This window comes from Diadema antillarum, unplaced genomic scaffold (genome assembly GCF_040938485.1).
Source record: "Diadema antillarum isolate AM-2024a unplaced genomic scaffold, OU_Dant_1.0 scf00000128, whole genome shotgun sequence".
Classification (NCBI taxonomy): Eukaryota; Metazoa; Echinodermata; class Echinoidea; order Diadematoida; family Diadematidae; genus Diadema; species Diadema antillarum.
In genome coordinates, this window is record NW_027271017.1 from 6,665,636 (window position 1) to 6,737,724 (window position 72,089).

The window sequence follows — 72,089 nt, forward strand, 5'->3', positions numbered from 1 at the left end:
GTCGTGTTGTTGTTGTCAAATGAGCAGCCATAATGTTAAATAGAGTCCTCTCAATGAGGGTTACGGGGAAAGTGTGAAAGAGAGCTCAGAAAGGCAGACAATACGAGAAAGCGAGAAAGGCAATAGATGACCTCAGAAATAAGAAGAAACGCGAGCAGCCGCAACTTGAAGTGCTATTCAGCACCATGTTCGAGGTCGGTTTAATAAGTAGCGTAATATTAGACAAGAAGAATAATTTACTTGATTTGTTTGGACACGAAATATTGAAAGTCACAGAATTTCAAAGTTCCACACGCATGTCTAAAGTAAACAGTGACGTTTTATAGCAACCACGTGATTATGCAAATAGGATGAGACAACTATGTCGTGGCGAGTTAATCGACCAAGAGTATGATATATGTATGTATATATATATATGTATATATATATATATATATATATATATATATATATTTATTTATATTGTGAATGACATTGCAACTTCAGCCAATTTGCACACGTGGTTCACTATTGTCAATAAAATGTGTGAAAACTTGAAATCAAATTACACTCTTAAATCATGTCCAATTTGGATGTACCCGCTATCATTCGGTTCACCTTATCTTCACTCTGTGCTTAAAGGCACTCTTACAAGTAGTTTGAATTGCACTTCAGGTAAGCCGCGGAGGCAGCTGAAAGTGGATGACGTCATGGCAGCCCCTCGCACGGACATGATTTGGAACGCCAGGCACGCAACGTACACTGACATATATGTAGTGTCAAGAGGTGGTTGAGGTTCACTGTTTGTCCACTAGACCTTGGGCTTCCAATAAAGACTCCTTAAAATGTGAACTACTTCAGATCTCGTCAAACAAACAACAAAAGAGGATGTAGAGAAAGAGAGAGAGAGAGAGAGGGAGAGAAAGACAGGCAGGCAGACAGACAGATAGACAGAAAGGAGGAGAGGACTAAGAAGAATAAGCAAATACACTCTCAACTCGTTTTCCTATCTCCGAGGTACAAACGTTTCAACTCTCTTGCAAGGTCTGCAAATTTTGGCAAACAAATCTGCCCTTGAAGTCACATACATTTCACATTTCGGATGCTGATGACGACGAATGAGTGCCTTAGAAAGAAGGAACCCATCAGAGACAAAAAAAAAGTTATTTGTTTGCATTGTTCATGGGTACATCATTCAATGTCCATTTCTAATTTCATTTCACATTTCGCACCATTGTAATATCACGTGAACTCCGGCCTTTGCAAGTAAGTTTTTGCCTGATAGGGCCATCCACCATTTGAATGAAAATAAGTAGATGAAAATGAATCAAACTCTATTCTCCTAAAGAATTATCATTTTGGACCTGGGACAATAAATACGAAAACGAAAAAAAAAATATTTATCAAACTTAGAAACAAGCTGTACAAACCAATAATACAGTGGTAAAGAATAATAAAATACAAGCGTTTATATAGCTACTATAGAGAAATAATCATTGTGTAAGTAGTCCTTTTCTGATTATCAACTGTGTTTACGACCCTGAAGAGTCGTCGGGATCTCCCCTTGGGTTAGGGTCACGTGATTGTTGCCTATTGTTCTCCTTGATAACGTCATCGTATGATGGCGGAGCCTCCTGTGAAAAATAAGTCGAACTCGGCGCCGCTGGCAACGGAATGGTTGAGGTTGGGCTGGCAGGATCGCGTGTGCTGCCGGGTAGGATATCTGGCGACAGGGCCTGATCACGTGACGTGCCGTCGACGGCGTCCATGCTGATCGCTACGTCCAAAGGTTGTGGTCGAGAAACGATGTCGGGTAGCCGTGGGGAAGTGGCCATGGCCGTGGCGTAGTCGGGCGGCCGGTCATCCTCTGTGAACCCGAGGTTTTCGTGGTCTCCGTATCTATGGTAGCCGAAAGAAAGCAGAAAGAGAATGCAGTATAAATAAATTGTGCTCGATGGGGCGATCGAAATGGGGTTGGGATGATGGCTACTTAGCTTATTGCGACCAAAACAATACATCGCATCATTGAAAATCAGTTAACAATCAGTGAGCCACTCACTCCATATTACAATTCACTCTCTGTTGTCTCAATACGACATGTATTTAGGGAAAACATCATCGGAAGGAAATTGGACCAAAACATAAGTGACTGGCTCTCATCTTCAATTCAACTTTTATTTAGCACTATCCTAACGATCCTTGAAAATTGCAAGTTTTGAAAATTGACGGGACCTACGAGGACAACAACACTCATTTATAATAAATTCAAAATTGATTTTATACGTGTAAACATTTTCTGTAATTGCATATTCGAAGAGACGCTATCATCAAATTCTTTCGAGATATGTCCCAATGTGCCAGCTCATGTTTTCAGTCGAGGAAAGACAGAAAGGAAACAAAGACAGTTGAATTTCAAGGAGGAGACATTTCCACCAACTACTGTCATGATGGGAATAGCGGGAAGAAAAAGAATATTATTTTCATTCTGTGTTCCAAAGCAGCTGCTTCTCTAAGATCATACATTAGAATATGTAGCTATAGTGAAATTAAGATTTTAGACATTAAAGTTAAAATCGAAGGAAAAAAAGAAAAAGAAAGATGAGTCAGTTTAAAAAATCGACCAGAATGGATGGAAAATAGGCAGATAAAAGAAACAAAAAAATACTAAAAGACATGATATGCCTATACCCGAAGAGTAACAAATATTAGTGAAGAAAAGGCAGTGACTTGTAAAAAAAAAAGATCAAAACTGTTAATATAATCTTTCTATACATCAGTATTGCCTGTAATAGCAAAACGTCAAAAGTTGCTTTGCGATAAGAGTCGTATACCTTGTGTTAAATCACTAACCGTGTCCTATATTAGTTACATAAAACACACAACTTGAGGGTGACGTCCTTTGCGCGTGAGTTTTTTTTCCGACTATTTGTGTGTAATATTTACTATTGATGATAAGGGGGAGGGGAGGGGGAGGGGCGGTCGGTCACCAGTTAAATGACAATAGTGTGGTACCTTAAGGCCTACATCCGATTCGCATCATTCTTAGACTTTGGATAATTCTTTTTGGCGCTGATAAAAACGAACCTTAAAAGGGAAAATCAGATTCAGAAGTTTTTCCCCCAAATCTTTACGAAAAGAGAGCGTTTTATGCTCATGCTTCAAAATGGTAGCACCAGTGTACGAGATTTTTGTCCTAATGCTTCTTTAAAGACATTGTTATCAGTGAACATAGGAGAGAAAAAGGAATGACCGCTATACTAGTAATTGTCTTTTGTACGAAGTGATCTAGTAACAGGTTGGTTGCTTATGCCCAAAGACAGGAGAGGTTGTGATGGGGATATAATCTGCTGTCTGTACGTCACCAAATTTTGTCACCTTTTTCATTAGCCAAACAGTCAGGTAGATATCACCTTCTTTTAATCTCCCAATGAAACCCGTGCACAAAGACACAAATAGTTTTCAATCTAAATATCTCTTCTCTTTTTGTCATAAAAAAAGAAAAGAAAATCAAGGTGCAGGGCATATACATTTATGCTGCCACTTATCATTAAAGTATGGTATGGCATGGTCATTTATTTCCGTAAATATAAGAATCAACATTACAAATCATGTGATACAAAAAACTCATAACAATTGTCTGACAGAGTATGGCAATCAATGTTTAGAAATATTTTGTTCGAAAATCACTTATTATCAGACTTCAGTGTTTCAAGTATCAGATAATTGTGTTGATGCCTGCAACTTTCGGGGGTAAGGGGGACCAGCGAGTATTTGGGAGTTAAATAGAGCATGTTTGAACAGGACATTTGGCTGTAGACGACGCAATGTCGATATTTTGTATTCTTAGTTTGAAGCAAGAAGATGGAAGATTCATTATTCTTTCTAGACTTGACAAACTGATGTTAGTTTCTTTCATCATGACTGATAGACACAGCAACTTCGTCGATACAAGAACAGTTTCCAGCCTTTAAATGTACCATAGAATTTTCTATGGCCCAATTCTTAATCGGCCTGCATGTACGTATATAACGAAGGTGACATCTCAGGACGGTAAAGCTACTTCCCCGAAGCCCTCATTTTCGATTCCTGGGCCCATTTCAATGAGAAGTTCACCATCATTTTAATATGAAGGTACCATAACTGCAGCTATACTGTGACAACATCCCAGTGACAACTTACTCGTTGCCATGGTAACTGCAAATAGCGCAGATGGTTTGTTATTGTGACGTTCTCTTTCTCAAAGCAGCTGATTCACTGTCATTCCGATGACTTGCAATATTATACACAAACTCTTTATGTATCTCCGTTCTGGAAATATCAGGTCCCTATTACGTTACCGTCTTGAGCGACAATTTGTCAGATTGTGGCTAATTCTGTTTCTATGATTTATCAGCCCACAACACAAGTACCTTTTATGATGCTATAGAAAAAAAAAATGAATTAATGATGTAAGAAAATTCCAACCGTTAATAAGTTGTAGCACATGTTTACTATTGAATTTATATTGTTATCATCATATTTACCGATACCATTTTCATCATTATCATTCCCATTGCTATTGTTATCGTTACCACTAGGTATATCATGCTTAGTTTATTCTTTTTCCCATCAAGCAAAAAATGAAGCAAAGTACAATACAATATAAAACATCCTTAAAACAATCACATATTACCAGTAGTTTGATTACTTTCAGTCAATGAAAAAGAAACACAAAGCGAAAAGTGAATCGCATAATATATAATGAGATATGATATATCTATTATGTATCATTGCTATCATTATCATCCACATCATCACCACCACCACCACCATCACCGTCATCATCAAATGACAATGATGATTATCTCACCCTGCATTTCCTGTAACTTCGATGGTCTGTCCTCTTTGGTTGCTGGTCGTAGGCACGTTTGACCCAAAACACTGATTGGCGATAATGCCCCTTATGATGTCTATTGTGACGAACAATCCTCCCACTGCTATGAGGACAACCCCAAATTTAAAGAACAGCGTGTCGGGCAAAGGAAACATGATCAAGAGGAAGAGTCCGACTAACATGGCGCAGACGGCAAGGAGCCGAATTTTTAGCCAATATTTGGCGGGAACCACCCAGCAGAAATGATCGTTCGACAAGCATGCCCTGCCGCCGTGTCTCGAGCGGAAATCTGAGCAGCAACACCGCCATGCTGACGGCGCTGGTGGCGACTCTTCTTCTGAGCTCGCTGGTGCGGCGTTTGTAGCGAGGACGGTTGCCGCAGTGTGAGTTGACTCGGTGGTCGACTGGCTCTCTTCGTGGTTGGAAGACACCGTACTTTCCCCTGTGGACGCCGTCATGATTACCTTCAGAACCTACCTCCTCCCTTCTTCGAAGTATCTACAAAAAGTATCCCTGTACGATTCGTGTCATCTGTCTGGTCTCATGAAACAGGATCACTTCGTAGTCACCAATCGCTTTTAATGGTTTCCTCGTGCCCGTTGATGCGCCATGAGGAAGTTTGCACAACCGTCATGACAAAAATAATAACATAAAAGTTTGGCAAAAGGCAACTGTCATGGTCTATGAAGCGCAGTCACTATTGTGCAGAGCGAAAATAACAATTTACGATGCAACCTCGATTTCTACCGTACTCCACAGCATTGTCACAGCAAATGATGAGATACTTGTTAAATAAACAGCCAACAGCGTTATGTATGATTTGGGTCCTGCACTGTTTGCCTTACCAGACGTGCAGCGGACCACCCCATACCAGATTACTTTTAGACGATTAAACTTACTGATAAACAAAGGCAAAGTTCCAAGGTTCGATTCCAGGCTGTTTTATTTGTCAGCAATTACGTAATTGTAATCATTTTTTTTCCTGCTCTTTAATGTTTGTCAAGGTTATGCAAGGCCCTCTGTCTGACTCCGAATGTTTGTTAAAACAAAGTTGAAGCTTAATTCATTTGCCTAAATTCATGTTCAATGTAATAGGAACTTTACGTTTAACACAAGAACAATAACGTAGTATTCCGTCTTCTTTACAGATTAAAGATATTCATCTTTTATCTTATAACAAGGTGATGAGTATTTTACGGCCACGTTTAAGACAAAATGCTTTCAAGACCTGAAAGATGATATCAAAACTATTGTCTATTGCTGGTCTAAAATCTTTTGTAACCACACGCGCAAGTGTGATCATTAAGTGTCACTAAATGATTGATTAGAGTATTTCTTCTAATTATTTAATCCTGAGATGCTTATTTCTGATTATGCTAAAGCAATTCATATTCATACCCGATACCACAGCGATGGAGTGATTATTATAATTCTGTACCAGAAAAGCATAAGCCATTTTCAAAATCTCACGATGTTAAATCAAGCAATGCTTAAGCTGTTACAGCTTACAGTAGCCCTCCAGCGTTATTCATTGCATCACTGTTCTGTTGGACATTGTGCAGGCAATGAAGAAATGTATTGCTGTATATTCTAAAGGTAATGAAAAAACTCATTTTGTTAGCAACTAATGTTCATGTATATCCATTTATATGCATGGTACCATTAAGGTATATGATATATGTTTATGTATCTGCATGAGCAATGATATAATGCAGGAACCAATAAAAAAAACCCAATAAAATCAAATTAAATCAAATTAAAGGGCAAGTTTCCCCTGGAAATTTCGCAAATTATTGTGTGAATATTCCTTTGACATTTTGTTAACACAGTGTAAGTAGGCCTACTATGACATCACAACTATTGGGGGCGGCGAAAGGAAGTAACCCATCTTTAAAGTTGTTCTATGTACCTCGGCCACAAAAGTGGGTTGCTATCTTCGAGTACATGACGTATTGTGGTTATAATACGCGTCTGCGGTTACTATTCGGCTCCACAATAGTCCTAACTTCTCGTTAGGAATAGAGGGCGCTACTGCTCTAGGAAGCGCCCTTGCTCCTTATATACCTATAATACAATACAGGTCTATATTCCTGACGTTGATAGGATTCACATATCCAAACTAGTGCACTATTTATCTGTCTGTTTGTTTGTTTTTCAATGAGACGGTGTTGCACAGGACATGGTCGAGGCATCTTTCAACCAAGTCCAGTAAATCACACGTTTGTGGGTATAAAGTACTGTTACTTTACAGTGCATTTTACTATTCTTTGTTGGTTTGTTGGTTGAGTAAAGACAAATCCACCATATTTTTATGAGCCTTAAAGAATCAATACGATTATTTGTGTCAGCTGCAGTCTTATCACTGGCTTCTAAATCACTATACATATATCTTTTCCCTATATTTTGTGTGGGTTTTTTTTCCGGTTTTTCTGCAGCAATAATCCCCCCCCCCCCCCCCGGATTTGTGCACAAGGGTAGCAGGCCTACTTGTATACGCTGAGGGTCACTGATGGGTGAAATGAATGGACAATCGTGAATCTTATTCCACATTCTTCCTTTTGAAAAAAAAAATATATGTATATACATGACTGAAGACTTGTACATGATGATAATCAGATTCCTAAGTTCAAGAGATGGTTACTATAATAATGAACAACGAACTGGACATCAACTAAAATAGGCACACGGGTTATACGGTCCACGAGCTAGACGCCGGGCAAATAGGGCCCATGAGATCGACACTAGGCAAATAAAGCACTCAATATCAATTTCAAAGTTTACAATGAAGCAGTTCCCCGCATTCGATTTATTTTTCAAACTTATGATTGAAATTGAAAATCCATTTGAATATAATACAGGTATAAAAAATAATCTGTTCATGTCTACATGAAAAGAGACAGAATAATATATAGTCAGAAACATTTTGTTATATTCTGCGAAAAAAATGTAAATCTATTCTTAAACGAATTCAATGAAGATGCACTTTTGATGTCTATTCCAAAGGGAGTTCCATTCATAGCAGTAAATGACCCATGGAGTGTACAATTCGTTGTTGATGTTGTTTTTATCATTTTGTGTGTCGACACCAGGATGTTATTCGGCAGTAGGGGAATTCCACCTCTTTCTCTGCCACTTCTTCGGTGTGGCAGTTGAATCAGGCAGGTGGAACTGGTTGAAGGTATAATGCTTGTTCGCAGAGATGTACAATAGACGGTGGATTCTCAATTCAGTACTCTGCCTTTATTACGTCACGGGAACCAGAATTGTGTTTCAATAGAACCACGCACCAATGAAGAGCAGTAAATATTAGTCTCATCTTATTCGTTTTGAAGCAGTGTACTCAGAATAGTGTTAAGTATTACGTGCGTATTGTGGTCACCAGATTGCTTCTTCAAATACAAACTTAAAGGTGTGCACATCCCTTGTAGAAACCTAAATGGTTTGGAGACGCACACATTTGTAGGCCCATAATGTAATAGTTTTATGTGAGGTAAACTACCAGGTGAACCAAGGCAGTGGAGAAAGTTATAGTAACAAGGCTGAAATTCGTTCCAGCTTTCACCACATTCTACATGTTCTATCCACTTCTGTATGAAAAGAAACCAGTTTGAGGTAAATCTTGCCTGGCTCTGATAACACGACTTAAAGAGGTGGTATATTATTGGTTGAGGTGACAATTTAGCTTTGAACTTTTGCCATATACTTAGAAACCACTTTATGAAAAGTTAAAAAGCATACAATTCAAGAGGAATTCAAAGTTTATTAGATGAAAATTGGTTTTGAAATGGTTGAGATAGATAAAATAGTAAAGCAAAGCGGCTCTAATAAAGGTGGGTCCCACCTCTTGTTATGACCGCTTCGTTTTAGATATCTCAGTCAGTTAATAACCAATTTCCATTAAATAAACTTTGAATTCCTCTTCGATAGATGCTCTTTTATATTCCATAAGAAGTTGGTCATTCCTCCATCGAAAAGAAAAATCATCATCAAAAAGCGTTGAAAACTTCAAACCCCATCTCAACGAAACTGTACCACCCTTTCAGCTAAATTTCGAATGGCGTTTACGAACGCGGTTTGACGGGTTCTCGGGGTGCCGCGTTTATCTGAACATCATGTATTCGCGATTCGAGTGCTGTTCGACCCGGAAAGTAGACCACGGTCCCGTAGTTTCATAAAAACTTGTTATCAGTTTTATCTGCCACTTTTCAACGACAAATTTGCTCTCAGTCAATCAGGCGCATGGATTTCAGATCCTTGTAACAAATATCATAACTTCTCATTGATAACAAGTTTTATGAAAAGGGGCCCAGGTCAACTGAGGCGCGCGCTTCTTTGTCCATAGCCTGAATCTCAGGCTTCGTGTAGCCATTCTGTAATCAGGATTTGGCATCGGGGTTTTCCCAGCCTTTTGTCACCTATACCTCACCCTATATTGGCCTCCTCAACCCACCCACCCAACCACTACCACCTTTAGCACGCTTTGGTAGTCCCATATCAATCAATTGCAATATAGAGGACTGGTCTGTTCTAAGAGCAGCACATGGCTCGCAGAAAGCCTTGTCATGCAGTAGCCGAGTCTTTCCATCTTCCTGGTATCACAGACTACCAAAGCTCCGGGACTCTCATCGAATCATTAAACTGAGGTTTGCAAATTTCATTTATGTCTTAATATCGACGGGAAGGCTTATTTGGGGTTTATCACAACATATAAGAGTAGCAGACCTCTGCTAGTGCTGCGCTCGCAAGATTCTGAAAACCAGGTCTGCCCCCATTCTACAGCGTTTGCAAAGCATGCACAATAGTTATTTATGTCAATAGTGTTCAGATTCGTACCATTTGTGCACGTTCATATACTGGTTTCGCTTTTGATGAGTTAAAGCGCATTCATATACAGGGATCATGGGGTACATTTATGATACGTAGACCTACAGTTGGTTAACTAGTTCACTATTTTGGAAAATGGAGGTAGATGACTTTCACCCACTCTGAGTGAGGTGCGCATCCGTCTTACGTTGCACATATCAAATCTGTTTAGAACGCTTTTGAAGACAAAATGTTAACAGGATTGATATCACAAATTTGGCTCACTGAAGATACCATTTCCTTTAGTCTCTGCATATAATTATTACCACACAGTGCTAGCGTATCCTACTTGATCTACAATCAGCGCTTTTGGTGTGGGGTGTGGGGTGTTTTTGGTCACCTGTCTGAGCAACAGCCAACGTGGGATTTAATCCATGTCCAGTTCAAACTAAGTTTGTGTACGCTAACTCCCAAGGATGATCCCATATTCTGAGCTTTATTAATCATGTCTTTTGAAAGAGAATATTGCTTTGAAGTAATAACAACTTGTTGGGACCAAATCGAATAACTACTGCCACCGTCATGAGGAAAAACTATTTCTAAAAGTATTTGCATACAGTATATGCTATGATTTGACTGTACATTATCATCAGACCAGGAAAAGATAGTTTCAAGCACAATTGATTTAGTCCTCAGATCACCCATGCCATTAACGTGCTCGTGAGGACTGTCAGCGTTTTAAAAATCTCAACATTTTAAAGACAAGAAAGGAGTGTTAACTTTGACCATCACCGGGCCCCCAGTCCAACTTGGTTGCGTGTCGCGTACCGATGTAAACCTTCACTGCCTCTGTCATAAGCAATTTTTTATTTTCATTTATTCGGGGTTTTTTTATCTGTTTTTGTAAAGTGGGCATGTGTCTCTGATTCTCATGGTTCCCATTGGGGTGTGCTTGTAGAAAGTCGGAAGATCTGGTCTGAATTCATACATTTTTTTTTAAAGTTTGGTTCAATACATGTGCCGTAATTTCTGGATAGGAACACTAGCCTAACACTTTGTGATATCACAGTAGGACAACAATAGAAAGTAAAATATCAAGAGAACGCAACATGTTTAAGTTTTTTCAGAAGCATATTCAGAAGAGTACTTGACCTAGCTACTTCAGAAGGTATGATACTTATATTATGTCAGTAACAGAGTCAAGGAACTGTGTACGTTTTATCAAAAGATGACTGTGTGGAATTCTCCCTGTATTATTTTTCTACGACAGTTTCCAGTTCTCACTAAGCAACTGAAAATGTATTTCAATAAACTTTATGAGAGCTCAATTTTCATTTCTTTAGTCAAACTCTTTTGACTTTTGTATTGACATGACCTACAATATCTGCCGTTATTTCAAGCCACATTTCGTGTATCACCATATCTGGGTTTTCAAGGTGCAGTTATCAACGTCATAATAACTATTATTTGGTCTTATTTACCCACAGTAGGGTCATCAGGGTTAACACTGATTTCCCAGTGATGTCATTCGCAAAAAAAAAAGAAAAAAAAAAGACGGCGAACGCGTGAAATTCTTAATGAACGTACGAGATTTACCTGCGTCTTTATTACATCTTATTATGTTCATCACATTGTTGTATCAATTTCGTGACATTATTTGTATGTGCGAACATTTATTTGTATTCCTATTTTGTCGGAAATTAATAAATCAACTTGAACTTGGTTCCTGTATATTGATACGACTTGCAGAGATTGGAGAATATGCGCACTTCGTTCGATAAAATTAATGTCCCGGGCCCCGTTTTATCAAAAGATATAATCGATTACAAATTTCCTTACCACACAGGCTGCCAGAGACTTATCATAGATATCAAGTATAACTCCTCATAAAACAAGGCCATGGAGTACCAGTCCACTATAAGAGATTAATACGATTGGTATTATGGTTTGAGATTACTTATGACTGTCATAAAGCAAAAGATGATAACAAGAAACGCATCCTTTTTCGTTCTAGGGCATCTTTACCATGTCTGGATACACCACCTCACCACCCCCGAGGATCCCCCTACCGATGAGCCCGCTACCGAGGAGCCCGCCAACGAGGAGTCCCCCGCCAAGGAGCCCGTCAAATATCAGCTCACATGGCACCTGCAGAGAAGACGATGGGTAAGAGTGTCATAGCACAACTGCTTTTTAATATCACTTTGGTTTTTTTTCTCTTTCCATTTATTCGTAATTTATATACTTTGTGCTGTTTTGATTATGTTGGAGATGGAGAAAAAAAAAACACATAACTGATCTCGACTTTGTTGAACACATAAACTGTTCTCATTTCCTGGATCTTTATTGATTTTATTCTCAAATCATACATAGATATACAATCCGTTCTGGATTCAAAGTAAAACAAACTAAAAGTTGAAGACAAAATCGTCATCATTTTGCGATACATACAGGCATTATTTTCCTCAAACTTTCATTGATGTGTTCTACTAGTATTGCTGCATTCACTCAATCCACATGACTTATGAAGGTGAACTTGTCCATTCACTCAATCCATATGAATAAATATATGAAGTTGAACTTGTCTATTCACTCAATCCACATGAATGAATATATAAAGTTGAATCTGTCCATGCGACAATATCATTAGAACACATCAGAGAAATTTTGAAGAAAATCCGACAATCCGCTCCAGAGTTATGCATGTTTAAAGTTTCGGTGCCACCATCGCCGGATGACAAGACTATTGCTGTTTAAGATGTCATATGCGTATAAGAACAATACATTATAAAGAAATTATGAACATTTATTTAAAAAAAAAACACACACACATACACTCCCCCCCCCCCCCCCCACACACACACACATTGTGGTGAAAATCACATTTTCAAACGATAGGATGAAGTTTAGTCATCTGTACTTGCCTGAATATGGCAATAGATATTTACTTGATAGTGACGTAGTGACACCATCGGAAGCAAAAGAGCTGACAAGATAAGGAGAGACCGGACAAGGAAGAAAGCGGTATAATGGATAGAAAGTAGGAACTCACTCAACGAGCGTGTATGGTGTCTACAGAAGGTACAAATAAAATTTTGACCATGACATAATTTCTTTCGGGCTATCAAAGTAAAATCTCACACCATTGCTATCAACAGAAAGGCCCACTGCTATCCCTCGAAGGCCGGCGGAATTCTGGGTTGTTGTCACGTCGTCTGCGCAGTGCTTTCGATAGCTCTCGGTGTGATCGATATCGTCTTCGAAGGCGGGGTTCCCAATGGGATCGGTCTGTACACGGGAATGGTAAGGACAAACGACTCGATGATGCTGCTCTCTCAAACAACATACCCGTAACACTAGATCTAAAAGAAATTAAATAAAGAATGTACAAAAGCAAATGGGACATTATGTGTAAACGATAAATGATATCGAGGGTATTTGTCTTCAGTCTTCTTTAGTGTTTCACCTTTGACATTTTTACCACTGACATTATTCCTCTGTAACCTTTACCCCTAGCTTTTGATCTGCAACCGACGGGGTCACATTAAAGTATCTCCGTTGATCAACTGTGCATGTCGTCTAATCTATTACAGAGAATTAGTAATTTGGCAAATTATGTTTGTTTGTTTTTTCTGTCATTTACTGAAAAGGAGCATCACACATTATTTCATGCGTGCTTTCTTGTTATGTGTTGACTTATTTGCCTTGTTCACAGCGAGCATTAGCATTTGAACCGTCGTCAATTTATTGTTGAATACCAAATTAACTAGAACCGTGCGTATGTTTAATCGAATGATAAAAAAAAACTTTGGATACTGTTTATGAAGATGTCGCGCTTGGATTTCTATCATATTTCAGATTTTTCTCTTGCCCGGGATATTTGCTGCTGCAGCCTACAAGAAGAACAGATTAATGGTGAGACAAATCTCTCCTGATGTGTTTCATACGAAAATCATTTGTTAGACAGTTCCGCATTTTATGATATGAAGTTTTATTTGGTAATTGTTGTGCACTGTAAGTTCCAGCCAATGTTGAAAATATAGAAAGTACGGACATTGGTTTGTTATCATTACTGCTTCTAGATTGAGGCAGTTCTTCAAGATATATTCATGGGAACAAATCAAGAAAAAAATCAAAAACAAAACTCTGAACAGTAAATTGATATCTCATGAAAGAATGTTTCATCCAAAATCTTTTGGTATCATTTTCGTGTGGTTTGTTTGACGCTTTCATGAAATATCAACATATCATGGTGGGTATAATGGAAGATATATATATATATATATATATATATATATATATTTGTATATCATATGAAGATCGTATGTATATATATATAGATATATATATATATATATATATATATATATATGAAGATATGTGAACTCGATTTTGTGCATACACGTGTTCCATTTGTTCGTTCTGAACAGCGAAATTCTTACCTTAGCATTGCCCGACATAGCAACAGGTATGTACGTAAACTGGATTCCGAGTGTTGAAATTTAGTATAATTTAGGAAATGCAAGTGTTGAAAGTGACTAACTCTTTGGTACTACTAGCTTCCATATAAATCAACTACATGTATCCATTAATCTGAGTATCATCACGTGAGCCACTCGTTATCAATTTACTTTTGACAGGTTTACGCTTACTATGGATTGTCGATCATTGCTCTGGTCTGCTCGGCCGTCATGATATCCTGTCTGGTGATGGCAAAGTTTTACGGACACTCCTGTACTCCAGATTACAGTCCACATGACAGTCCAGACCACAGTCCAGACCACAGTCCAGACCAGGGTCCAGACCACGGTCCAGACAAATCCAGACCAGACGTGAGTCTCGCCTGATTTACCAATATGATAATATGGTTATGATATAATAAGATAATGATATGGTCTTCTTTATCCGTGGCAGCCCCATCAGTGTTGAAATTGTTCTGCCAAAGGGCCCCGTCATTGTTATAATGTGTTTCATTTAAACAAACAAAAAAATGAATTAACAAACCCAAAACCAAAAGAAACGAAATATAAGAAGATTGCAAGGAAATGTTATTCATTTGCACCTTTGACTCATACCTAAGGTACTGAAAGGCTTCTTGTAATCATTTGATTTGTTGTCACAATTTTCATCACCATGATCATTATTCCATGAAAGGGTCAAGTCGGGGGGGGGGGTTGTCTTGAAAGAGCTCTGGAGCCCCACGTCACGTTGCGTGTGCTTGAAATACATAGAATGATAGAATGAAAATCAAATAAACCTATTAAGCATCATGTACAGAACAGCGAGTCTTTTTTTGTGTATGCTTTAATTTTATCCATTATCATCATTATAATTCCAAAACTATATTGTGAGATTTTCTTTTTTTACTTTCTTTTGGCGGTCTTTTTTGAGTGCAGGTGGTCATGACCACAGCTGGGATTTTTCTCGCCTTCATGGAGCTTTTGGTGGCAATTTTGTCAACAGTCGTCTGCGCACTCACCTTTTGTTCCGCCCCAGTTTTTGTTCCCACCGCATTGGTAAGTAGGCCAGCGTCTGTCACCTATAGTTAGGTGTTTACAAGCTAAATTCTAATACATGCTGAAGACAAACAACATTTAAGCAAAATTCTCTGTGTGCTTTCAAATAACTAGTAAATTTTACAATTATTGATTTATGATCTTATGCGTGTCAACGATTACGAGCGGATGCATATAACTGTCGCACAAAAATAATTCACAACAACCGCGCAAGTCATAAACCCTGTCTCATTCACTGGTCATGAGCATGTCATCTATATATATATGTGGGTGTGTTATATACATATATATATATATATATATACATAAGTTTATTCATTATATTTATCTTGTATAAAATGTGTGTGTGTGTGTTTGTGTTTGCATGTGATGATTATGTTTACCTATTCTATATGATATGTTTTTACCTTGATATATCGACGTAGGACATGATGTACTTGGACGCACTGTGTAACCGAAGTCGTGCACAGTTGGTTAACATTATTCTTTGTTTGTTTGTTTGCTTGTTCTCCCCAGCCAAACTACGAAGCAGATGTCGGCGTTGTCAATGAGGCCTTCTCTCCCTACCCTTCAATTGGGGAGCACAGAACCGAGCAACAACCTGTGTTCAGTGTCGCAGCTAACACAAGATTAGCATATTCTACACAGTCTTTCAGCGTAATATAATGTTAGTTACGATTTCTCTATTAATGTAAATGGAAAAAGATATTGTGATGTTTGAAATTATGTACATATATTTTGCATAAATGAAATGAATGATACATATATACATATATAGGCCTATATATAATGTATATACATATGTATGTGTTTATATATATATTATAAACACATATATAATATAACACTTCGTTTTTTGTCACAATTTTTGTATTATGTAACATTTATATTTGTGATTGAATAATGATAATGATAATAATAACAATAATAATGTAATCATATATACATATACATACATCGTGCGTGTGTGTGTGTGTGTGTGTGTGCGTGTGTTGGAGGTTCCGTTATTCTGATGATATTGTATGTCCAAGTTAGTCTATTTCCTCTGATTTATTTCAAAATGAGGTTTGTTCTCTGTCGGTGAACCACGTTAGACAGATAATGTATCAGATGCAAGCACGGAAATTCGCTCTTGTAGATGGAGACGACGGGAAATGAGTGCGGACAGCTCCATAAACACAGAGATTCAAGGCTATTAGATTGAGAGAGAGAGAGAGAGTGAAATAAGCATGCATTACGAAATAAGCATAGAATGAGTAAAAACTATGGAAACGAAGGCGTGGACGACTCTATAAACAGTAACTACTGAGATCTGATAAAATTTGGCTTGACTTTATGTCAAGAGCATTTAGTTGGACGTGGACACTGGTGTTCAACGTTTTCGTGTTTGCTTATTTGCTTGCTTGTATTTGCACTCATATATTTGTTTCGTTTGTCTTTTTGATTCGTTTTATGCTTTGTTCTATACACGTCAGTTGAAGATGTGAACGCTAGCCAGTAGCGCAAGGCATCAATTATAGTTTGATATGAAGGGAAAATCCCCTTCTCTTCAGACAGATGTGATCAAAGATGATAGGGTCCCTGGTTCTGTTTCTAATGTATTGTAATGTGCAGCCTTTCCAAAAGGTCGTAACCCGGATATGCTTTTGTTATAAGGAGCGGTGGAAAACACTTAACATAAGAGTGGATAATACAGGTGCGATAAATTATTTCGCTTTATCCTACCTCATTATTCAACAAAAGCAGAAGGCCTATCCCGGACGCATTTACACTTCTCCCCCTTTTTTTCCGTTCTTTTCTTTTCCGGAAGTAAGGAACTTCGAATTCTAAAGTTTGTATTTTATTTGCTACAACGACTAAATGTTCATCGAGCTTTCCTTATTGAATGGGATGGCTAGTAACTGATCAGTATGAATCAGTGGGAATGCTGGGTGATGATTGTTCCAATCCTTGTGGGATACATTTAAGAGTATATTATATATCTATTGTGGGAAAATTATTTGCTTCAGAATGGTCTCATATTCAAGTAATGTGCAGTTTAATGTTTCCAGGTTAGCATGCCTTTACACTGACGGGGCATTAAACTGCACATTACTTGAATATAAGACAGTTCTGAAGCAAATAATTTTCACACAACAATAGATATATAATGTACTCTTAAATGAATTCCACAAGAACTGGAACAATCATCCCTCAGCATTCCCACTGATTCCCACTGATCAGTTACTAGCCATCCCCTTTAAGCTTCGGTTTGTTTAATGTATCGCTTATACCAGTATACTCAGCTTATCCCTCAATGTTATTGTGCTCACAAGAATGGTGTTTGTTGCGATGAAACTATAGTCATGATGATTTGTGTTTGTATTCTACGGATTACTATGTTTGTATTAATAAATCAAATTGCTGGCCAATTACCAAACATTGTAGTAGCAGTTTTATACCTACTATACCTCTGGTCAATATCGGTAGTCAGCAAACGGTTTTCCGACCCGGTATGTCCATCCTGTCGTATACATGAATGAATGAGCCATACTTCTGATAAAAATCGCAATAGGAACAAGAATGATTATGTAAACAATTCCACGTCTTGGTATCATCATTATTATTATCATCATTATCATTGTAATCATTATTATCGTTGTTAAGTTTTACTTGTATGTTGGCAATCTCCGGTCGGGAAAAAATATCATTGAAAAAGAATGTGTTTGTGTGTGTGTGTGTGTGTGTGTGTGTGTGTGTGTGTGTGCAAGCCACAAGTTGTGAATGGTCCACGCCTTGCGCACTTTAATACCCTATACGTCTTGTTACATGATATACAGATCATGCATGGCAATCGAGGGGTAACAGTAGAGTGGTGCCGATTCCACTACACAACTATTCCCAGAACGATATAACTCTGATTTCCAAGCATGTTTTAATAATGTATTCACCTTTATTGAACCAGTATCAGCCTTTATATATAGGAAGTTCTAGCTATCGAGGGAAAAAATCTCATATAAAACAGCACAAACTGCACATTAGAAAACATTTTTTTCTAGAGGACACGAAGATCACATAAAACCTACTTACTATTATCATGTAACCTTGATGTTCTGTTATCATATTCCAACAGCGAATCAATGCATCAATGCCATGGGCGTAAATCAAATGTACATGTACGTTCTAAGTCAATCATCGCACATCTCACACAGTGTAGACAAGGCGTTGATATAATACACCAAGTCAAAGCCATCTGGCAAAATATGTGCACCTTAAAGGGGAATTAACCCCAAAAATGCATGTTGATTGAGTAAATGGAGCAATATTAGTAGAATACATCTGTGAAAGTTTGAGGAAAATCGGAGAATCTGTTCAAAAGTTATGAATTTTTGGTGACGAGACCGCTGGATCAGAAGGCTACTACTAAGACTGGTCTTCTGATCCAGTGGTCTCGACACCAAATTTCAAAAATTCCTAATTTTTCAACAGATTGTCCGATTTCCTCAAACTATCACTGATGTGTTCTACTAATTTATTTCTGCATTCACTAAATTCACATGTATATTTGGGGTTAATTCCCCTTTTATACGTTTGGATCATTGTCCCCGATTGTGAAAAGCGAACTTCATGAAGAGTGCCAAGTCACACCATATAGAGAGAGAGAGAGACAATGAGCGAAAATAAATTGTGACCATGCTACCCTATAAAGAAGAGAGATGTGTCAAGATACTAACCAGGGTAGCCTCTTCACTGTATGCAGCAGTCCCCTCCCAAAGAGTTTTTTCGATTGTTATTTTGCTACCCCTAACAATCCCATGTAGCCAATTTTGCAACTGTGGCTATGGAATATCGCAGGTATGGCATCTTTTCGCAATCAAGGTGTGAGCACAAGGCCAGATTCGAACTGAGAACCATCTGATTAAGATCGAGCACACGACATCGTCCTATGTGCACCATTGTTAATCATTTCCTGTTCTTTGTTTGTTTTTCGAGGATTGGTTTGCTGGCTGACTGGGTAAAGTTTAGGCCTAAAACAACTTCGAGCTGTTTCTATCATGGGACATTGTATATCAATCCCCTCTCATCTTTCGAAACGAAACATTTTACCCACATTGATTTCTTTTTAAGACCCAGATTTAACAAGTAGTAATGGAGTGGTTTAGAATGATAAACAGGCCGTTCGGTTAAGGAGTCCTGAAGAAAAAAAAGATCCCTGGATAGCTGACGGTGACAAGATTATCATCATTAATCACTTTTAAGTGGAGATTTTTTGTACATTTCTCTTTCATGCATGATATTTCTTGTTTCTTTTTTAGACCCAGATCTAACAAATAGTTACGGAGTGGTATAAGATAATGAACAGACCTTTGGGTAAGGAGTCCTTAACGTAAAAAGGTTCTCTGGAAAACAAACGGTGACAAGATTATCATCACAATTAGTTTTTAGGTAAATATGACAGCGTTACATTTTTTTTTTATACATTTCTCTTTTATACAGGACATTACATGTTTCTGCCGATTACTACTCTAAATTTGTGACTGATCCGAATATAAAGATAAAGATATAAAGATAAAGACATAAAGATATAAGATATAAAGATTAACAATCAAGCGTCTGAAATTGAAACCATGGAAACATGAACAGTGGAGGCGCAGTTCTGATTTTTCTCTCTTTGTGTGTGTGTGTGGGGGGGGGGGAGGGGAGGGGAGAATTGTCTGTGAATGGTATATCGAATGTCACGTGATACTGCGAGTATCATTCTCTAAAAAATCAAGGCGACACAAACCACAAATATTGATTTGACTTCAAATCAAATCACGCTGTGAATGAGATTAAACTCCGATAGGTTACAATTAAGATTTTGTGCTTAATTCATGGCAGAAGATATTGATTATGATTCGCAAAAAAATGTATAACAAAATAATGTCTCCTGTGGAGTCCCACGAACTTGTTTCAAATTCAAATTCAAATTCAAATTCAAACTTTATTTTCACTTTTTTCTTTTGTTCGAGCGATCCGGTTCACCCGCCGGTTAACCAACCGATCTAAATCATAACATTGATCTCTGCTGATCCCCTGCCCAAAGGACACATCAAGTATACTCAGTAAAATAATATCCATATCTTTATCCGACAAATTTAAAGTCACATCACGCATTCTACTACATTTTGTACTATACTATTTCGGTATCCGGTTATCTGTCTAACATATTGAATTACACATTCTTATCACAATCACAGCAGTCTATCAAAATCAGAAGTAACAAACATAAACAGAGGGAAGCTGACCAGAAATGAATATAATTTATTACTGGAAAATGAGCAAAGAAAATGGGATTCCATCGGGATGGAATCCCATTTTCTTCGCTCATTTTTCCACTAATAAAAACAAAAGTTGTAAGGGTATACTTTACCAGATTAGAGTCGAAATTTGAACACCAATACAGTGTACTGATTTCAGTATCATCCATGCAATCACAGGTATATAATATAGTTCTTCATTTCTAATTTCCACCACGGTCTCTAATTCTTTATGATGCATTATTCTGATTATGTACAAATGCATACCATCTATCTGCACATCGTGTTTTATGCCTTCACTTCAACTTTTCTTTTTGTCTAAAACATTTCTAAAAAAAAAAAATGTCCATGTCCAAATTAGCCAAGAGCTTGAATTAGTTCAGTAGGCCTGGAGAGAGAATCTTTCATCGCTCAATGCTGTAGGTCGTTAAGCCCTGAAGTGTCGCTTCCTCCACAGCATCGGCAAAGACTCACACATTTCTTCCGGTCGAGGCGCCATCCGAACAGTGCGCGGTAGCGTGCGCGCACGCGTCTGTTCATGAAGGAGTAGATGAGCGGGTCAAGCATGGAGTTGGCGTAACCGAGCCACATGCTCACCACGCCCAGCCAGTGGCTCGGGTTTATTGGGACGAAACACGAGTGGATGATGAAGTATGGAGCCCAGCAAACGACTGTCGTCATAACGAGCATGATTCCTGCATTGTAGAGGTAATTAGTCATCGGATTCAAATATAACCATGTTTAAGGAGCGACACTGAAACTAAAGGTAGCCTAAGTATATGCATCTACCATACTACTGTACCATAAAGGTTCTTGATCTGTTTCATTTTGCAAATTATGAATTTCTAAATGAAAATATTTTCCCCATTCGTTCTTATTTTTTTTTTTTATTTCACAGTGCTTTCAAATTACTTTTCTCGTGGAGGGGAGCCAATCAAATGTTTCTTTCTGGTCTTTGGTTAATGGGATAAGAGAGAATTCATGATTTTCTTGTGCGTGTGTGTGTGTGTGTGTGTGTGTGTGTGTGTGTGTGTTTAGTGTTTCTTCAACGGCAGCATATGCATATCTCTTTCGCTCGAGAAGGTGTTGACGGGGGTGAGAATGTATAACAACACGGTTGTTCCTGATCCATTCTGATCCTACACTTAATCGCATAAAGTGAATATGGCGAAATTACAAAGAAGAAGAAAAAGAAGAAGAAGAAGAGGAAAGACAAAAGAACCATTACCAGTGAGGGCAACTCTTTTATCTGTGCTAAGTCTCTCCATCTTCGTTCGCCCCTTGCGCTTCTTCGGTTTCTGATCCCCTTTTTTGAAGACGTCTCCCGCCATCTTCTTCATATCATCAGTCAATTCTGCATCTTCTGTCGTCTCCCAGGCATTGAGGTCTCCCTCCTTCAAGCCGTTTGACGCCTTAGTGACACTCTCGGATCCGGATGTATCTCCCTTGGAACGGCTGATGCTGTCCATAGCCACGTTGATGACTCCTTCCTTGGAGGACGAGCGGTTCAAGAGGGCGCTCTTGTTCGTTTTGCCATGTCTCTTCAGGTGCATCTCCTGTCGCCGAATGGTCCTGATGACGGCGATGTAGCAGAACATCATGATCGGCACGGTGATGCCAAAGATGAAAGTGAACCAGATGATGAAGTACAGACAGTCGTCCCATTTGGGCGAGCAGTGGTGGGTGTCCGGATGGAACTTGAAGCCGGAGAGGAACTCAAAGGAAGGCGGCAGTACGTTGAGGATCGGGAGAGCCCAGCAGAAGACCAGCAAGCCTATGGTGCGGGCCTTGGTAGGAGGGAACCGAGTCGACCAGACGACAGTCAGGTACCGGTCAACCGAGATGGCAAGGATTGTGGTGAAGTTCCCGAAGGTGAAGAGAACTGCTCCGAAGCCGTTAATCTGCAGGGCGCAATTCATATGAATACAATTAAAACCTGAATTGACATTCAAATACATTGTTCGATGATTAAATGAAGGTAGAGTGCAGTGGGACCTGCTAGAGCGCCACCTACTGTTGATTATGATGTATCGTGTAATATCAAGATTGGTTGACGATGGTTGACGTTGACGTTGTTGACGAAGTTGACGGTGGTTGACGAGGAAACGAACCGAAATAACTTATTAAAATAAAACACCAATATTCAACCTATTTGGTCACCTCACTAAGTATGCCATCTCTTATACAATACCGAAGAACAAACAGCAAATTATCACAGATCTGGTATCCTACGTATTTTAGCCAAGTGCCAAAGTTAAATTATTGGCCTGTCAGTGTTCTGCTGTACACCTATTGTCCATCCTCTCTAGAAGAGATGAAAGTCTGACACTTGTTAACACAAAGATATCACTGATAATGATAATATTACAAAGAATGCTTTTAAAATGGCCGCCAATAAGCACAGAAACTCTTCATCCCTCCATTCGTCACGTTTCATATCGTCGCTTGAGAAAAATAATGGCGTTAATGTTTCACTTAACATTATGGCGTTAATGTCCTTATGATAATATTCTGCATACTACTTCTATTCAATACACTATTGAAACTCACTATATTGCCTGCTTATCACTACCACGACCACAACCTCTATTAGCCAATATATAAAACCACAGGTCGACAACGACATAATTATGTACCCCATGTTCATATCCCTGTACATTCTTGTCTAACTCTCCAAAGACAGATATGAGGAGAATTTGCAAGGGTCACAAAGCAGTCGGCCTCAGGAGCGGATCCAGGAATTCCTTAGAGGGGAAGCGCCTTTACGAAATTAAAAGGGGGCGCACGTGCCCCCCTTTTTTTTCTTTTAATTTCTTTTGTTTTAACAAAAAATAAAAAGGGGGTGCGCGCCCAATGCGCCCCTCTCTGGATCCGCCACTGGGCCTTGTGTTCACTTGGAGTCAATTCTGCAGAGCCAACATGGTATATTGTGATAGTAAAACACTCCTACCTATCACAATCACGACCACTTTCTCCATTATCCTCAACAAAACCAATGCAGGCTATAACAGTATTATGTACGTGTGTGCCCCATGTTCATACCAATAATCATTCTCGTTCAAGTGTGATGGCAAAACATGCCTATACAATACTTAGTCATTAAGGCCAAAACCACTTATAAGAACAAAGAAATCTTATCAAGACATTGGCTTTTCCAAAGTCTACATAGTCTTAGGAGTGCTTAGATATTAATGAAAATCGACTATGATATCCTAATTTTCTGTATTCCTTTAGTTTTAATCAGATTTTTGAACAAAAATGATGTGTCTAAGAGTTCATAGGAGAGTGTCCAGTGTTACGGAAAGGGAAAAATAAATGTCTTACGACGGATGTTCAGGCATGACGAGTATCCATTCTAATCAACCAAATTTGAGCTCATCTCAGTTTTTGTGTAAGGTGTACATTAGATCCCACGCATCAAGTAATGAATTTATGAAAGGTGCAATGTTACTTTTAGTTTATATGGGGGGCATGACATTTGTACTCTTAAAATTTGCGCCTATACGCCTGACCTACCTTTAAAGGGACTGTACCACAGTACTAGTTGAGGTAAGGGATTCATTTTTTGAACATTTATAAGTGAGTTAATGAGAAACCTCTGATGAAATATGAAAGAACATGTAGTTTTAAGAAGGATTCAACGTCTATTTGATGAAAATTGGTTTTGAAATGGCTGAGATATCCAAAAAAGTGATAATAATAAAAGGCGACAGGCCACAACTTTATTAAGATCTCTTTGTTTCACCTTGTTTTTGGATATCTCAGCCATTTCAAAACCGATTTTCATCAAATAAACTTTTGATACCCTTTAGAAATTGCATGCTCTTTGACATCTAAAAGAGTGGTTTCTGAATATCTCGCATAACGTTAAAAGCTAAATCCTCACCTCGACCAGAACTGTACATACCCTTTAAACGCGGAGCGAATAAATAAGGGCAGAATGCCTTGACACCGAAACGTAGTATTTTTACGCTATCCGTATAGAAAAATCCGGCTTGCATTATCCATTGTCTTCTCTTGTCTTTTGAACGTCAATCTTCGACTGGAAGAATACCTTGTGTCAAAGTTCTTTTTTCAGCGGCGGATAAGGTCTACCAACAGGTGTATTGAAACTGCCATCGCTATAATCACAACCTTTTGTATTATAAACATAACGTATAATAATCACCGGAGCGCTGGGATGGTGGTTTTGAGGGGGTTAATGTGTCAAAACTCCTTTTCAGCAAGGGATAAGGTCTAACAACAGATGTATTGAAACTGCCATAGCTATTCACAACCTGTTGTCATGGTTGTACACACGATCTCTGGAGCTCTGAGATTGTGGTGTCGAGGGGGCCAAGAGATAGGGTCTACCAACAGATGTATTGAAATTGTCATCGCTATTCACATTACATTACATATACATTACAATTATCACTGGAGCTCTAGATAGTGGTTTCGAGGGGGTTAATTCTTTCTTTTGTTGCTATACATTGTGGGTACTTTATCCGGAACAATAAAGGGTATTAATTATCTCCAGGCGCAAGTCTTTTTTCACATCACTCAAAATAATATGGTTGCGCTGTTTCGGACGTTGTCCTATTTAGATTTACAGAGAAAACGGCTGGCAAGAAATGACTTGGCTATACTTGGGGATCATTGATGCAGAACGTCCAGAGTCAATAAAAGAGATGCAACCCCCGGATAGTCGGTCCGGAGGTGATATCATGGACCCACAATTGAACTTTGAATTCTCTCTAAAGGAATAGTCTAAAGGATGGTCGGGCGGAATTCTCCCTGATGGTCGCAATGAGTGGACGTGCAGCACAAGCCCTCCACGGTACCACACATTACAGGAACAAACACACACACCACCGCCACACACCACTGCCACCACTTGACAGGTAAGCCAAAACCTAGAACAGAGTGAGCGTGACGTGATCCACCGAACTGAGCTCAGTATGGAGAAGACGTGGCGCAGATAATCAGACTGATTGAAAAGCGCCAATAAACACGAACAACAACAACAACAACCACAGCCATCCACACACACGCCAAGCAACCACACCCCATCATCCCCACAGTCCCGAACAAACCAACAGCGATATCCACCCTTTATACACTTAATGTACACCCTTCTGTAAATCAATAGTACAACTTTACTAAAATTTATTAATAATCTTAATACAGCATTTGAAACTGTTCATATATCGGAGATGGATTTTTCTTTTTAGATCTGTCGAAAGCTTTCGTCACTCTAGACCAGTTTACTTTGTTTCGAAATTATGTTTTTATTGAATACTTGGAAATTCTTTGGAATGGATAAAGAGTTATTTAAGTAATAAAAACAATTTGATTTTATTGATGGCAATAGCTCCGTGCACTTTTAAGAATTACTGCAGGTGTCATCCCGGGATCAATCTTAGGTCCCATATTTCTTTTGTTATATACATGGAAGGTGAACTTGCGATACTCAGGTGAGCACGAGTACAGTTGTTGTTGTTGTTTTAAAGAAAAAAGGAAGAAACGAGTACAGCCTCAGAACAGTATTCCTTGCGGTAATACCAATGTATTTAAATCTGGTAGCTAAACCATTTAAACATCATCCATTACAACAACTGAGATACCTAAACTCGAGCAAAGGTCCGTTTTATTTATTTCATTCGTTCTCTTTTTTTTCATAACATAACACAAAATGAATCAGAAGATATAACACAGGTATGTCATGCATTTATTCGACTTCACATGATAGATAATGGTTAACAAATAAAAAAAAATATACATGCATACAAGCAAAATACAAAGCTATGTTGGGAGAAGAAAAAAAAAAGAATTGAGAGGTCCGCCCACTGAAAAGCATGCTTGTAAATTGTGAACCACTCAAAGGATTCTTGTGAACATATTTGTTTACAAAGACAGGACAGAACAAGACAGGAGAAACACAACGACATTACATGACTTGACAGAAGGGTATACCATTGAAAGTAATAAAGCACAACAGGATAATGGAAAGAAAGGAAAGAAATTAAAAAAAAAAGAAAAAGAAAGGAAAAGCCCACACGCTGAACATTGGGATCGGAAGAGGGTATTGAGGTGCTTCAGAGCTCGAGCAGCTGAGCAAAGTTTGTACAAATAATGTAAAAATTATACAATGAGGAATTCAATGATTGACGATGAACCCTTAGGTTGTAGAGACCAGCTAGCTAATGAATAGTAGTATGAATTTAACAAAAAAAAAAGTTTCAGCTTACACTTAGACGAATTCAAGGATAGGGAATTTTTCATATCACAGCCTAAAGAATTCCGGAATCTAGGGCCGGTGTATATAAATGTGTTTTGAGCCAATAAAGTTCTCAGGAGGGGTAAATGAAACTCATTAGATCGCCTGGTAGGATAATCAATTATGGAAAAATTAATTTCGTGGAAACATTGAATTGAAGATGCTGGGAAGTGCATTTGTGTTATAATAAAAGATAAATTGACCCAGCTGAAAGAAAAACAAATCTTTAATTTTCAAAATCTTATATTTAACAAATAATGGATCTGCATGGGAACGTGGTGAAACGCCATAATGGTTTTTAGCAAATGTATGTAGTTTGCAAATGCATGGATCTTAGCAAATGCATGTAGTTTGCTGGTTAATACCAAGAAAACAAATCGTAAACAACACACTTAAACAAAAAAGTGAATATCAGAACATAATGTTTTATATTGTTATGAATAACCAAAGGATATTGTGAGTTTTTTGTTACAAATTTCATAGTGTTACATTTAGACGTACATCTTAATGTGGCGCCACATAATTATTATACAATGATGTTCTGCTGAAAACTTCTTGCGCAACAGGTGTAATCTATAGGATAAGGCATTTTGTCACCATTAAGGAGTTTATTCCACATCTATAATGCCACAATAATATATTGCCGCATTTATCATACTCTATAATGATCTCGGGCCAGTGTGCAAAATATCATTGAATTGTGCATACACACGTAAGAAAAGGTCATGCAATAACAAACTCCCACCCTACAACACCTTCTCAACCTCAAGTTGACCTCTTTTTAAAAAGTCTTGCTTCTTACTATATTTGACATAAACTATAAGCCGCTTCATTTATGTATGCAGCATTATAATTTATTACCCCTATTTTGATAGCAAGTTATGATATACGAGAGATGTACATTTATACAATATTAGACAGAATAATGATTTACCTCTCCTTAGATACGCTACCTCGCATACCTTTGTTAAATACCAAGGAGTAGGACCTATACATAAATTTTGTGCCTAATGAAATGAAGTAATGTCCATCCCTTGCCTCTTTTAAACATATTATATTTGATGAATAACTATTATCCCTGAAATTTAACCAAACTGTTGTTCATTGTCGGGAGTATGTTTCATTTTCAGCCATAATTTTCCTATTTTTTCTGTCTTAAGCGTAATTTCAAAATGTACAAATTCCAAGTGGCAGCCCAGCCGTAGAAAGGCCAATGGCCCCAGCTGGCTCCTCGATTTTATTCTCTCTTAGAATTCAATTCTTTCTTCTCTCTCCCTCTCTATGTTTAGTATCGTTTTGTTGTTGTTGTTGTTTTTGTTTTTGTTGTATACTTTATTTTGTAATCCAGTGTAATGTCATGGTCTCACTTTCGTTCAGCTTCAATAAATGTTAATGAAAATTTGGAAATAAATGAAATGACATATTTCTTTAATAAATTCTCATTCTAATCATAGGGAAATGAGTGATTATTTGAGTGAGCAAAAACAAGCTTATTATTAATTAATTTAAACAAAAAAGTAAAAAAAATGAATCGTATTGACTTGATGGAAAAGGTGAAGTGATAAGCAGCAGGTAAATATCAAATGACAGATGTGTAATCATACCTGTCTTATCATCCAAAAATTAATCAATACCACTAACAGGTTCAAGATGAATACCACGCGCACACCAAACTGTCATATCAATTCACGGAAGATGAAGCGATCAGTTATACCTTTCCATGAGCGAGGAGTAAGTGGGCCCTATATAGACCTATAAAAAACCGAAAGCCATCGAGCCATGGGGCCATCGATCCATAGAGCCATCGGGTAATGGAAATGGTGCATTGATGCTGGCACATTCGTGCTCTGCGTTTGATAAACACCAGCTTGTCAAATTGTAATAATATGAGTGATGTCTTCTCGAAACCCACCATGCCCTGCACAACACGACCGCTGCGAGGCGGGCTTCACCGAAGATATAGACCGACAGAGGGACCGAGAACAAAATGAGCGAGCTCGTAAAGAACTCATCCATCTCGATGGAGGCAGGTTGACGTTTGGACACGCTCTTTTTATGACGTATGTCAACATTTCATTCAATTTAGTGACATGACAACATTAAACCAGAGCAAACAGCCCCGGGTTCGTTCGGTTTGTTTGCTTGTATGTGAATTTAGACAAAGCCAGACTGGGCAGAGAATTAGGTTGAGGGAGGGAGGGAAGGGGGGGGGGGGTGCTTGAAGGGCAGATAGCAGCTCAAAGATTGCTTATTCATAACAATATGAACACGCTATACTGTCTAAGTTTTAAAGCAAAACGTAGTAAGACGATCGTAATACAACTGAAATAAAAGCTAGCATACGATAATAATCAGATCTCATCATAGTTCTATTTCCCATCATTCGCTTTTGCACAGACTCTTTTATTTCGATCTCACCCGAATGACTGAAACAAGTTTTGACGATAATACAGTGGACTCCCGTTATAACGAAGTCCTCGTGACCGGCTGCTTCCTTTCCATATTATCGACATAATATACCGACATTATAACCGAACAAATAGACATTAAAAACACATAGAGTGCATGTTGCGCTCTGAATTTTTACTTCGTTGTAACCGGAATTTCGCTATAACGGTGCTGCGTTATAACGGGAGTGCACTGTACCTGGATGCGATCAATGCAATGAGCTGGCCTAATCTTCTGCAGTGCAAACTCAGCCTTCATTAACCGGTGTACATGAATTCAGGGAGGTGATCCACCTTCCCTGATGAGTTAAAGCCATCTAGTGTATGTGACTGTCATGAATATTCATTTCATGGCCACAGTGCATCATTTAGAGATGTATGACAGTTCATTTATTGTTGCTAATGGAGCAGGAGAACCTGATTTTGGAGTATCTGCAAAATGAAATTAGTGATATGCGCGAGGATTTATCAATTCATGCCTGCAACTTCGCTCGATCTTAATCGGAAAGTTAATGCGTGCGTATAATATACTCTTCTCAAATTGATTATACCATCAAAATGATGGATGGGATTTAGTCTGAATTGGAAAGACTTTATAATTCAGAACTGACAGATTTGTTGATTTTTTTTTTTTTTTTGGGGGGGGGGGGGGAGCTGGAGCAGAAATAGACTCATATTATCTGATGATCATCTATGACATATTCCTAACAGTTTTAAATGAAAGAGAGAGAGAGAGAGAGAGAGAGAGAGAGAGAGGGAGAGAGAGGGAGGAGGGGAGCAAAACCATCAACCGGTCTACATCATCACCTCAAGAGTTCAGTTCCCTAACTATAATGAGACTTCATGTGTACAAGGAACACTAACACATTTTATACGAAAACAACTACAGTTCATGAAATTCTTCCGTCGAGATGTTTTCATTGCAACTGATTGACAAATTGCCCTATACGTCGACGCCTGTCCGGAAATCAGGAGGTCGTAGGTTCGAATCCTGCTCGAGTACGTACGCCCATGATTTCTTTTATCATAGCTACTGCTAAAAGCACTGATCAATTCAGTGCTCATTTACGTCGATGTAGGGCAATTTGTCAATCAGTTGCAACAACTATGTTTTGTGTGGCGCGTATCAGAGAGTGGGGCTCATCTGGTGTGATAGATGCGATACAAATTCCCTGTCAGTGTGAGCGATTCTCTGTTTGTTTGTATGTTTGCAAGCATTTTATTCCGGTTCTTCAGTCAATAAACAATAGAATTACATAGTTGCAAAGAATAGAATAAAACCAAACAAAATTACAACGAAACATAAGAAAAGTAATACCTAATGCAAGACTATAAACAGCATAATCACCAAACATTTATGGTTGTATAAATCATGAGAGGTAATATATCTGATTGAACGAAGAAGCACGGAGACAGTCAGCATAAGCATTTCTTGACTGAGGGGAGTTCTGCATGGCTTATTGACAAGCATCGACGTCTGTTCCACTTACATGTGCGTTATTACATGTATTTGAGATTTCCAGATGTGACGATGTACCCATTAAAAGTGCATTGTACCCCAAATGTAACCTGGACATCCCAATGACCTTCCCTACTGGAAAGAACACAGTGCACCACAGTGTGTTCACAGTGTGTTCACAATGTGTTCACAGTGTGTTCACAGTGTGTTCACAGTGTGTTCACAGTGTGTTCAAGTGTGTTCACAGTGTGTTCACAATGTGTTCACAGTGTGTTCACAGTGTGTTCACAGTGTGTTCACAGTGTCTTCACAAAGTCGACTATGTGAAAACGTTTGAATTTAACAGTGTGAAGATAATTTCACACAGTGTTGTGGTTTTCACAGAGTGTTCACATAGTAATGCATTGTTTCACACTGAGAATTGATGACTCACATTGTGTTCACACTATTAAAACGCTCAAATTTAACAGTGTGAAGAGATTTTTACACTGTGTTCACAATATTTTCACACTGTGGGACACTACAGATAAACAGAAAGGTATATACACACACACACACACACACACATAGTCAAAAATCTTTCGAAATAACTCTTCCTGAAACCTGTGTCCACCCAACCACAGAAAATGGGGTTTGATGTTGTACCTGTCAGGGACGGAGAGCAAAAATATTTCTGGTGCCACTTCCGGGTTTAATCAGCGGACAAGAAAAAAGGCCACTTCCGGGTTAAATCGGCTGACCAAAAAACACAAAAACAAAAACAAAAAACAAAAACAAAACAAAACAAACAACAACAAAAAGGCTTCAGATTGAAAATAAAGAACGGGGAGGGGCGGTGCGCCCCCCCCCCCCCCCCATGGATCCGGCACTGCCTATCTTTGCCAGATATACAAGCAATTTTTATAGTTATTCAGTTCTTCATTTCTCTATAATCATTTCGTTTCCACACAATATGACATATTATAGCACTTACACACATCGTGTCATATATTTTACAGATCTTTCACCTACGACACTTTCGCATTCCTTGATGCATTGAAAGCATGTGCTGTACTATCATATCCTGGTGTGAGTATTCACAAACTTGGGTTGCAATCAATATTGCTCCAAATCTAAATTGCACATTTGTCCTCAATAAAAAAATCTTCTTTGATTATTTCGAAAGTGAAGATTTGAAAAGCAGTGTAGATAAGGAGCGAAACTTTGTGCATGTTGTGAGAAAATTGATAACACAAGTCTTGAAGTCATGTCCTTTCCACCATTGCCATGATTTATTTTCGAGATAGCAATATGCCTTGATATGAATACGATGATTAATTTCAGTTTTCCTCCACTTCATCAATGATGTGACTTTTCATAACACATCGGAGCCGAGTATGAAATAGTGAAATGATATTGCACGCGCATAAGCCTTTATGTGATTTGCTTAAATTTGCCGAGCACGCAAATGACCGTCTGCATAGAAAACGCTAGGTTATAAGGACTGAAGAGCGAGCGTTCATGTGACAGTCATGTTACCAAGGCAACATCGTCGAGGCTTCCAATTAAATTAAGAATGATATTAAACGTAAAATTTGGAATGTTGGTCAATTTAGATTCCAAACACAATATTATTCTCTCCAGTCTGTTTCTGATATGATATGATTTTTCCTGAAGATTGATCTATATTTCTCTCTTTCCCTCTGATTTTTTTCCACTTTTTCATTTTTCTCGATCCATTTCACTGATTGATTAATGTTGTACTTCTCCCAGCTTTCAAAATTCTGTTGACACTTTACATTTACCTGAATCACTCTGCCACTGACATATACGAATACATTTTGTGTCATCCTATTGCACGTAGGAAAATGCGCCTTACGCACGCATAAAATCACGACAAGTATGTATTCTTGTTTTGCTTCTTTGGTGCACGCAAACTTTGTTTTTTTAATGATATTCTTTATTTGAATTTCATTTGGTATCAGGTTCGTGTTGACAATGAATCAATATGAATAAAAATAAGCAGCTGTATTCTTCTCTCTTGTGCAGCTAAATCACACACACACACACGCACACACACACACACAATCAATGACATCATATATGAAATACCTGCCCTTCATGCCTCTGTGCCTCACTTTGTGACTATAAATGGTCGTGATTGTCAGTTGAAGTTAATTTCATGTGATGTCCCACACGGTTCCTTATTAGGCCCACTACTGTTTATTTTGTACATTAACGATCTTCTTAGTTCCTCGCCAATTCTTTCCTTTACATGTTTTGTTGATGACTTCAATCTGCTTTTTTTAAACACACGGAGATCCTTATACTCTCACTGAAATAATTGAACAAAGAACTCAAATCTGTACAATGTTGGATATACTCCAATAGATTATCACTTAACCTGCTTTATAGATGAAACTCATGCTTAAAACCCTTCCCCTTCATATATGAAGTTTAATGAAATTGAATTAAACCAAGTTAATTGTACAAAAATGTTAGGGCTTTTCATTGCTAGTATATTCTCTTGGAAATCCCACGTTATTTGTATAAACTAATATTCTTTCTAGAAATACGGATGTTCTTAATAAACGTAAGAGTGTTTTTTTTTCTAGTCGAATTTTGTTTATCTTTAATCTTTATTCTATGCTGATTACTCCGTACCTTTATGGGGGAATGCAATTAGAAATCTTCTTGATGTACTCTTCCGTATTCAAAAACGTGCCATGTGAAGAAATATCAACCATGTTGGATATTTTGTCCCATATGAACAATCTATTCTTCAAAAAACAAAATACTGAAAACATCAAATCTATTCAATTATAATGTCGGCATACTAATGTATCAATTTTCCGCCATGGAGTTACCGGGTGTTTTTACTTGTATGTTCAGAAAAAAAAATAATAATTTGAGTCACAGCTATCCTACCCGCCAAAGTGACGCATTCGCCTTCCACGTACTCGAAAATTTTCGAGAAAAAAAAAAACCCTCAACAACATAATGTATACAGGCACAAGATATTGGAATAATCAGTCTACCGAAATAACAAGCTGCTCGTCTTTATATTTCTTCTAACGCAAACTAAAAGAGTTTTTATCGAATGCATGTCTTGCAGACAGTGAATAAATTTGCAATGTCAATGTTTTATACTGTTGTATGTTAGCGTCCGACCAAACATACTTGTCAATACGCTGCAGATCGCAATCTTGGCCTTGTCGTCACGCTCTCTGTATTCATCATAAGCAATTCCTCCCTCTATTTCGTCTCCTTCTCTCCCTCCTTCTCTCTCCCTCTCTCTCACTTTCTACCCAGAGCTCGACGGTAGGCGCCAAAATGATTCAATAACTGTACATGTCACTTTTTTGTGTGCTTTGCTAAATATATGTGATAGTTCTAATGCAGCAACAGTTTAATACCAAAGTAGGCCCTATTAATCATGTTCTACTCTGAAAACAAATAATAGCTCGGTCTAAATTTTCTTGTCTTTTTTCAATCATATAGGCATTCCCCGCTTCCCTTACTTGGCATCATTAACCCTATTAAGCCCAAGCTATTTTGACCCCTCGCAGGCCCAAGGGGGGGGGGGGCACATTGTGCCCCCCCCCTATATAACTTTTTTATTATTTGATGTATCATCGTCATATTTGGCACGTGGGTAGAGTAACTCATACTCTACATGACCATACATTTGAATTTTCACAAGGTCACCCATGGAGGGCGCTATTTACAAAAATATAAAGAAATACGTAGGAAATATGCTAAAAACATGATTTTTCGGTATAATTTCTTTATCCCCATTATATATGTCTTATTATAGACTAATCATTTTCATATTTGCCACAAATGATAAGCAAGTGGAATTTTATTGTTTTTTATGTTTGAAATTTCTCAAGGTCACCACATGGGGGTGCTATTCATATCAACATAGTGATACATTATGAGACCTGAGATGAAATGTTTGGGATGGGAACATGTATAGTAATGACATTTCATATTTGCATAATAGTGGAATTTTGAGATTGCAAATTGATAATATGATAAACTAATGATATATAGAGGCATAACTTGGGTGAAGGAATCAAAATAACTCAAAATATAAGGGCAATCTGTAGAAAATATTATTGTTTTCAATTATCTCTATTATATCTGTTGTTTTATGCCTTTGTCACATAAAAACAAAGGAAATAATAAGAAAAACTTTCCAGGACCATAATTACTTCAAATTTTGCTTCTTCAACAAATTTCAGCCAAGAAACATCCATTTCATACACTGTAATGCTGTTAAATGAAATGGGAACAGAAAAAAGATGCAAAATCTGACTGACATGGTTGTCAGTTTATGGTTGCCATGGCAACCAGCAACATCAAATATAGCTAAATTATATATCAAAATGTTCGCAATAAGATTTTAGGAAAAGTCACCAAATTTGGTTGAAATCGGATTAAGGACGAAGGAGTGGCAAACGAAAATCTGGTAGGGGGGGCACAATGTGCCCCCCCCCCCCCCCCTTGGGCTTTATAGGGTTAAATCATCTGTATTTGCACTTCTATCCGCGTACTCCGTTTCTCTTTCACAAACACTATGATAATTACAGCCAAACAAACTTGCTTTCATGTAGGTCCCGTCATACTTCTCTTTGTACAGCCCGATTTCGACCAGCTATCATTATTATTACTGTGTATATCATGTATGTACAGTGTATATATTTTTAGTTTTGTTTTGTACATTATTGACAAGGTACAAGAACTTGTGCTATTACTTTTGATGTAATATTGATAAATGAGAAGTATTAAATAAATTGAACTTGATCATGAAATTGTCCTTTGACTAATTATTTACCATGAGTTGCTGCGTTGAAACTCTTTTGTAGTCAATTACTCCTAATGACACGCACTTAAAGCTATCCAGGCATCCGTAACTCATAAAGCTCTTATATTGCTGTAATGCCAACATACGGTCTTTCAGGCATTTTACCTGTATATTAATGTCTTGTATGTCAGGTTGCCCTTTGAATGTTCAAACATGGAGGCCTACATCCCTTTATGGATTAAAAAAAAAAAACGGGTGCAAAGCCTTATACAACGACATTTGTTATCTGTTACAAATCAACTGATTTGTAACAGTGATATACACATGTATGTATTTCGACTTTTTTGTTATTAATTCACTCTCGATATTGGTAGTGTAATAAGATATTACCTATAACTGTATTTGGTATTTTCAGGTAGAATGATGCTTGTTATTACTGCAAGGCGCTTTTGGAAAGCAATTTTACAAAACTGAACAGGCCTACCCTGCAGTATGAAATGAATAAAACAAAATAAACAAATAATCTAACTTCAACAGCTAAAAATGCACACTCGGCTTTATGGTAAAAGTTTCGCGAATCACTAAGTAAATTTGAATCAATTCTTTATTGGAACTTTCACTTCAACCGTGATACTCAATTAAATGCAAAAATATTCTTTCTTTTCTCAGAGGATTTTGGGGGAAGGGCACAACTGTAAGGTGTTGTGAAGACAAGACACCAGAAATTATGTTTGCAGCTCGGAGCGTTTTGTGTAAAGGCGGGCAAATCAATGAGAGTTGTTCAATGAGGGCTCTAAGCCATCAGCTCCGATTACGCAAGATGTTCATTATATGCAGTAAATATCATATTGGTGCTGCATGTCAGTGGTACTGCTGTTGTCATCATCCAATGTCACACTTTTTTCTTTATCTCCTAAAGGGAAAGTTTTATTACCATTTTCATTACCAAAAAAAAAAATGACATGATAATAATTGATGTCATAATCTCTCAAAATAGCGGTGCTCAAGGCAAAACGCATCACTTTGTGATACGCATAATGATAATATATGACAGTCACTATGGCGCATAATATTACATGGGTGCAGTCACCATGATATCTAGTCATTATTTGTTTATCAATAATTCAATCAATGCTACCCCCGTGCTTCTCTCTCTCTCTCTCTCTCTCTCTCTCTGGCCTATACAACATTATTTCATCGTGTATTTTTTTTAAATGAATCATTAACTGGTATGTTCAGTACTCACACTCTAATATAGCGAAAACTTCTGTAGGAGGACCATTATGATTTAATTAACGCTGAAAAAAAGACAAAAAAAAATGTTTGCCGGAGAAGTATTTAAAAAATGCATTTGGTTACCAGCGAACATGCTTGGCGCCACTTTACTTTCGTTATCCAAAATAATCAAGGTCGTTCTTTTATCCGGTATATACATGTATATTCTTTAGTACGTCTATTCACTACAGTCGTTGTTGCAATGTCATGAGCGCAAAATAGATAAATCAGTCCTTCCGTGCGCTTTTCGGCATATGCATGGACGCCTTGGACGGTTTTATAAACTCTGCAACCGCCGTCGCGTCGGCACTTTGAAATATCAATGGTATTGTTAAGAGATGGTCCAGAAAGGGCTGAATCTAATAAATAAAAAAGTAGTCGTTCGCCAAGGCCTTTTGGCTTTGTTTGCATACCTGAAAGGTGGTCTGTGAAGAATGGTAAAGGGCTTTGTTTAAGTGCAGACTCTTAACCACTGTTTGCACTTGAAAAAAAAAAGACCCGACAGCTTTAGTGCTTCAAAATAGTTCTAAAATGTGAGTTAGGGATAGAAACGATCAATGTAAAAATGTCAGTCAGTATAATCAATGGTGAGTATTGTTAAATATACAAAATGTGAACAATAGTTATAATAGAATTCTTTCTAAAAATAAATCGTTTACAGTTACGGTTTATTGAGAAAAATAGTGATATGTCCTTATATAAAATAGGTATTTTAGGCTTTCTTGCAAAATTTTTATATGTTAGGAAGTTTTGTGATAAATCTGACTTACACATACGTATTGAATGTGATAACTCAAATAAATTTTAAATCACTACTCATAATGGCAAACAATACTTTTATTTTGTATTACCACCGTTGTCGGAAGAACTAAGTCTGGTCATCCATATACTCCCTACTTCCCACATGCATGAATGGGGCTTGCTATTCTTCTGGGGTGGGGGTGTTGTGATGATGTTTGGGTGTTATTGTCCTGTTCAATGTCGATTCCAATCTTTGTAATTGCAAAACGAAAGCAAAAACATACAAACAAACCAACAAACAAACCCCAAACAATTACAAAACAACCCATGACAGATTCGTGACTCGTTTCATCAAATTGGACCTAGATTATGAAGGCCATGGAATTTTGTAGTTCTATATACAGTGCCATTAGTAGTTACCCTATGGAGGTGATGACGTCATCCCTTCTCTTGTGTCCCGCAGGACCATATCCAAATCTTTACTAAAGTAAATTTCCTTTCACATACAACATAGATTGTACTGTATAATCATTAGCTTGCCTCCTTTTCAAACAAAACCTATTTAAACAACTATCATTTCCTTTAGGGAAAGCAGTTGCAGTCGCTCGTCACCAAAACTCTGTGTGTGTGTGTGTGTGTGTGTGTGTGTGTGTGTGTGTGTGTGTGTGTGTGTGTGTGTGTGTGTGTGTGTGTGTGAGCTGTGAGGCTGCACCCACCGCCTTGCTAATTTGCTTGTTAGGTAGCAAGATGTGAATCTGTAGAATTTGATTACTTTCTTACATGTATCTCATGTCCAACTTAGTTCATTGAAACATTCTGCTTTGCTTTATTTCTTTTTCATTAAAGCCAATTTGACCATGGTTTGGAATCGCACCTTCAAAATCAAAGTGCATGTTGTATTCTCGTATAATATCGTGTGGCATGTATTTTCAATTACAACGTCCAAAAATCTAGACGTTTAAATCACCAACAAGCAAGGATACGAAATCAGGGCAGAAATTGCTGTCTACTTATGAAAAGCAAGTATGGAAGTTTTGGTGTGTTTTTTTTTCCTCTTTCAGAGAGAAAAATATGGTTAAGAATCAACTTTTTTTTTCTTTGTAGTGTAGATGTAGCACTCAATCAGACGTCTGCCTATAATGTAAGGTATAAAAAGCTGCCCGTTTGTGATAGATGGAAATCAGAGATGACTTAATCATGGCGTTTTAATTAATCTGCCATGGCATGCAATTTATAGGCACTGATAAGAGCGCGGGCATGAATAGGCTGGATCGTGAAATAGATCGTACAGAAAAGTGGAAACACGAGTTATTGAAATTTGAGCTGCACTGCCTATCTGCTACGCTCTCTATTATCAGGAGAGATTTCATTTTAAAAGGAATGAGTATGTACCAGTGTTTCCCTCGGACTGGTTGAGAATGATTTCTTTTTTTTTTCCATACAACCGCTTTGTTGATGGAGATAGGTAAGAATGGAACAATGTACGAAATGATGATAACGACAAGAGTGGTAGAAGGACATAGGTACAGCAATAAAAGAAGAATGATGATTGACATGGCGTAAGGATGAAATGTCCTGGGGAAATGAAAACAAGCATGCTCCATATTGTGAAATGTAGAAACCGCAATTTCAACTTTCTCTATATCTCTCTGCTTTTGTTGTTATTACTGTTGTTTTACATTAGCGTTTACGGAGGTAGGTTATCAATGACTGAGGACATTGCTATCAATTTCACAGCAGCAAAAACACTCATCCACTTGCAAACATGATGTGTAGGTATAACATGTATTTGCCATCTCATGATTCTAATAGAATTGTGTCTTATTCTGTTTTTATTTCAGCTTCATTTCCTTCTTGATAAGGTTTTTTCTTGCTGACACTATTTGCATAATCCATAATAACCAATCTCTTTTTTTCCCCTCCAGCTTACCGATTTATGATTTTCATTGCACAGTATACGATGTGGGTGTAACGTAATTTAATAATAATGGTAGATCTTAAAATGAAAAGATAGTATGTAGATGATGGGAAGAGAGGTTAAAGTTCAACACAGACCTTATCATCATTACCTTACTTCCTTTTGAGGACCATTATGCTCTAATTTTTAAGGTCTTTCTCAACCAGCAGTGAACACGATGAATGAAAGAAAATTGCTCTCTTGGCTACCCTACTAATTACGATTCCTTTAATGGGGGAGGTAGTAAGCATCTCTTGGTTTGACAGGAGATTCAGATCAGGGTTTTTTTCCGAAAAAAGAAGAAAATTGGCCTCCCTTGAGCTTTGAATGGGTGCGGAAGCTTCATGAACGGAATGTAACCTTATTTACTGTCCTGACTACAAAACGAGATCAACTACCTTGTTATCTCAGTAGCATTCAGTGGTCAACACAGCCCAATGAAACGTCTGCTTTCTACATGCGCACACGGAGCCTACACTATCTGCGCTTGAATACTTTTTTTTAATGTCTGCAGGTGGTTATGCATAAGTCACTCTGCTTTTAATTGTAATGCATGCATGATTTCAGCTACTCTGACAATTTGTTTGTCGCATTTTGTTATGTTACACACCCTTTCAAACCTATCACTTTAATAGTTTCCCTTTTCTCTCGAAATGCCTTCTTATCTTTCAGCAGGTTGTTTCCTATTCATTCATCTATCTTTTATAAATCATTTTTTTTGTCTACTATTCTATCTAGAGAATATAGGCCTCCCATCTATGTTTCATTCGTGCAATTATGCATAATCTTCGTTTCTCTTGCTTTCATGAAAACCCTTTACATTGAGTAACTAACAATAACTAACAGCTCTGTGTCTTCATCATACAATTTTGGAGTTTTAGCGCACTATACTGTATATACTTTCATTGAGAGCAATCCACATACAGCACGTATGTATATATGCGTGCATTTGTAATTTTAGGAATGCGTACCTAAGTATGTGTGGGTGAGCGTGTGTGTGTGTGTGTGTGTGTGTGTGTGTGTGTGTGTGTGTGTGTGTGTGTTCGTGCAATTTTTTTGTATAAATTTAAGGTGTATGTTGTGATCTTTCGGTTACCCCATGCACTGATTATGCTTTAAAATATATGTCACGTATATTGAGATATTCATTTGTCCACATAAGTGATAGTTAAATCAGCATGTATTTGCATTATACAGAGCGTATCAAAAAAAAAGGTAATCCAACTTTGGAGGGCTGCCATTTCTTAATTGTCAGTTATGAAGAGCACAATGTTGGTTTAAAAAAAAGAGGAACTCTTCTTTTTTCAATTGATACTTAAACATGTTGACAAATGTCATGCATGACCGAGCACATGGACTTTAAAGACAACAATGTCAAATTGCACTTTTTCCAAGTTTGCGTGTTATTGTGAAGGAACAATGCATGTCTCACTGCATGGATGAGATCTGTTAATGAAAGTGGTCAAATCATCAGGCCAGCCTGCACAACTGCAGATTCGTGTTTTAGGGTTTCTTCTAACGTTTTATGGTTCATAACCTTCAACATGGCCACGCTGTCGATTTGGTCCTTCCCATTAAGGCGAAACCATTATCCATTTTACTCTCTTCATATTCAAGACATGGTTTGCCACTGGGAGCTATGTGTTGAATATAAACAGAGAAAATGGATTGTGTGGGTTGGCCTCTGTGTGAGCGACCAAGTTTTCAGACAAAAGGCCATGTTGAAGGCCATGGACCATCAAATGTTAGGAGAAAACCTAAACACAAACCCTAAACACAAAACCTAAACACAAACCTACACTCATACAGGCTGGCCTATTTGGCAACTTTCTTTGACAGATCTCATCCATGCAGTGAGACATGCATTGTTCCTTCACAATAACACGCAAACTTGGAAAAAGTGCAATTTGTCATTGTTGTCTTTAAAGTTCATGTGCTCAGTCATGCATGACAATTGTCAACATAATTAGGTATCGATGGAAAGAGAGAGAGTTCTTCTTTTCTTACAATCAACATTGTGCTCTTCATAACTGACAATTAAGAAATGGCAGCCCTCCAAAGTTGGATTACCTTTTTTTTTGATACGCTCTGTATATTACAATTATCTTAGTTGCTGAAATCGTGACTTATTCTTAAATCAGATTTTTTCGCATATTTACACCAGAGCGATGATACCATGATGCTAGGGGAGTGAATATTATTTTAATCATAAAGAAGTTCAGATTAACCATTGATAACTATTATTTCTCAACAAGAGGATGGGGCAAAAACAGCGTAAAAAAGATGCAAACTGCATTTGAAAACAAATTTGGTCGAAATAATTGCATCGCACTGCATTACATTAAGTGCCCATTGCGCTGGTCTCAACGACTATCAAACAACAGCTTGAGACGTGTCCACGCACTCTTTTTTTTTTTCAAAGCGGTCCTCCCTTCGGACGGCAGAACATTGTTTATTGCAGAAAATCATTTTGAGCTAAATTCATCCTTCACTTTCAACTATCTCTTTCTTTTCCATAAATGCAGTCCCCTGGAAAATTATCATGAGCTAAATGTATGCCTTACTTTCAATTCAGTATTTCTCCTTTTCCTTCGTATGCATTCCCTATGCAGCCTTTTTCTCTTCTAAACAGTGTGTTACTCTCCTCTGTTATATTCTTGTATACAATGCAGCTTTCCTTTTTACTCACCACTTTGAATTAGATTTCATGGGTAGAATAAGAGTATCATATTTCTTATTTCATATTGATTAAAGTTTGCGGAAAAGACGTACACTGTAAAAACATCGGTGTTAGATTTAACACCACGGGTGTTAAATCTAACACCGATCAAACTTCAATAAAGGACCACACCCACAGGTGTTAAAAATGCACTGTGATGGTGTTGAAAAGTGTTCACCTGACACTTCGTGGTGTTAATTTGACACTGTACCTGGTGTTATTTTGACACTGTACTGGTGTTAATTAAAAAATGACACCACATGGTGTTGATTTGATATTTGCTGGTGTTAATATCAATGGTTTAACACCCGTCCAGCTTCAATAAGGGACCACACCAGCTGGTGTTACTTTGGTGTAAATTTATTTTCACATTTTTTTCAAAAATGTAGTATTTTGATGTAATATTCTTGATCGTCTTGTTTAAATCAAAAATCAACAAGAAGTGCAGTTACTAAGAAACTCTTCAAAAAACAGTTTAAAATTTGGAAATGACACCCGTAGGTGTTAATTTAACACCATAAATGAGCACCGAAAATTTAACACCAGCTTGGTGTTCACTATTTAACACCGGACTTTTTGCAGTGTAGGAAGTGGTGTATAACAGCAACAAAATGTAAAACCATTCTCTGAAACATTTTGTTTCTAAAAGCACCAGGATATGAAAAGACCTTGATTACAAAGTATTTCCTTCTAAAGATTTTCTTTCTTTTTGAATTTCAGCAACGTATACATGCTTCCGGGGTAAAATTATCATTACTATTATTATCATTTTGTGTTACTTTCCAACTGGAAAAAGAACAATTAATTCCAGCTGAAGTGAAGGTATCGCGTTTTCGTTTTCGTGTAGGGTACTCAGTATGTGTGTTGCATGTCACTGTGTGTACGTGTGTAAATATACAAGTTCAACTGAAAATCAAGGTGTATACAGTTAGTAACAACATAGAGCCTGCATTCTTTTGTCATAATTCTGCACATGGTTATAATACATCCACCGCCATGTTCTATTTTAATGATTTTTTTTTTTACTTTATCCAACATGTCAAAACTGGATATTATGTATTGTCATACATGACTGTGTGTGGCATTTTTCACGCATTTAATACATATTGAATACGAAAATGAAAAGAAATTGAATGTAAAGCAATAGTCTATGTTTAATGTGAATATGTGTGCGTGTGTATGTGGTTTTGTGTTTATTTACTGAGTGTGTGTGTGTGTGTATGTGTGCACACGGTACCTGTAGCGTGTATAGTTATGGATCTGTGTCAGAGACTGTGGTGCAATTTTACACCCCTTGCGTCTTTCCCGAAGTGTGCATGAAGAGAATATTACATGGTAAAGTAGTTTTCTTTTAGTGCATTTATGGTCATTTCAACCGATCTAAGGCATCATACGGGCTGGGACATTTTAACAAATCACAGAAAGAGAGAATGAGAGTAGTCTAGTAAAAAAAAAAAGAATGCCGTACGAGATTAAAGAATTAAGAAAGGAGAGCTAAAAACACCTTCGTTTGCTCATTTCTACAGTTTATGAAGATAATCATAATTGACACATAGATACACATACTTAAACACGGCGTGTATAGAACACTTTTTTTTAGCAGCTGATGGAGACCAAGGAAATGATACTTCTTCCTACCAATCTTAGGATATAGCGTGTCTTCCACCTCAGAATACAACAGCAAAATCCTTGATAACCTTACCTGTGAGCCCAAGGGAAATTTGACAATGAGAAATATTTAAAAGGGAAATCCAGTCCAAATATAACTTAGTCTGATAAGGAAGAGTAAAATATTACGAGTTCAACAGTATAATTTTGATCGAAATCGGATGAAAAAATTAAGAAGTTATGATATTTTGAAGTTTCACTATTTTTTCGGGAAACAGTCCTTGAACGGTCAATTTGAATATGCAAGTAGCAAAGTGAGCGTGTCATCCCCTCACGATACTTGCCATCTATAGTTTGTACATAAAATGTTGAAATTTTCAGTTTTTCATTCAAACGCAATTATGCCTGAGGCTCAAATCCTCGTATATCAAACTGATCACTATTCTGAAGTTATTTAACTAGGAATAGCATCAAGTTTCAGACTTCAATGACAGAAACATTGAATTTCCGTTATATTTTTGTACACGATCAATGGAAAATTGTGAGGCTATGACATGGTTAGCTTACTCATTTGCATATTCATATCCACTGTACAAACACTGTTTTGCAGAAATTAGCAAAACTTCAAATGGTATAACTTCCTTATTTTTCATCCGATTTTAGTCAAATTTTTTTTGCCATTGAACTCGTAAGATTTTATTCTTTTTTTAAAAGACTACCTTATATTTTGACTGGATATTCCCCTTTAAGACTTCAATCAGGGCATGCCAAGCTAAAGATTTTACAATTCTGACCAATACAGAACAGTATTTAATTGCAGTTTATTGTCCTTTGAAGGCAAATAAGATCCAGACAACCTACTTGTATTCTCTTTCGAGATGAATAAACTATTGATACACTCATGGAAGCACTTCCATGGGAGAGCAGTAAGTCTAATCATTTTAGTTTCGTTTTGTTCTTAAGTGAATGAAGGTCACTTTCAGTTAATATCAACTCGTCTAAGCTACTCTCTCTTCCTTCAACGCTTCTAGACTTTTTACCACATCAGTTTCCATTCATCTTTATTATGTATAAATACTTATAGTCTTTTCAGTTTCATCTTTCCCAACAAACACTGTTGAACGCCCACGCGTCCGGGAAATATATGTTTGCTTTGGATGCAACAAGTCATGTGGTCATGTTGTATATGGTTTTAAATATATATATAATGGTAAAGAAATACCTTTTGCCATGTTTGCTACATAAAGTGCAGTCACCTTCAGTCATTGTCAACACTATAACAAGACTCTCATTTAGGCAATAACAAAACAGGACCAAACTTGATATCACTTTCAAAGTGTACCATTTATAGTACATCCACATTTTATCTGAATGAATTCATTGGTCAATATTCCGAAACCATACGATGCTGCTTGGGCATTGACTGTTCCTTGGACTATGACGCTACTTCCTTTCGTTCAGTTTGAGTTATTGTCTAAGCTGTAATGAATCACCTCCATTTCATTTTACTTCATTTCCGACGAAAGTATACAATATTCATTTCCTACAAAAGTATACAATATAAACGGAAATCGATATCCTCCACAGTCTCATTTCTTTACTTTCCCTTCTTTTATGCTTTTATTTGTGGCAAAATTTAGCTTTTAAGTATTTTTGTCTGTATACGAGTCGTATACAGTGGGTGAGTCCCATATCTAAATGATCTTAAAGCTGAAATAGGATCTGCCCAAGTCACTTGTAAATCATCGACATACAGAGAAAACACAACAATAACAAAAAAAGATTCCACATGGAAAGATCACAGACAAAAGAAAAAGGACAACCGGAAAGAAAAAAAGATGTTAAAAACAGAAGTAACTTAAGGCCTGAACACATGATATGTTGATGTTTCTCTGTGATCTAGTCTGAGTAGTTTTATTCCAATTCTATTTCAAACAGAAGGTTTGGGAGGTGAAATATGAATTCTCGTAAAATATGTTTTTGCTGTACTACATGCTTTTTTCAATATGATGTGTGATTTTTTCTCCTTTTTTGTGTGAAGCACGACATATTTCTGACGTTCGAGGAAGACGAAATTGGTTAGAAGTGGGCAAGAGCGATAAAGTATAATGACAAACATGATATACTGCAATGAAACCATACAATAGCAAGAGTCGATGGAATCTAGGAGTGAAAAAAAATATTTAAACTTACGGCACACAGGATGTGGTTGTCGAGGAGGAGGCGGCCGTGGTCGTAGATGGACCAGATAGTGAACGTCATACTCGTGAGCGTAACGCCCAAGTCCATGATCGTCAGGTTGAGAATGAGGAGATTATGAGGGTTCGACCTTAGGGTCTTGTCCCGCAGTATGGTGGTCATCGCCATCAAGTTTGCGAACAAGGCCACGAGGAAGATTATCGACATCGTTACGCCTTCCACGATGGCGACTACCGAGGTCGGTTCGTGGTCGATCTGCAAGGCGCTACTCGAGGACATGGTCGCTGATGCCAGTTTTGCCATCGTCGTGTTTTCCACAGCCATTTGCTGACTTGAGGTGTCCTCAACGGTGTCGACGTCGAATGTAAGAGACATCGTCGACATGGTGCCGAGATTCAGCATTGAATCCGTGGTCATTTTGCGCAAACGTGAGTCTATCTTTCTCTGCTTGCTGTCTAGGCTTGGAAGTGATTCTCGGACATCAGTTGTAAGCGCCTTTCCGTGATAGCTGACGGAAACTGAATCTCACGCCCGCTATAAATATCTGTTTTTTCCCGTTATTAGTTTTTATTTCCCATCTGCTTCTGGGAATCACCTGGCCTTCTGAACAGTAAACACACTTTGAATATGAAACAATAAAGTGGAACTCAGTTTTAATCGTTGAGTATAGAAAGCGAATCCAGTCAATGTATGAAGATAACAAAGGTTAGCTCCTAACAGCAAGACATGGCTTATTTGATTTGAGTTTCCATTAAGAACGTCGCTTCGCACACTCCAATTCTATGCAGCAAAAAGGGGAATTTTAATGGCTTGTACTGTATTAATGGAGACTCTTAGCAAGATCGATATACCGAATTTGATTAAGGTGCGGCTTTATGCATAATCCCTTCTCCAATGCAGTCATGTATTGTTTACTCTGCTGGTCTTTTCGTAGATGCTTCGAAGTTCAAAATGCGTTGGAATATAGACGGATGGAAATTAGGCATAAGACATCAAGCAAATTAATCTCTGCCCGGCGATTACATAACCATGCAGTCCATTCAAATCATTGGACGTTCGACAGATGGAATAAAATAGCAGAACGAATATCGCTTTCGCGCATCTACGGAGAGAAATGAACTCTATCGCCGAAATTCTTTAATGTCGTTCTCCAACAGCTGTAATGGATCCCGAGTTGACACAGCTAGTTGAACCGCCAAGTGGAAAGTAGTTCCCATGGTAACGCAGATAATGGGTGGTAATCATATCGACGGTCGTTTGGGTTGGGCGCGCAGCCAAAGCAGGCAAATCAAATCGTTGGTGTCATATGTTGGATGGCCAGGAGTATAGAGTAGATGAAATTACCATACCATCACTGAAAATATCACGCTGTATAAAGCATTATAATTTGTGCTTGTTATACATTTTTAAAAAGTGATATAGGGCCTATCTTTATTTTCGGCTTCTCCATCAACGTCTTCGTGATGGTATACCAATGAATGATGGTAGAATTGAGGGGATCAACGCTTTTGTAACCTTCTGCTCTCAGACATAGCAGCCTTTTCACAAACACGCTCACATACACTCACGAACAAAATGTTATCTAACCATTTCTGCACTATATCTGGTCACTTTGAATTACGTCGACACAGGCATGACAGGATACTTTTGTGTATGACTTTGAGTTTGAATTATGTTTTATTCTTGATTGACCAGTAAAGAGCTAATCAAATCAATGCTCCGTGAGGAAGCAAGCATGACCTCCATTTGATTACCAGCTTTCATGCCCCCTTCGAAGGAACTAAAGTGCCGTACGTACCCGAGAGCACAACTGATGCTGCTGACACAAGGGACTCAAACCACGAAACTCAGGATTGAAAGTCGCTGGATTTACTCACTGAGCCACAACCACCCCACCCCTCCCCCCCCCCCCTCCAAAAAAAAAGTTGATGAAAAAAAAAAAGAACCGCGAAAAAAGTTCCGATATTCCGAAGGTTCATTATTGAAAAACGGAAAAAAGTCCGCTAATCCGAAAGTCGTTGATCCGAAAACGGAATTAAGTTCGTTGTTCCGATGGTTAGCTATTCCGCAAGTTCGCGTATCCGAAAACGAAATATCGTATTTCCGAAGGCTCGTTAGTCACTGTTAGGACGCACTGCCTTTTTTATTTTCGGCCTAACAAACTTGATTTCAATTTCGGATTAACGAACGTTCGCAATTGATCAGCAAATTCGGAATAACATCACTCAGACAGCGTCGCTAAACATGATCGCCAAGTGAAAAGGATGATCATTGTGCAGCAGACTGTAATTTACTGTAGTTCATTACTCAGATCAGTCATTACTCAGTTCCCTGTGATTGCTAGGCCAAGGATTATGAGTTCGCTACGTTGTGTATGAATGTTTTTTTTTTTAATAAATACAATGGCTGACTGCATTAATTGGAGATGCACAACTTGTACGGGACTGCAGCATAGTATTACCAGTATTCTTGTAGTTTGAGAGAGGTTTGAAGATTTTGAAATTGGAATCGATTGCAATTGAGATGCTTCGGGCTTTTCTTTTACTTTGCTTTGCGTTTGTTTTGTTTGTTGGTGTTTCTTTCATTCTATGACTCAGCCAATAAGTCGTAGATGGACTATAAATCCCGGGGGATGGGGGATATATCCCCCCCCCCCCTGAAATGGAGGAGGGGTGATGGCCTGTACAATCATCCCCCTGAAATTTGAGAAAAAATGGAGGAAGAAGAAATGTGATTGTATCAAATTTGGCATATTGAATGGCGTTCGTACGCCCGCCTTCAGCACAGACAGGTAACAGAGCTGAACAGTATTCTGTCTTGTAGGATAATGTATGCTTAATTTTTGTCAAGCGCTCGATCGCGAAGAAAGTAATATCGACATAAGGTATGGTCCAGACGTTGACAACGTCAAATAGCATAGGCTTACATGTAAACATGCTATGACGCGAGCAACTCGGGACCATCTGCAAAATTATGTACGAAAACAAACAAGGACAAAAACTATAACGCCATAATTGAACCCCCCTCCATTTCCTGAATCATTCCTGAAACGATGATGACTCTGTTACATCTATGGGCATACCCAGGGATGATCAGGGGCGTTGAATCTATCTCGGGGGGGGGGGGGGGGCGCAAAGGGGCATTTTCCCCGCCCCTACGGAAATGTTGGGGGCAGACAAATCATTTGTCCCCCAAGCTATTCCCTAGATGAGGACAAATCTCGAACTTTCTTTATGGAATTGTCCAACATACCGCCAGAACTATGCACTGGATCGTTGAATTGCAATCATAAATATGCAAAAGCTCCGCCATCTGGGTCCCTTTCGATAGTCTTTGTACACTTATTAGATGGACGTATTTCCTTATAACCAAAGAGTGTGCAGCAGAAAAGCTCCCTCATGTGCAGAGGCGTCGATGGAGGGGGAGGGGATGGTCCCCCATAAGTATTGGGGACAAACATATAATTTTGCTCCTCCTCGTAACTCCCGAGATGTGGAAATGTTTTTACTTTTTTTAAATAGAAAGCTGTCTAAATATGTCACCCAAAGATGGCTGAATTTCAATTCTGAAAATACAAAATCTCCCTCGCGTAAAAGGGGGATAGACCTAACACCTTCCGTACCCTCCCCGTTCAGTCCTTTCCACTTAATACACTTTACATTGACATATTTTATAATATTTTGTCCAAAGTGTGCACTAGGTCTGTTACTTCAGTTAAAAAAAATGCAAATGTTACGTGGGTGGGAGGAAATATCTAGATACTTTCAATTAGCGGAGGGTCCCCCCCCCCCCAAAAAAAAAAAAAAAAAAAAATAGTATACACTTCTGGGATTGAAATTTTCCCAGACTACACCATAAAAACATTTATGTAATACATTTATATACACAGGCCCTAGATTCTGGAATTGGATTCTGGAAAGTCCCAACAACCACAGGGTTCTTCATCCAACCATCAATCAATTAATCTCTGAATTCATTATAATGAAATAGCCATCATAATCTCTGCACGGCTGTATGCAGCCACCAGCTGTTTGAAGCACCTCTTCAATTCCCTCTTCAATTCCCTCTTTCGTTTCCTTGATCAGCGTGTAGGTATTCTCTTTCTTTCTTCCTTCCTTCCTTCCTTCCATTTTTCCATCTATTCTGTCGAGTCGTGTCATGTCACTGTGTGTCTCCTATTTTGTTCCGTCTTGTCTTAAATTATACTTGTGCTAAGCATATGCAAATAAGTATAAGTATTTTATTAGATTTTTCTTGAGTGGTTCAAAATCTACAAGCTTGCTTTTTAGTGGACCTCTCAGTTCCTTTTTTTCCAACTGAAACATAACCTTGTATTATTTTGCGTACAATGCATATATATATATGTAATTTTATTATTGTATCATTTGATATCATTTGCAAGTTGTATGTATACGATTGTGATATGATTCCTAATTTATACTGTGTTATGTTCTGTTGGAAAAAGGAGAAGAATGAAATAAAATAAAATAAAATAAAATAAATGTGTTTACGAGATATTTTCATCTGAATTCTAAAAGTGCAAGAATACCCTCGTATGCAGGAGGACGGGGAGCGCGGACGGGGGAAGAGGGGAGGGGCAAACATACCATTATGATCCCCAATGATTCCCGAAATGAGGAAAATTTTCTTGCGTTTTTTGATATAAAACTGGACTGGTGGTGTTAGCACTCGCTCACTTCGACGCACCCTCGCTGGTCATACCTCCTCCAATCATGAACATAAACCGACACTCTTAACTACCAGTGGCGAATCCAGGGGGGCGCATCGGGAGCAAGGGTGTCGGATCCGGGGGGGGGGGGGGGGTCAGTAGTTGCGCCCGATTCGCGCCCCCCCCCCCCCCCCCCCCAGCGAAAAAATATAGCTACAAACGGCAGTTTTTGGACTGTAAAATATCACAATTTTCAAGCTCGCTCGCTCCGTTCTCTCGCATTTAATCGTTATGCCATATAACTCCTGATGTCACTGCAAGTGATTGCCAGCAGTTGCGCCCGATGCGCCCCCTCTTAATTTCCAAAGCGAAACATATAGCTATAATACATAGTTATATGAAAGGTACTTTAACCTGAAACACAAAAAAAGACAAGGAAATTCAGGGAAACTTTTGAGGTACCAAAACTTTATATTATCTTTAATGCAAGAAGTTTATTTATATGATACTATTGCATGGCCAAATTGTTTAACAATAATCAACATCAAAATATATTGCTGTTTCAAGTCGACAAAACGCGCAAAAACATGCACCGCTCCCTCGCACAGGTATTCCAACAACAACAACAAAAATCTTCGTACTTTAAGGTCTGATTTTCCACCGAAAGTCGGCTGACAAGCAAAGAAAAAAAAGTGTGTGAGTGTGTGTGTGTGTGTGTGTGTGGGGGGGGGGGGGGACACCAAGCTTCACCAAGCCCCCCCCCCCCCCCCCCTCCCAAAGGCTGCGCCGGTCCGCTTATGGGCTTGTAATCATAGTGATGGTGACTATCCGATCATCCCCCCACTCCTCAGTATCATACGGATTTATGCCGTTGGTATGTATGGTATAGATAAAAATATGATGGAGTCAAAAGGGGCTTGAGTATAGCAGAATCTCCGTCAGAGGCAAAATGATGAAAAGCAATCACACTAAAACAAGAACAGTCAGGGGAGGGCTAGGGACATAGAACAAAGAAAACAAAAGAAATGGTGGGAAGTCACGGGCAAGGAGTTCAACAAGTAAAGGGAGGGGATTAAAGCAGGAGGGTGAACAGACGAAAGGCAAAGGAGGGTCAGCTCTTGCTTTTCCACTACTCCTTTCTTCATAACTCTGTTGTTCGATTTTGTTTGAGTCCCTATCCTTCACATCAGGCTGTTCCCATGGTCCTTACATTACTGGCCCTCAATGTAAAAATATCAATCTAAAAATGATCAGCCAATCGGGGGGGGGGGGGGGTGTTTCATCAACGTTTGTCAACGCGCTGACAATTTCAGCAAAATCCTTGGTTTTGACTGGATGAGATGCACTGATCACTGACTGTTCAATGGTGATTGTCAGCGACTACAACTTTTTGCGCTGACAAGTAACGTTGATGAAACACCCCCAGGTCAGGTAAAGTTATGCAGAAAAACCTTTAAATGATGACTCGGCCTAATCAACATAGATACCTGACTTTTGGGTAGATTTTAGGAAACGGGGGGGGGGGGGTTGTCACTGGTAGGACGGACCGCATACCGATCCGACCGTCCGTACCGGCATCTGGGAGGGGGCCGGGGGGCGTGTTTTTTTTAGACGGCGCAGATTGGGGAAACTAAAAATCTATCAGGGACCCTATCCCTAAACCTAACCCTAATCCTAACCCTAACCATCAAACCCTAACCCCTAACCCTAACCTTAACCCTAACCCTAACCAAAAACCCTAACCCAACGTTTTTCCCATAGGTTTAACACGCGCCATGCCCCAATCTGTGCCGTCTTTAAAAAAAACGCGGCCGGGGGGGGGGGGGGGGGGGTGGAGGGGCTGACGGCCGCGATGAATTGAAATGATATCAGAAATTCAGAATGGCAACCGCAGTGAAGCCGACGTCGGGGGAACCGAGCAAAACCGAGGAGAAAGCGCAAAATGATGGCGAGCTGAAGAAATATTTCGCCATGTACACGTATCATGCCAACAGGTATAGCTTTCGTATTTTTATGTGTTGAAATCTTCGTGGACTTATTGCCAATTGATTGCACTCTACTGAACTGCTTATACGGAGCCCTGTGTTGTAAATTATGCTGGGTTATATCGAAGTCCCATGTGTTGATTTTCATGTGGTGCCTGTAGGGCAATTCGTGGGCACCATGTCGACCACACGCAGAGCTGAGAGCGCAGAGTTTGTCTAAATAGCGTTAGATTTTAATTTTTGTACCATATCCGAGTCAATGGCTTTCCGACATTTACGATTTTGGGTGCCGATTGCTAATGACATAATGTAATTTCGGGAAAGAGTTTCTTATTTCCCTCCCCCCACTATTTAAATTTGCACAAAATAGATTCTAAATAAATTAAATTATTAAATTTACTAATGCCAGTCGTAGTAATAATAAACTAAATAAAGGTTATGCTAGGGTTATGTCTCAAAAGGAAGTCTTCCCATAAATGGCATAACCTTTATTTAGTTTATTATTAGTAAAAAAAAAAATAGCAATTTAGTGGGGGGGGGGGGGGCATAAGGAACTCTTTCTTTCTTCACTACCAAGTGCAAGTCCTTTTCCAGAGGTTAAAGCTTTCAGTTCTCCAGTTTTTTAGTCATAAGCTCTGACACACTTCCCTGGCGTGGTCCTGACAGCCATGTAAGATGCATCCCAACTCGACCAAAGAGACCTCGAATTTAAAAATTAAAAAAAAGTAAATTACTGTTGTAAAAAAGGCATTGCTGATGCGTGCTGTTCACACTTGCAAGTGTTGTAGTATCTAGAACATAGACTTATAGTTATACATTGTACTTTTGATTGTTGTCAGTTCATCCTGCGCCTTTCCTTTTTCAGTCATTAATGTCATCCATCCATCATTTGTATTCATAAGAATACCATATGCACACACATGATAAAATACAACATTATTTTGTCACTTAGTTTGGACAGAACCAGTATTTAGTAATCTCATGGCCTCCATTTCATTCATTGCCATTCTCCCCCCCCCTTTTTTTTTTCCTAAACTGACCTGTGCACTTGTCATAATAAAAATCAATTATACCTGAACACTGCACCCTGTGCACATTTCTTGACTGTGTGAAAGCCATCTACAGTATAATACGATTTCATTTGAGTACTGATGAAAATGTAATGTAGTACTAGTACGGTAGCCAGTAAGGTGTGTTTGCAGATTTTATAAAATGGGTTCAAGAATGTAGCCAATTGGAAGCGCTGAAATGAGTCACGTGTGCGTGCATTATTTTCTTCAGGTAAGCACTAAGAAGAGTCTCTCTTCCACCTCCCTGGCCTGACGTACGTCACAATGTTTTACACTAGCAGTGCGCACTCAATCAGTTGTTACAAGTGCGTCACGCGCTACTATACGCGCTGTCAATCCTGTAAACAACTTCTAGTTCGGGCCGCGGGCTGCCACAACAGCCGGCGGCCTTTCTTGTGCATAACAGTACGTGGCGTACGTATACTCTTATACGTACGTACAGTACTAGGTGAGTGTGCGGGATTTCCGAGTGCGACGTGCGTAAATGTTTGGGACGAACATCTTCGGACATCTTGACTTTTGAGCGAGTGCTACATGTAGCTGACTGGTATTGACCCACAAAGGTACGTGAATAATGCTGTTAGTTTTCGACCCATTTTATAAAACTAATGATGCACAGGATTATTTCGTGGCGTTAGTGAAGGTGCGGCTCACTCTCGAGTATTGACAACGGTTGCAAACATGCATTCGGCTGCGCCTCGTGCATGTCGCACCATTGTCAATACTCTCGAGCGTGCCGCACCTTCACTAACACACTCTATCCTGTGCATCATTAGTATAATATTGCATTCTCAGAGTGTACCTGATCATGGTTGCTACATAATGTTTTTCTATCAGAAATCTATGACAGCCGTATAATGCCCCTCCTATCAGGGATAATCTGTCCAGCACACAACTATTGGGCACACATGTGGCATTCTGTGGCTCACTAAGTAAACAGACATCCCTGTATCAAAGGGATCAGCATTGCCCTATACTCTTTGATCACATTATCAGACTTTTGTCAAATACCACTCGTCTCCATTGTCACTGAACTGGGTCAATCTCTAATGCTGTTATTACTGCAGGGAAACCTGTGTGTATGATTGTATTTTGAAATGATTGGTGCCCAAAGGATTGAAGCACCACTGCACACTGGCACTGGTCCAACAGTCCCAGACCAGTTAAAAATCACTGTCAGACCAGTAACTCTTTCAGGAATGGACCAGTAAAACATGGAAAACTGGGTACCTGCTGGTCCAACAGACAGGTTGGACCAGTAGAACAAAAAAAAAAAAAAAAAATGGGTTAGTGAAGTCCTGGTTAAAGTGACAAACAATGTGCATATTGTCAAATGTCCTGTGGAGAGACAATGGGGATGTGCAGAGATTACACATTGGTAATGGCAGTTGCTGCGATACACTATTTTTAAAACTGATCTTATACAGATGACGACGTTGTAGCAAGAACACAGACTTGCGGCTGCGAAGAAGTCAGCCAAGCCAGAGCTGAGCTTCATTCTGCTTGCTGCATAGCAAATGATGCAGCAAATAATTCATTTGGGAAGCAGAAGGGTGATAACCCGACTAGCTTTGACAGAATGTTATGGATCTATATACTGTATACGCCGAATATTTCGCGAGGTTTTTATTTTCGCGAATTTCGCGAGTCAGGTGCTATTTGCAAAATTAAAGACACGCGAAAATATTGACTCTGATCCCGATGTGGATGTAATGTACGCCTGTACACTTCTCTGTTCAGTACAAGACTCCACAATCGTGAATGTAACCACTCGCGAAATCGTCGGGAATTCCCGATTTGCGAAAATTTAGATTCGTGAGGTATATGGCGTATACAGTAATTATCATTTTTACATTAGAACAATCACATAAACCCTTTTCTTTTTTCAAGCTATATCTGATTTATATGGTCAAAATAGATACATGGGTGTTAAGTCAAAATTCAGCACACAAATGATAACTGTGCTGACGGAACATGTCTTCTGACCCACGCTAACGTCACACATCTGCTGGCGATGTGAATATAAGGCCTTTCCATTTTTATAACAGGCAAAGAGAGTGAGACACTATATACAGAATGTTTGTCTATTAAAACTCACCTGTACACTGGAAACCTTGCTTGCCAAAGCCCCTGCATTAGAGAAAAGAAGAGAAGAATGTTATTACTCAATATGTCAGCACTTTGATCTCAATTAAGGCTGTCTAACAATATTGATGCTAATGAAGATAACAGGTATGAATATGACATTATTATCATACTATACATTGTAAGTACCGGTAAATTAAATTATCACTATCATCACTATTGTTACTGTTACCATCATCAATTTTGACATTATCATTGCTATTTCCATTATCATTACTACTATTGGCATCAATATTACAAGTACTATTATCATCATAATTTCTTCTACTTCTTCTACTTCTAGCAAATATGAAATGGTGCAAGACAGGTTCTCAAACCCTTGTACCACGGTCGGATATTTTTCTGACAAAGCTACTGAAATCCTTGCATCTGTGGGGGGCATTTCATGAAGCATTTTGTCAGATATTTTGTCTGACAAAATGTTAAAAGCTACTGAAATCCTTGCATCTGATTGGCAGAGAGCAAATTTGTCCGACAAGTTGTTGGACAAAAATGCTTCATGAAATGCCCACCAGATTGGCTGAGAGCAAGTTTGTCCGACAACTTTGTCGGACAAAATGCTCCATGAAATGCCCCCCAGAACTATGTTTTCACTCTAAGGCATCTAGATGAGGAAATATCACAAAGCTAATCAAGTGTTACTGAAAATAAGATTCCAGGACTACTGCCTGCAGTAAAAAGGAAGAGCATATGGCATAGTCATCCATAGATTTTCATGTTTAGTGATCATTTTTCTATCTGTCATTATCTAATTTTTCATGGCTTCAGTTTCTATAGTTAAAGACACCAGCATCACATAGGATAACACAGCTTAGATAGTGTCATTCATTCAGAAATGGAAGCATTGCTAGAGAGTGTCTTTAGCTGCAATTGCATCTATGGGGACTGTTTATGTCCTGCAATGAAACTCAAAAAGTACATAAGAGTTTAAATAGCTAAAGGTTAATACAAGGAAACAGAAAACAAACAAGGACACCACATCTTTTCTATGAATGGCTTCACAGCTTTGTGAAATCTTTTGTTGTCCAAGCCAAGTCAATGGAGACTTATGGTCAGCGGTTGACCCACGACAAAATCCTTGTGAAATGAGAGTAGGAATGTGATACGTAGGATAGCATTGTGAGGGTAGGCCCTCAAATGGATTTTTTTTTTTTTTTTAAAGACAAGGCAGTGGAAGACAATACACTTCGGTGAATATGTTGGGGTTATCCACCAGTTAATGTAACTTCCCGCTGCCGGCTGTATAACACACCCATTTACTTCAACCCTTTACAGGTCCATAGTGAGATTGCATTGATACAGGATACAATCCTGTCACTGTTGGTAATCATTCATTGCATTCCTTCCCAAATAGCACAGAACATGATATATTCTACCAGAATGACAAGATTATTGTAAATCTATAACATTTATGTGATACTAGAAGGTTGTTAGCCGTTAAAATTCAAATAATGCACCAAACGCTCACCGTAATGTATTCTGTGTACTAGGCACAGCTGCATACATTAATCTTCCTGTGGTTGTAATAATTATACTTATACTTTGAACAAAAGTTATGCATATTAAAGCTGTCAGCTAGAAATGAAGAATTCACGAGCTTCTCTCACTTTGTTGTCGATAGCAAATAACAACACACCACTTACATGAACTACACGTGCAACTAAGTGCATCACACAGGTCTGTAAAACTAGACTAGTAGTTTAGATTTATAATGTTTTCGTAGTACAAAAAAAAATATTCAAATCTTAACGGTCCATTTACTAAACAAATAAAGACCCTCAAAATTTACAGGAGGTTTCCAAATAATGTTCTCTTCAATACCTAAAGTGTTCTCACCAATTTTTCAAAAATTTGCATGTAAAAGGGATTGGCTGTCTTGAAGCTACTGAAATTCGTGCATCTGAATGGCTGACAGCAAATATATTTAAAAAATCCAACAAAAAGCATGATGAAATGCTCCCCCCCCCACCCCCCCCCAAGCAAATAGGGCACAGAAGGAAATATATCCTTTGAATCCAGTCTTAACCCGTTGAATATCGACTGATTTTCCTATAACACTCATTTCCCATTCAACTAGCCCAAGAATACTCGGGACTAGTCTTCAGGGGGGTCAATATACAGTTATAGCAAGAGAACAGTAATGAGCTTTGTATTCATTTTCTTTTTCTATTTCAAAATACAGACTGCTGTAGCTGTTTCAAGTACACTATTGCAACTATGAGATTCACATTCTTTTTTCCTTTTTTATCACCATTAAAGTGCAATTGATGAAATTTTGACCATTCCCTTTTTTCCCTAACAGTAATGTCATAGACAACCCTAAAAATATTGATTTGCTTCTTCTTGTTCTTGTTGGTTACTTCTAAAGAGCAAAAATACATTTCTCATTCAAAATACATTCCTCATTACTGATAAAGGAATGAGTATCTCTCTTGGGTTTGCCTTATTAAAATATCATTTTGGGACCATCTCTGTAAGACCTATTTCAGACAGTTATCTTTGTCTGGAATCTGATAAACAAATGCATAAGAATCATTCTCTGAATTTGCAAGCAAGCATGCATTCAACCGCACATATTTTCTTTTATTCTTTCTTACTCTGCAACCAAATTTTGTTTACATTAGTACATGAAGAGCTGTGACCTTGTATGTTGGTTGTTGTTTTGGGTTTTTTTTTCAGATACAATGTGAAATTCAAGGAACAAAAGAAACAAGCAAAAAGGTGTACACAGAGCAGATCTGTATACCAATAATGTTAAATCAGTATATTTTTTCTCATTGTTGTCTCACACTCCTTGTTCCTGCCAAGACAAACATTATACAAGCAGATGCATGTGTTGGTATTAAAGGACAAGTCCACCTTCATATACATAAGGATTGAGAGAATGCAGCAATATTAGTAGAACACATCAGTGAAAGTTTGAGGAAAATTGGACAATCCATTCAAAAATTACGAATATTTTAAGTATCTGCGCAGTCACTGCTGGAAGAGAAGGACTACTACAGTATATGATGTCACATGCCTACAACTATATAAGGAAAATAAAAAGAGAATTTCACAAAACTTTACTGTTTGAATAAAGTGCACATTTCTTTGACTTGCTACTGACGTATGTTAAGGGTAATATTATTCCCCCCCTGCCTTCTGAAAGAGAGAAGTTGAGTGTTCTTTTGTTATGCGAGAAAAATGGAAATATGTTGAATTTTCTTTATTCTTTCTTTATATCGCTGTACTCATGTGACACTCACAAGCTATAGTAGTCTTTTCATCCAGCCGTGACTGAGCAGAAACTTCAAAAATTCATAACTTTTTAACGGATTGTCCGATTTTGCTCAAACCTCTCACTGATGTGTTCTACTAATATTGCTGCATTCACTCAACCCACATGTCTATGAAGGTGAACTTGTCCTTTTACTGTAAGTCCTGAACTGTGCAAGACAGTAGACAGTGTGTACACACTTTGCTGCTGGTCCAGATCACAGTATGACGGCTTACAAATTCAAAGAAGAAAAAATGCATGATATTATAACTCAAAATAGGCAGATATATCCAAGGAAACAACAGTCAGAAATTACCTTCTGTGCTAATTGGAAACTTTGATTCAATGAGTGGAAAGAATACACCTCAAACTTGTCGACTTTGCACTCTAAATGAGCTTACACTGTTTTGTCCTTCTTTGCAGCTAAAAGAGAGAGACATGAGAATCTGTGTTAATTGAAGTGATTTTATTGGATAACGTGCACAGTAGAACATAGCAGCCAATATTAAGCTGAATTGCTGTTCATTTCACAATATATGAAATCATAAACTAAAAAATCTCAATTACAGACATAAAAATCTTGATAATATACACATATATCCATATCTAATATCTGCCCCGTGTAAACAAATACACTTAAATTGTATCACATCCAAAGAGGATACTTCACACTTGCTAGAATGATTTGCAGTTGTTGTCTGCAGTACTCATCACAAAAGTACCAACCCTTTCTTGTGAAAACAAGGGATAATTTGAAATCATGATCATGCTATGGGACCCATTCAGGTCTGGTAATTTCTAAGTCAACGCTGTTTGGGTTATAAAAAAAAAAAATGCTGCTGGTCCAGATCACAGCAAGCAGACCAGTATAATGATACATATATGCATTGTGAGTCCACGGTTCGAAAAGAGAAAAACCGCCATGGACATGATCTATTTCTCGTTCACCGTGAGGATCAAGCCTGAAGATACTCATGCGTGTCACCTGCCCCTCTTCCCTCACAAAAGCCGGCCCTGCGGTTGTTGTGAATGGGTGACATCTCACGATGGGGGGGAATTCTATCCCCCATTGTACCCCTTGTTATCACGAAGCATCAACCGGGAATATAATGGTATCAGGTATTTCCACGAACCGAATCGACTGGTGGTAATCACCACTTCACAAATCCTATACAATGCAGAAATTAGTTGGAAGTTCAGCAAAGTGATGCCTGCACGCAATCATTTATTATTTAAAAAGAGTTTTCCTTTTTTTTCTTTTTTTTTTTTACATTGCTGCATTTTATGATTATATTGCATTGTTAACATCTAAGGAAGGGAGGGCAGAATTCATAATTGGGAAGTCTATTTATCACTTTGCCAGCATTCAATTGAAAGAAATGAATGAGAGAATATTGGAAACAGATTATGTACAAAATCCTGTCAGGGGAAACCCCATGGAGCAATGAGACACATTCCTGAATTGTTTGGTTTGATCATTTGTATTATGTGTATATTACCTCAGTTTCAAAGCGGAACTGGAAATAATGCAAACATTGTTAAGCGACTATGCACTGTATGTATCAGCAAGATCATTTTCAAGTACAAAGATGAAGGACTTTGAAGTTTTACAAGTTTGCATCGATCAGTCGATTATATTTTATTGTGTGAGTGTGCGTGAGTGCACATACTCACTTCACATTCACGTGGCGTAGTTCCCAAAGTTGCTCTGCCCTGTAGACATGGGAATATAGCTAAAAATAGCTAATGACACATGATTTGATTTTTAAAAGGTTTGGTATGGCTTGAGTAAGCCATTTTTCAGGCTGAATTATCTTCTTTTTTTAAATATGGTACATTTGATTGAATAAGGCAATAATGCACTAAATTCAAATGCACATGGAAATTCTGCTTTTACAGTACTTTGGACTTTTGATGGACAAATGCCTAGAGCTGCATATGGGGTAACCACATTCTACCAATGATTTCACAATCCATGGCAGATGTATCCAGATCTACTGTTGATATTCCTACAGACCACACCTCTTTGCTTGAAATTATACTACCAGTGAAAAGTCACCAGTTACATGTACACCAAGACAGTATCAAATTTCCAAAGACAGGTAAGCGTGGATACATTTTCTCTTTCTCTTCTGTAGACAACTGCTTCTGAATGATGAATTGCTACCCATTACATTTAATTTGTTTTATCATATCACATTTTCTATTTGACATTATATCGTATTTACTTTAATGCCTCCTTGATGGCTAGGCACGACCAATCCAAACTCCGATCACCGGGGGCAAACGGGAAATCTGTCTGGTTGTCATGACAACATGTATGCCAGCATCTCTGAGGTTTGATAGAAGAGGATGTCCCCAGGGTGATGGAGTGAAAACCCAGTCAGATATTCTGCTGAGCACTATCAATCATATGTACACTAGAATGGGTCACAATGGCCTTCCAGACTGACCTATGAATATTAATTAACCTCCTCCTAAAGATTCTAGCAACACAGATACTATAAATTTATTCCAATTTCTATTTCTACCCCTTCCTTTGCTCCTCCCCCCCCCCCCATCTATTTATCTATTCATTCTTTATATCTATCTCCGTCTTTCTCTCCATCTGTCTCTTTATCTTCCATGTTACAACATCCATCATTAAAGATTCATGTCTGTCTATTAATGTAGCCATTGATCCATCGATCTTTCTCCTCATATCTATTCCATCTCTTCTTTTTTATCTATCTATCCATGTTACAACAGCGATCATTAAATATTCATGTGTAACTATCTATCCATCTATCTACCTATCTATTATATCTCTTTAAACATTCTATCTTTCCCTCTATCAGCCTCTCTATCTGTCTATCAGAGACTCCAACCCCAAGCACCTTCTGCTCTGGAGATTCTCCCACCTGAAACCCCTGGCAAACGGGAGACTCCAACTTGATGTGCATGAAGCGCAAATTACGAGCGCAAAGTTCCTTGCCGTCTAGGGTTCTAGATGCTCACTCATGCTATTTAAGGCTTATTTTTCAACATACAATGAAAATAAGTAAGAAATCATTTCAAGCGGGAGAAATAAAATCTCAAACGGGAGATTCTGCAAAAATGGGCTTTCGGCGGGAGAGTTGGAGTCTCTGGTCTATTCATGTTGCAATGTCTATCATGAAAGATGTGATCTATCTGTTCATCTATCTATCTATCTATCTATCTGACTAACTATCTCTTTTATATCTCTGTCTTTCTCTCTTTCTCCCTCTTTTTCTGTCTATCCCATGTTAGAATTCCCATCATAAAAGACTCATGTCTATCTCTCTACCTATCTATTTATCTCTCTATCTATCTCTTTATATCTATTCGATCTTTCTCTCTATCTGCCTCTTTATCTGTCTATAATCCATTTTACATCATCCATCATAAAAGATTCATGTGTATCTATCTATCCGTCTACATGTATCTATCTATCTTTTCTTCTATCTGCCTCTCTATAGATCTGTCTATCCATGTTACAATGCCAATCATAAAAGATTCATGTCTATCTATCTATCTATCCATCAATCTATCTATGTATATCTTTTATAACTATTTCTATCTTTCTCTTTATCTGTCTATCCCATGTTTAATAGAATTCCCATCATTAACCCGTTGAGGACGAGTCCTGAGTATACTCTGGCAGGTGTCTGTGGGAAATGCATGTTGTAGCAAAATCAGTCCATCCTCAACAGGTTAAAGATTCATGTGTATCTATGATCTATCTATCTATTTATCTCTGTATATCTATCTCTGTACATCTCTCTGTTTATCTCTCTATCTGTATCACAGTTACAATACCCATCATTAAAGATTCATGTGTAGAAAGAGTGGTTTGACATTTGGTAACCATGAAAGTGATGTCAAAATATGTACAATGCCAAGCAAGCACTAAACTCTCTCTCTCGCACGTCTAATGCAGCTGTGCCACGTAAAAAACTGTAAAATCATTCTGAAGAAAAATCGTTTTAAAAATCATTATAAAATATATGGCACACATTCAGATTTACATTTGGCCACATAAGTAATGTTGATGGCATCATGAATCAACACAAGTCCACATGTACTTTCATTGCAGAGTCCCTTTAAAAAGCTCTCCTTTTCCACTGGTATATGTGTATCATGGTACCACTCTTTTCACAGCAGAATACTGACTCACAGGAATCACCGCAGCCCAGTAAGCATCACTACGGCTGCCTCGCTTTCCAGTGTGACAAACTTCACACAGTGAGGGTGACTCAGGGACACAGGACTTGAAGAAGTATTTAGAATTCCAAGACAAATACAGATAGAGAGAGAGAGAGAGATAGAGAATTTGTGTACATACAATACTGTAAAACACAGCTCTGAAACAACAGCAACTCTGTGATAAAGACTTGAGTGATATGAAACAGACAGCCATGTGAATGTCACTCAATAAGCCATTTCAAAGTTACATTCTGCCTATGAGCAGATGAAGGTCGAATAACAAAAAAACTTTATAGTGAGACAGAGTTGTGATATGTGCAGGTGTGAAGGTATGCCTTTTTTTCTGCTTACTTTAGTCCATGGACTACTCTACGGACTAAATTTAAACCATGCTTTTGATTTAAAACCACCTTCGTGAGTAAGGGCAATTGCATGCCATGTTATTCTGAGACAGCCACACATGAGCACTTTTGGATGGAAAACATCCTCTTTTTTGAAAAGTCCAGTAACATTTTATTTAAGTATTTACAACAACAAAAATCTTAAATAACGAAATTGCAGAGAAAATTGCAAGCTTAGCTGTGATGCAAATTTTATGATGCACAGCTAGGCCTTTGACGCTGCCAATGTACTGTCACAGCATATGGCAATTCATCGATCAGTTTGTGTGCAATTGTGCGTTTGAGCAAAATATGCCAAATCAGCAAGCCAGTGACTGAGCCAGCCATGCGATTATGGTGAAAAAGGAGTTAAAAAGGACCAGAAGAGCATGTCTGCTTCATGGATTGGACCAGTTGAACAAATACAATATCTTTTCACAATATTGATTCCCCACAAGCCAAATACTGCTGGAAAAATGAAAACAAACAAGTACAGAAACAAACGACAATCAAGATGGATTTGGCAAAACCTGCGTGCAATCAACAACTTGTGCTTACTACATGATGTGTGAAGTTTTAAAGTGAATAATTGGAGTACAAAATGTACATCCATATCTTGCATATGGTGTCATGCTTCTTGGGTAAGATAGTAAGTGTGAAGACAAAGGAATCAAAAAGTGTAAACATCTTTTTCAGAAAAGAAACATTATTTTTTCTTACATCTTGTTTCTTTCTTGTCACATTAGGGGGGTTTACACGTACACCAATTAGTGGGATACAAATCTCGAGATTTTATTACGATCGGTATCTCGAGTTTTTTGCACGTGTGGACAGAAAAAACCTGATAATTAGCGGGATAAGCATCGCGATGCTAATCCAAAGAAATCTTGCGCTAGTTCATCAATTAGCGGGATAATTGGCCTTGCAGTGGTACGTGTGAACGGTCGGGATTAGAATCTCAAGTTTTTATATCCCATCATACTTCACCTCTTTTACCTCTTTGGCGTACCACAACAACCGCACGCAAACCACACCACTGATGCGCAAAAAAACAATGGACAAAGGGAAGTGCGCGCAGGGAGTAATAGAGAAGGGCGCTGTGTGACCCAGTTTGCAGGCTTTGCTGTTATCTCTATCGGCAATTAGCGGGATAATTCTGTACGTGTGGATGCTTGCAAAAAACTTGAGATTCCGAGCGCGATCGCTATCCCGCTAACTTGGTACATGTGGCCGCTCGCAAAAATCTTGAGATATGGAGCGCGATCGTCATCCCGCGATTTTGTACGTGTGAACCCGGCTATTGCCAGACACATTAAATCCTCACAAAAATATGGAAGAGCTTGAACTAACTTGTTTTCTGAGAAATTTGAGTTTGCACTTCCCAGCTTGTTCTTGGTTCTTCTTAGTCATGCATTAGCACCTTTGGAACATCAAAAGCCATATAACCAGATAATCATAGTTTATCTAAGTAATATGAAAGCTCAATGATGTATTCAAGAAACATATTCTCCTGCTAGCAGGCATCAAAAGATGTCAATTAAATGCTTATTTTTGATGGGCTAAAATGGGGCAGGCTGGAGTGGTTCACATTCGGGCAATGTTACGTGTAGTGATGCTTCATCCAGGTGTTGTTACACTCCGTAACAGGTTCAACCTTCTTGATCCATGATTTTTTTCTTTTAAACTAGGGTCATGATTTAGATTTTAGTTTTAAAACTGGTCTGGACTGAAAGATAAACCCATGTCCAGCTACGTCCAGCATCACAAGTCTGGTCTGGATGTCCACTGGACACTTCACTCCCAGTGGGCAGTCCTGATTGAGAAACTACCTGGGCTTGTACCACAAGCCTGCAGACAGCTGCTGTGATCCTATACATCAGGCCGCTCCCATAAAGTAACAGTGACTTCACATCTTGTATTAATAGACACTTGTGCGATTTACCCTCTTTTCCTCCTCCTACAAACACATTGTTGCTAGGCAACGGAACCAACTGGCACACGCATAATACAGATATGACTCTTGTTCGATCCACTTTCCATTGTATCATGTAAAATCATATTTCATATGGAGTTTGCATATAACCAGCAGAGAACACTGTAAATAGGTGCATACAACAACAGAAAGTAAAGGGAAAGCTGCAACTGAAGTATATGCATGCCTACAGGAGACGTAACTGTGAGTACCTTAGCAATAAGATTCAAGATCCAAGAGATATTGCATGTCTCTTGAAAAAGAGTAGGCCTACTATAAGGTAGGTACAAAACCCACATTGCATACCACTGTGAAATGAACAAAGCAAACAAACAAGTACATATCTGCACCCATGAAATGTAGTCAGGATCGACCACACTCGTTGTACTTTGCTAACTTTGGTGACTTTTGCACTGACTGTGGTGGATGGATTTCACAGATGGATGGACAACATACAAAACGGCATGGAAGGTATGCATCGTACCTTTAAAGGCAGTCAGTTTATAATCTGTACACAAAGCCCAAATACACGGTAGAGTGCATCCATACAAACCTTAGACAATAGAGAGCACTCACTAAACTCCACTGTGGCAGACGTAGCAAAATGAAGTGGAATGCGGTAAAACACCGAGATTCATCATCCTACAAAGCCTACTACAGCCATCTCTCACTGTACCATTAGTACACATTCAAGTGTCTATTAAAGGAAAATTTCTTCCTGATATTATTGTCCTTTACATGAAGACTGAAAAATCACAACAATAAATCAGTGAAAATGTAGGGGAACAAAAATCAGATGCACAAGGGGGAAAAAAAAGAAGTGTAAACGTTTATAGAGTAAAACAAATTGGCAACTCTGAGTGATTTAGTTGTTGAGCATGCTCTCCATTTGGTTTATACACAAAAATTCACCAATTTCCTTCTTCTTTTTTTATAGAAAATTTTTATTCAGACCTGTTCTTGGTTTATAACAAGAGTTACACATTTTCTGTATGTCCTCCTCAGTGCAAAAGTTCTGTCTGGACCAAAATATAAAAAAAGGAAAATCAGTCAATTTTTGTGTACAAAACAAATGGAGAGTTGTTCACCACATACAAATGTACATACCACAGAGTTGCCAACTTACTTTACTCTGTTAACTATTACAATTCATAACTTTTTTCGCTGTGTCTTATTTTTTTTTTTTGCTAAAAATTTTCACTGATTTACTTCTCTGATTTTTCTGTTTTCATACAATGAAAAATAATACCAGAATGGAATATCCCTTTAATACCTTCCCTGTTTGTTTGTTTGTTTGTTTATTTATTTATTTGTTTTTGTTTATTTGTTTTTCAAAGTATGTGGAGAGATATATCACGACAAGAGAACACAGAATTGTGCATGACAGTAACCACACACACAAACACACACACACACACACACACACACACACACAAACACACATGTGTACACACGTACACAAATCTAGCAAGGGTTGAGACAAATCTGACAAATACCAAAGGATTATGTACATGTTTGGTAGATTTATTCCCAGAAAACTGAATTTGAGTGAACATTGATGGTGAATCAGACCTTATTGCCATTCATCAAACACTGTCCATGTCTGCATTGATAACTTGCTGAGTATCATCCTTCAACACAAAACATGACTTTTTTATAACACTACAGAGGACAAGCAAAGGTTGCTAAAACATACGTTTCCCAAAGACACCTGCCCAAGTATACTCGGGACTAGTTTTTGACGGGTTAACATGACTAAAACAACACTTAATACTCATCTCATCAATACATCTTTATTAGATGTAAAGTTTCTCTTCTCATTCCATATATACCCCAGGGCATAAAATCTCTCAGCCTTGGTATTTGACAAATCATTTTCCTTTTGGAAAATAATCATATCCTTTATACTAAGGGGGAAAAAAGCCTCCAAAACATCTTTCAAGACTGTTAACCTCATGAAATCTAGGCAACCTTTTAAAGGCATTATTTACCATTTGCAGATGAAACAAAAACCCAGCTTTAGTGCATCAAAATATTTCTGAAATGTGAATTAGGTATAGAAACAACCAATGTAAAAATTTAAATCAGTTTAATTAAGGTTAAGTAATATTGTTAAATATACAAATTGTGAACAACAGTCATAATAAATTTTCTAGACTAAACCATCTACACTTATGGTTTAGTGAGAAAAATAGTGATATCTCCTAATATTTTAGCCTTTATTGCAAAATTTTTACATGGTAGGATGTTTTGTGATAAAACTGACCTACACATTATATGCATCAAATGTGATATCTTGAACATTCTTCAAATCACTGCTCCCAATGGTAAACAGTACCTTTAATACTGTTTCACTGCAACAAAAAGGCATAGTGCTGAGCTTCACCCGAAAGGGAATACGTCAACACAAAATGCTGACTTTTTCTCTCACCACTAGGAAGGAAGAAGATGAATACCAAGACGCATAAATAGCTCCTGGCACTGATTCTCACCTTAAATCACATCACTGATATGAACATTATGCTTGCACAAGCAAGCAGTAAGCCTCATTAAGACATTAAAGGCCTTTAACTTCTTTCCTTTACCATTCACAAAATCAAAAAAAAAATGCCACTGGAGGCTGTTTTACACAGGACAAGCAACCACATACACATAGCAAGGCTTTTCTTCCGAAGAATGATGTCACTCATAAAACTCATTTAACTCATTGCACACAGGATCCGGGTCGATCCATATCCTGCAATGGGGAACTACGCTCTTTCAGAGACAAAGGGTTTAATGGTCTTGTACCAGGAAATGCAGGAATTAGCCTGAAACGGTTACAACAACTCATCTAAAGTGGATCACTTGAGGTCTAACCAAACACAAAAGAACTGAAGACGTACATAGTATAGGAAGCTGCTAAGTTGTTTTCAGTTTTGTGCTGTTGAGATTTCTTACAAATGCATACACATGGCACCATGAACATTGTCAAGGTTTTGATGTCATTTTTCTTTGCATTGGATGCCAACTATGTGACCTTTGCCCCTTCAAAGACGACTCTAGCTAGACAAGAATCTGCCTGCATTATTAGCTCTGATCTCAATTACACGCAGGGAGGTAAACAGTCGAATTGCCCGAATGATCAAGTTATAATGATCACTCACAGAATGTTCAGGACTCTTTAATGTTGCTTTTTTTTCTTCTCTGTTTTATCTGACACTTGGAGGGCGGGTCCAAAGAACCTACACCATTCCTACTGTACCACAGCTATACATGATGAACACTTGCTTGACTAGCTTACAGACCCATATCATAATCAACATAAGATTCTGATGACAACTGGTCTCTTCCACTGCAATAATTTTCTATTCTGTATTGGGTTATCTGATAGAGACTAAAAACTTACCATATTCAGAACAATGACATAGATAATCTACTTCTAGAAAACTGAAACAACAACAACAAAATCACTATTCAGGAATTTTGAACTTGTTAAAAACAGTAGCCAGAGATACAGAATTGGTTGAGTTTCCCTTCCCATGACAATGGAGGACTGTATCAATGTGTTTAAAGGGATGGTATGGTTTTACTTTGGTTTTGGTTATCTCAGTCATTTCAAAACCGATTTTCATCAAATAAGATGGGAAGTCTTCATAGAAAATTTTGTATGCTCTTTGACATTTCATAAAGTGGTTTCTAAGCATCGCGCAAAAAAAAAGAAATAAATAAAAGCTGAATCCTTATCTCAACCAATATACAACACCATCCCTTTAATCTGCATACTACATTTGCCAACTCAGATTTTATCTGTGCCTACTCAGAGGCTTGTCCAAGGTTTGTCAGATGTTTGCCTAAACCAGCAACGAATGAGCTAATATGAAAATGGAATCCCTACTTCAGAAAAAATAAAAAATAAATATTGACAAATCAAAAAAAAATGGTTAATTTCCAGTGGGTATCTGTGCCAGTTCAACCATGTATGAAAAAGCATTATGAACTTGTATTCATCCATGAAAATTACCATGCTAAAGCAATAGAAAATGATACCTGCAAGTCAGATTTCATACTTTCACAAACTCACTACAACACTTAGGTCATTCTTTCTTCTTTTATCTACATTTCTTAGCCTTAGACACAGCGATGCATGGTCAATTTCATTTATTTTGCTTTTTGTCCTTTTTTATATTTGTGACACCTTTGTAGTCTATGTTTGGTCAGAAGAACATCAAGTAGGAGATTGTGTTAACTTACAAAATTTGGATGGGGCTAGTATAAAAATCTCTAGTGCCTATGGTTGTATTGTATGTACACTTGAGTGCTCACATTGTTTGTGGCACATAACTCTTTCCTTTTCTCTCTACCCCCCCCCCCCTCTCTCTCTCTCTCTCTCTCTCTCTCTCTCTCTCTCTCTCCTTGTCCCTCTCTAACTTTTTTTCTCTGTCCCTCTTTTTCTCCCTCTTATTCTGGCAGATTAATACAGGAAAGGAATGTAAATGCCAGTAAACAAATAATCACTCATAATATCTACTCTCTAAATACAACCTGACTATGGGGAAGCTGTGGCACAGGTGAGTTGAGTGCAGGACAGGATGATCCATTTAAAGGTGCATAGACCCGGTGGTTTATTGGAATGCGTACGTGGGCGCAAGGTGCAAGTTTCCTACAGAGACCTATGCTATCGACTCCACTTTAGCGCTTATGCTTAGACCCATTTCCACGAGTCCGAAGAAGTGCAATCCACTGTAGTCAGTGGTCCGATCACAGTTCGGCTCATGATTCGGCTGATGATGACAGCTTCAGCAAACTTATTCTGTGATGTCATACTAAGAAGCACGCACCCTGGCATCACTACAGACTGCGTGATGCGCAGAAGGCAACATTACATAGCAACACCTACGCGCTTTACTCTTGATGACAGCTCAACTTCGGCAATCTTCATATCAATGCTATAAACGGTGATTGGCACTATCATCCAACAGCGCCCCCGCAACTAGCGGGTCTGCGCACCTTTAAAGTAACACTGACACACACTATCAACTCTCAGTCAGGTTATTTTCACATTAACCCATTGAGGACGGGCTGATTTTGCTACACCATGCATTTTCCATTGACACTTGCCCGAGTATACTCGGGACTCGTCCTCAACAGGTTAAAACTTAACAAACTGATGTTTGACTTCAAGCTAATCATGATGTCTGCCCTAGTTAACAGGCTATCATAATATAAAATGAAAGCTGAAACAATCCATAATACAGGAACAAACCTGGTTGTAACCAACCTTTATAGGGGCACTTATTCTTGTTTTTCAATATTATGTGTCTTTGTAGTTGTCATGAATGATGTTGTTAATGTTGCTTGTTTCGTACATTTTTTTTTAAATTTAATCTGGGGCGGGGGGGATTAACAGAAAGAACCTGAGTGTACCCAGAGACTATGTGGCAGTCACTAATATTATGCATCAGTAGATGGGACTATACAGTCAAGATCATTGCACAATAAATCATCTTTGGCTATCATTCCTATCCCTATTATAGACCCAGAAAAAATGGTTACAGAGATAAAGAAACTCGCAAACTATATCCTGTTCACATTAAAATAGAACAGCCCACATTATGCTCTAACAGAAATTACTTGAAAAGTGCACTGTGATATTTGAGAATATTCAATGATAATTCATTTTCAGAGTTGGCCATCTCGCTGTCCTTAAAGGAGCATTCCAGACGATTTTCATAATTTCACATCATGTAGTACATAAATCAACAGCTCCATGAAGAGATTTGTGGAATTCATTGTGGTCTTTGAGAAGAGAAACCAATACTTTGAAAAATCTTAAACAAATTACTCTGAACAGTGTTGATTATATAGGAGCCTCATGTATATTTCAGAAATGTACAGTAGCAGTATGATTTCATTATAATACCACTTGATTGACAAGTTCACCTGTGTAGAATGTATGCATACATTCTTCTTTTCTTCTGTTTCCTTGGGCCGCAACTCATGCATTCTAATGAGGCTGCCATGTCATCATCCTTGTTCATTGCAATTTGTTATAAATTTTGAAAACATTCTTTTTCCTCATCCCAATTACTATAACTTCTGAAAGTCTGTACTCGGTATTTATAAGTAATTTATCGTTCAAATGTAAAAATCTGACAATCATTTGGAGGTTTCCTTTAACCAACAGAATCACGCATCCCCCACTCGGGAAAGATAATCTACCCTTTACAGCCAGCTACAGCCATGTGAATCCACAAATCTGGCATGCTCCCAAAAATAGTTTTACGCTGGCAAATTGCCTCTATGATTTTAAGCGACTGTGTAGCGTGGATTCTTGTCTTGTGTGTGTTTACATCATAATTTTGATGATGATAACTGGCTAAAGCCAGCATAGTGAGCAGTCCTGCGGAATGATGACATTTTTCACTATCATACTCAATTTCCAGTCCAGTCTGTGCATTTCCGGCACTGCAGTTACAGTATGCGTACTTTTAAGCATGTCTGCATCCGTGCCTGGGTCT

The 72,089-nt window shown here is 38.2% G+C and overlaps 1 protein-coding gene across 1 annotated transcript; it reads right to left on the minus strand.

Moving 5' to 3' along the window:
• Positions 1 to 20,861: 20,861 nt before the first annotated feature.
• On the minus strand, positions 20,862 to 46,320 carry LOC139720523 (octopamine receptor beta-2R-like). The gene is made up of 3 exons (XM_071631876.1): positions 45,898 to 46,320; positions 21,679 to 22,351; positions 20,862 to 21,145 (listed from the first exon to the last, which is right to left on the minus strand). The coding sequence occupies exons 1-3, from the start codon at positions 46,318 to 46,320 to the stop codon at positions 20,862 to 20,864; spliced, it is 1,380 nt and encodes a 459-aa protein (XP_071487977.1).
• Positions 46,321 to 72,089: the final 25,769 nt, after the last annotated feature.

What these genes read in the sequence shown, in the direction of transcription:
- LOC139720523 (XM_071631876.1), bottom strand. Translation starts at nt 46,320, where the DNA reads ATGACCACGGATTCAATGCTGAATCTCGGCACCATGTCGACGATGTCT. An exon ending in ACAACCACATCCTGTGTGCC is followed by an intron (nt 22,352 to 45,897) that starts GTAAGTTTAAAT and finishes TGCGCCCTGCAG; the next exon opens with ATTAACGGCTTCGGAGCAGT. An exon ending in TAAAAGAGTTGCCCTCACTG is followed by an intron (nt 21,146 to 21,678) that starts GTAATGGTTCTT and finishes TCTACAATGCAG; the next exon opens with GAATCATGCTCGTTATGACG.